Source organism: Manacus candei, unplaced genomic scaffold (genome assembly GCF_025592945.1).
Source record: "Manacus candei isolate 608988 ecotype Guabito, Panama unplaced genomic scaffold, ASM2559294v1 h1tg000003l, whole genome shotgun sequence".
Classification (NCBI taxonomy): Eukaryota; Metazoa; Chordata; class Aves; order Passeriformes; family Pipridae; genus Manacus; species Manacus candei.
Genome location: NW_026138051.1, coordinates 4641278 through 4713366, shown reverse-complemented (window position 1 = coordinate 4713366; position 72089 = coordinate 4641278). Strand labels below are relative to the sequence as shown.

Here is a 72089-nt window from a genome sequence, read left to right as displayed (position 1 = left end):
TCCATTCTGTGTTTTCCAGCTTCATCTCTTCCCTGGACACATCTTTCTGCCAGGGGGGGAGTTCTCTCACTCTTCCCACCAAGGGTTAATCTCCTTCCCACTGTGACTTGCTCTGCCAAGGAGGCCACACAAACCAGCTGACACCAACCAAGCTACCCTTTCCTCTCTGTGAAAGGGTCAAGGGGATAAAGCAAGTAACAAGCTACACCACAAACAATAAAGGCATCACAGGGAAGTACATAGCTAAGCCAAGTGATACAACCTCCTTCAGCTTACTCTCCTCCTCCCAGTCTGATCACAGAGCAGAAGAACCAGCCCTGTTCCCTCCCCTCTTCATCAGCCATGCTACATCCACTCCTGCAGGTACTAAACACAGGTTTCAAACTATAGGGGGTGGAGGAGAATATATTCTTATCAACTCCCTAGAGCAATTCCTTCTTCTCTTATCTTGACCACTGGTAAGGAGACTTCCCAGTGTGACCATTCACACTGGTCACACTCATGCCACCTGAGCTGGGACCAAAGCCCCTTCACAGCAGCAGCTCCAGTGACCCAGTGGGTCCCCACTTGGCTCCTGCACACCCCACACTCACAGTCACACCAGGGTTCCTCACCAGCTCAACCCCAGGTTTCCCAGAGCAGTCTCAGATGTCTCATTCCACAAAGCAACATATTCATGGTACAGTAACACAGAAACAGCACTAAATGCATCCCTCAACACCATCACCTTATGTTACTGGTCTTACCTTACCACCCCTGCACAATCCATGCTGGTTCTGCTCTCCTATCTTGTTCTTCACCTTGTTTTCACTGAGGTGCAGTGGCCTAATCATCAGGTTTATCATCTTCACCTGGATCAGATGAGGCTGCTGGTAAACATTTTCCAGGAAGCAGCAATCTCAATCTCTTCCTCCAAGCTATTTCTTAAAATCTCTTCTTCCAAGAATACTTTTACATAACCAACACACCTTCAAAGACAAGGAGGAGCCCATCACAAACTCAGAGAAATCTACTAATAGTAGGTTTGCCTACACTGCTGCCAACAGGTCCATAGCATTTGTAAGGGGACAATCAGATCTGAAAGGACACAAAACCCTTTTCAGCTGGTTGTCTGAATGAATAAAGAAATAATTACTCTTTCCTCCGAAGCTAAATTCAGGTAGATTAGCAGAATTCTCCCCTTGCTCAACAGAAGTAAATATGAGTAAAACAGGTCTGAGCTGCTTTGCCACTTCAGGAGCCTTGGCTATAGAGGAATCTCTGCCTCTCTTTAGCCTGTGACATAAACCACTGGCCTGTGAAGTGCCTGAGTACTTTTATTTCACTGGGGTCATTGAGCTCAGGAAGGTGACAGCTGGGAGGAGGCTAATGGTTGGTGATGATCTAGTTCACACCCTGGAAGACAAATCATCAGCCAGGTGTGGGTGTGAAAGGCACTGGTTGGAGGGATGTGTGATCCCTGCTCAGGGATCACCTGGCTCAGGCACGTGCTCTTCCCAGTAACTGGGAACCATGAGCAAATTCTCCCTAAAATAAAGAAGTGGAGAAGCAAATGGTGAGATTCTGCAGCTGGCTGCATATGCAGCTTCAGGCCAGGACTAGAGAACACCTTCCCTACCCTGTAATGATGAGTAAACCCAAATTTCACTGCAGATTACGGTGACTTACTAAAGCAGTCTGACTACATGATGTACTAAGAATAATTATGTTCTACCCATCTTGTTCACAGTAGTCATTAAGTTGTTGTATCTGTAACAGGCTTAATAACAAGGTGAAGAGGGAATGGGGAAGAAAAAAATCATTTACCTGTCTCATTGGTCATTATTTCCTATATGACTGGGATGTCTGTGTGAGAAGAACTGAGTAGTGGAGAGAGAATTAAAGCACAGAAGATTATATTTAAATAAGGGAGAGTGAGGTCTGTCCTTGTACTATGCCAAAGCAATGGTCTCATTAGGGGGGTGTGTGCACTCAAAGGGGTACACAAGACAATCCACTGGAATGGATTCAAAATTAAAAGGAAAAAAAAAACCCTAGTGTTTATTCCATCTTTATCTCACCCTTTTTAATTTTGTGTGTATGTTTTATAAGGCACATAGTATATTAGTACAGTTGTGAGGGTACATGCTCAAAAATATTTTACTGATAGGGGCACATGATCAAGAAGTTTGGAAACCCAAAGGACTGGTTTTGCAGGTAGCACCAGATCAGCTCTAAAACTAGAAGCAGTGCTGAAACAGCAGAACAGCTAGAGCAGGTAGATGTCAAGAGCAGCTATAATACTCACTGATACTCACTGATAGGACCAGAATATCCTGCCCTGAGCATCAGACCAGAAGGAAATCACAGTAAAGTGAACAATTCTCTGGATGGTAAAGTTATAATCACAAAACAAGGAAAACTCAATTACTTGTTACATCTCTTGCTGCTCTTCCAAATAATTGCATAAATGTGAGATTCATGCTGTAACAACTCTAATCTGTCTACAGATGATGTTTTAAACCTACCACAGTATTTTCTGCAGACTTCCCTAACTCAAAGCATGTTGTTCAGTATTGGCTGTATGCTTCTTATTAATGGCATTAAGCAAATAGAAAAACAACTGTTCTGAGAAAAAAAAGTTTATTGAAGTATAAGAATATGAACATTGCTGCAGTAGGTAACAATAATTCCTTTGGGTTTATCCTGGAATTCTTAACAGTATATATTAACTGATAGATCATAACAGCTCATTTAGAGCTATTAGGTCTATTGCATAAATACGTGGTCAAGAGGTCTTTAATGTACACTGCTGTTACTGCAGACCATAAGAGCTGCTTTGGAGCTGTCAGCCTAGCTTGTGACAATCTATTTTAATCTGAAAAACAACAAGAAAAAAATCCTAATTACTTTGTAGTTGCTGACGCACAATTTAAGCTGATTGTTTGGTGCCATAGCTGAGCATTGCCTGAGCAGGGGAGTTGAAATACTACAGCAACTATAAAGAACAGGTATTGCTACCATCAGACAAATCACAGGGGACTCAAATTCAGAGTTAATAACAGAGACGCCTGCCACGTGTTTACAGAGAACAAACAATGAGAAAAGGGAGGATGTGTTTTGTTTAACTCTGTGCTCCGCTACTTTAAAAACCTACGAGGAACCATTAAAGCTATGTTTATAGTTAAAAAGCAATATCTGCTTGCTCCCCCACTTCCCAGCTCAACTGCCTGCTGCCAGCCAGCTGGGAAAGCTCTGCTGGGAAAGGGGGTGCAGCCCAGCCCATCCATTGTAGAAACATGTTTGGATGCAGCCAGCACATCCAGAGCTTCCAGCAGAGGAACTCAGTGGAAAGAATGATGCCACCTTTTCCTGTCTTTTGGCCATTTGGCACATTACATTCCTCCTCTGCCCACAAGCACAGACAAGTGGTTGTGAGGGTCAGAGAGGCACACAGCTTTAAGGTAAGAAATGCGTGGGGTTCAGCTGATTTTAAGCCCAGGCAAAGGCTAATATAAATGCTCAGAAAGCCCAGCTGTCTGTCCCTACCAGGCTCTTTGCTCAGAATGTGATTCTCTATAATCATGTCATTCAAAGAGACTTTTGCTAAGTACTGAGGGAAAAGTGGCTTCCTTTGGTGAGGGGAGGAAAATGCCTGTTGCTGCAAGCCATCCATCATTTAAAAAAAGTTCAAGATGTACTAAAGCTCCCTAAATTTTTATTCCCAACAGAGCTGGATAAGATCAGTGTTTCCTTGACGGGCACTCCTCCCATGTCAAAACCTACTTCCCAATACAGTTTTGCAGACACACACCTGCCTGCTAGGTTGGATAATAAATAAATGCCCATCATGTCTTTATTTGAGAAAGATTTTCTTCTTGCTGCTTTTTTCCTTCTCCTTGCACAACTGGAGAAAGCTATCCCCCTCCCCTGCCCCCACCTCCCCCCAGCTAGGAAATAGTCATTTTGAGACAAGACCTTAAAATTGATGATTTTGAAAGTTTTCCCTATTGCCATGCTGTTCTGCTCCTGCATTCCTGTGGTGCCAACAGATGAAGTTGTAAGCCTGTTCGCCTCCCTGCATCTAATCCTGATACTACTCAGCAGCAGGGAAGGTGGGCAAATGTTCACTAGCAGTTGTTGGCAAAGAAACACAGCAGGATTTAAACTGGATGATGCCACTGCATGTGTAAAACAACCATTTGAGCAAATGCTGCTACAGTAGCATCTTTAACCAGTAAAACAGAATTTGCTGTTAACCTTTTGTTTTCTAGCTAGCTGCACTGATGAGTTATGATTAATTGTAGTTCTGTTTAAAAAAACCCAACAAATGAGACCCAAACCCAACAACTAACCAATATTATAGATAAAAATGAGTGCTTTTAGCAGTTGCTGTGACAGATTTTTTGTGTGTTCACATATAAGAAAAACAAATTGCAAAAGCAAAATAGAAATAAGATTCTGTTGCATTCTGGTAACATTTTCCATGTCATTTTTCACTTCCTTCTCTTCCCATCCAGTTTGCACAGCCTGGTCTTTAGCTGATGTGCCCTAACCCCAGATGTTTCACAGTTTAACCATAGTCATTTTATGGCATTCTAGGACTGTTATGAATGGCAACCACCATAACAGTAATTTGCCCTGCTTAGCCACTACTCAAAAGCTTGATATGGATCCCCTACTGTGACATCAAAACAACACCATCCCAATAACTGTTTTCCCCCAGGCTCTCAGGTTTCCTTGCTTCCCACAGTTGTTCATAGAGACCATAAGAGCTCCTTCCTTCAAACTGAGCTCTGTCATTCTTTAAAGTTATCAGTTTGGTATCTGAGAAATATAACTGGAAATATCAGCTATCAATGCACCCAGTGTTAGGAACGGGGAATGAACTTTTCCCTGTCCTTCCTTGAAGATGATGGGAAAAGACTCATCACACAGCCAACCACAATGAACTACTGCAATTCATAAGGCCATGTTTAATTGAAGAAATTGCATTTTGGCAATGCTGCTACCTACCTGGTGCATTTAACTGAAACAGGATTTCCCCATTAGGAAATGTATGCAAGAGTATTTTATAGCTGTGTATTATCTCCCTGGATCTCCTACTTGTGCCATAAGTCCTAAGCAAAGGATGTTTTCTGTCCTTTTTGTTGGCACAGTTTCTCCATCCCACATTTAGATCAAGTGCTGGATCAAGTGTCTTCAATAGGGAAATATTTAAAGCTTGAAGAGTCAGTAAAAACCTGAACAGGAGCCTGGGCAAGAGCGTAGTGCTAAATGGCAGGCCAAGCACTTGTATTAGAAAATTCCTTTTCTAAAGGCAAGTTGTTCTGATCATTTCACTTCGTGACCATAGGTGGAATATTGAACAGCTCTAGTCTTACAGACTGAAAAATCCCATACCTGGAAACCAGGGAGACTGATGCAGCAGGACTACAGCATCCACAGCCATGCTCTCTACACAGGGCAGCTCTGGGTAGAATTTCCATCACCCCTCCCACATTGCCTGAATGGCAGCTGACACAACCACCCCTGCAGAGCCAGGGATGGTGGTGGGTACTGCAGAGGAACAGCTGCTGCAGGGTGAGGCTCTGCTCCACTTACCTGTACACAGAGCAGAACACACACACGTGCTCAAAGATTTCTCTGCTTGGATGGGAGATACACATAGGATAGTGGGCTCTGGGAGGAAGCAGTGCAGGCAGAAACGTGCCTTTTGTGAAGGCACTTGGAAGCACCTCAGTGAAACTCAGAAGGCCAGAACAGTACAGCTGTGGACAGTTTTTCCCTTTCATCTGGCAGAAACCATTTTTTAAATTTTTTTTTCCCAGCGTTTTGTAAGAACAAAAAAGGTTTGAGGCACAAACATCAGAAGCAAAATTGAGTTGGACAGAACCAGTCGCTCCACTGGGACCTTGCAGGAGAACATAGAACACTTTTCCAGTGAGACCTTTACACTTCATTTTAGCTGTGCATCCAACCCTAGGTCAGCAAGGATCAGAGGAACCATAACATTTTAAAATTACATCCCTTACATGGAGACAAGCTCAGAAAATGTTTGTTGAGCAACAAAGCACATTCTCCTCCTATATCTGCACTCTCTGGCATTGCATGAATTTCAGCTGGGTAAAATAGGCCTCAGAACTGAACCCCAAGCCTTCAAAAATATAAGACAAGTTCCCCAGTCACTGAGATTTTCCTTTAATACAAATTTGTATTTGGCTTAGGATTTTATCTATTCTCTCACTCTAACTCTGAAGCGTGAAACTTGGGTTTCATTCCATTGTATTTATTTTTTAAAGTTCTCATGACTTTGAAAGCTTTCTAAAGGTCAAATGCACAGAACTACCAGATATTGCCACAATCACCCACAGTGCCATGCAGTCATTTCATATTGCTTTAAAGCTTTCTAAAAAAATTATTGCAACCCTTTCTCTTCATCTCACTGAATGTGGTTAAAGGTGTGGGTTTGGTGTCAGAGGGAACAGAAAGTGAGGCAAACCCTTTGCCATTAGCCATGATGCAGGCTCTGGTGATGTGATGAAGGGCTGGCTGGCTGTTGAAGCCCTCTCATAGCTCCCATCTCTAGGGCAGCAGCATCCACTCCTGGACACAGCTATTGTGAATTGGCACAAGGTGTTTAGCCTTGTATTTATTTAATCTGGGTGAAGATAAAGAGGGATGTTCCACTGAGAGCTCTTTTGTTTCACTCTGTATCAGTTCAATAGGAAAGAGAGCAGAGCTAAAGCCACAAGCAATGGTTTGTATATCTGGTAAGTCTTCCAAAACCTTGTCATCATATGCTGTATTATGTTGTCTTTTTTACCGAGTGACCATTGCTCTATTGTACACCATCTGCCTTTTTGGGACTTGATGAACCACATTGTAAAAGGCAGAAATCAATAAAGTTCTCTAGAAGCCAAAACCGCTGAGGGAAAAATGTTTTCCTGCAGCACCATCTTGTGGTCCCTGATTTTAGTACTGAACTTGTCCCTCCCTCTCCCTGGGCCGGGGAGGTGGAAGGTCTTTTTCTGCAGATTTGGGGACCACACCCAGCCATCACCAGCTTCTTTGCAAGCCACAGAGGCACTGTGAAGAGCCTGGTAAAAATGCCTGTGCCTTCTCGTAGCTGACCTGGACCCTAACGGAGATCTTGGAAGGGACAGAAATGACAAAGGAAAATTGAGTTTGGCTCAGCAACATGCAGCTTTGTGTATATGATACAATCAGCAGCTGAGGCACTGGGGAAAAGACAGGTTCCTGGTAGACATGGGGTAACCCCATCCTGAAATTGTTCTGTAGAATCTTAAAGTCCAGGAGCACAAAACCAACCAACCAATTATTATTCAGGGCATCTGAATATTCATTAGTGGAAGTAAGCAGCAGATCAGCTGATCAAAACATCCACCTTTGTGTGACAATGTCAGTACAGTTCACATCACATGCAGGCCTGTGAATGAATATCTGTGATTTGACCCTAAGGTGGCAATATTGACCTTCAATAATAATAAAACAGTTATTATGGCATTTTAGGTACAGATGGCAGTTATTTATGCAATACCCACAGCTTGACAGCTATTGATTCGATGAATTCTCAAGCTAATAAAGAAATTAAAATGTAAAATCGGAGCTTTTGCCTTCTTCAACTGAAAAGCAAAACTTCCAGCTTCTCAGAACATTTTTACAACAAAGTTGCTACATGGCAAAGGACATGGCCCAAGTCCATGCACTGTGCTCCTGACTGCTGTCCCACTAGGAGGAGCATAACCCTGGCTGTGACTTCATCTCACCTCCTCCTCTTACTGCACATGCATTTTGCTTATGCTCCTCTTGTTCTGGGGCTGCCAGACACAGTTCCTGCAGGCCCACTGATTGCTCACTGTTAAACACAGTTGTTTTATCAGTGTGTCCCCTTGTCAGGACGTTATGTGACACCGAGAGCAGTTGTGCTGTCAATGACATGGAAACAGAAGGGATTTATTGCCCTTCAAATCAAAACCATGAAGCACCATAGAAAAGCCTACCTATTCTTGCTCTCTCCACAATCACCAGCCACGAGGATCTCTGTGGTTTGTCACATGCACAGCTCAGCTGTGACAGTGCCTCTAAATTCATGGAGCAGGAAACCGTTTTTATCTTTGTCAAAATGTCTATAGACATATTCCACCACTCATAAAAATGATATGAAGAAAGAGCAAACACACAACAGATTTGGAAGGCAAACAGAGCCCTGTTCAGTCTCCATCATTCTGCTGCTCCACATCAAAAATACTGTAATACTTTTGCTTACAAAATTATAACCAAACCATCTGTAATAAAATGCTTCTGGCAATGGTTACAATGTCAGGCTTTAAAGCTCCTGCATATAATTATGTCTGACCATCAGTAAGCACTTCAACAACTTCATGAGACTGCCCATATGCATATTCCACCCCCATTACACTTGGATTTTAAGTGATGCTTTTTTTTTTTAGGATTGATAAAACTAAAAAAATTATTAAGTGGAGAATTCTGAAAGTACACTGTTTCTAAGAATCCTCATAACATTTATTCTCCAGCTTAGGAGCAAAGCTCCCTTCCTGCCTGTTGTAGCTCTTGGAAATTCTGCTACGTGGACCTCACAGCCCCAAAGAAAAATGACAAGTTTTTGCATTACTATTGGTGACACTGATTTCTACTGACATTCTTTTAGGTGCCAGAGATAACACTCCCACAGTTTCCTTGAGTACTCTGTATTTTTGCCAAGCAGATCTTTAAAGCAATTGCCCAACAAGAGATTTCCCAAATCTTCTGTACCCTGGTAAGGAATTAGTCCTTCTCCTCACTCAGAGTAGCACTGCTGTGCTATGGGGCCATCCAATACAGAGAGTGAGCTTCCCTCACTACCAATTTAATGAGGGACAACACTCTCTTAATCATTATAAGACTGACCCCTAAACTGAAATGGGCACATAACTGGTATCTTTATATCCCTCCACAAGGATGCTACAGTGCTAAAAGAACACTGACTTTATTATTCAGAGGTTGCCATGAGCAGTTTGCCTTTCAGCTTTACCAGTTTTTTTGTACAGGAGGTATGGAATGAGCACAAGGAACTGTGAATGAAGAACTTTTATTGTAAAATCAATAGTATTATCAAGGGTTAACAACATCATATTACTTCAATACTAAAACCAAATTGTCATTTTCTAAGAGGTAGTCAAATAATCCTGGTGTCTTCAGCTTGGTCTTCAAGAGGAGGTGGATGTTCCTATACACTAAAGAGAAAAAACCCCCAACCATGAGTATGACCAGATTTAGGGACATCTTTATGTTTCTGCCAAATCAATACTCTCCCTGAAATATTTCCTTGTTGTCTAATGACCTCACTGACATTGTTTTATTTCATTGTGACACCTTTAGTAGGCTATAGTTTGGCATGTTCATGTGAAGTAAATACCATTTCTCTCTCAGATCACATTTGTTTCAGTACTCAATTGCTCTTCAGCATTGAGGAAGAATGCCAGGATATGGAGCTGTGTGGATGCATCAGCTGAAAACCACCCCTATCCATACAGAAGGACAGGTTTTTCAGTGTCTGTAAATGGATCTGAATCTCCTGAAAGCTGCAAACCCATTGCTTTTCCTCTTTCCCATGCAACACAGTTTGCACATGGGATAAGGAACACTGAAACAGTGCAGGGCTTTAACCCAGGGCTGTAACTCTGCCCATGGCTCTGCTGTCAGTTAGCAACAGCAACCAAATTCTTGCAAACTCATTACTTCTCCCACAGCAGAAACTGAAGGTGATCCCTGACAAACAGTGCCTTCTGACAATGTTGCTGGACTGGGAGGCAGCAGGTGTTTAGTGATGCATATCTTTATTATTCTACACAGAGTTATTAAAACTGTCCTAAAATGAACAAACAAATCAATATCTCAAGGTTAGCTTACCTCCTTTTTTTTGTCCTCATGGTTCTTTCTTAAGTCAATCCAGTAAATGAACCTCTTCATCATTAGTGTCCTCCCGACGTTCTCTTCTCTCTCGTGCAATCTGCCGAACTTTTTTGCTTATCCCTTGTACAGGATTGACACATGGACTGCAACACATTAAAACAACAGCTGACATTGGTTGACTGCCAAAGTAGGAATTTAGAGAAGGTGACATAGACTTCAGCCATGAAATCCTAGCTCCAGTGAGAAACCTCCCAAAGCTGCAGCTGATTTCAGGAGCCGCCACAAGGTTCATCTCTAGAACGTAGATTAAAGTGAGGAAAAGCATTTCAATATGCTTGTCCCATCTCTTACACTTTCTTCATGAATTTCACCTCACCTTCAGATTCATATAAGTTGGAAAATACCTTAAGGATGATCAGGTCCAACTGTTAACTCAGCACTGTCCAGTCCACCACGAAACCATGTCCCCAGGTGTTACATCTACATGGCTTTTAAATGCCTCCAGGGCTGGACTCAACTACTTCCCTTCCTATTCCAATGCTTGACAACCCTTTCAGTGAAGGCATTTTTCCTAAAATCCAATCTAGAGCTCCCCTGGCACAGCCTGAGGCCATTTGCTCTTGTCCTGTTGCTTGTTACTTTGGAGAAGAGACTGACCCTCACCTGGGCACCTCTTGTCAAACAGCCACCCCTTGCCACGTAGCACAAGGACCTGCCAAACCTTTCCAGGGCTTTCCCTAGTTGCCCAGGTTTGCTCTCTCTCTCTCTCTTTTTTTCTTCTTAATATAGACTCCTATGGAAAACCTTGGAATTTGCTCTAGAAGAGGCACAGTGGAGTTCAACAATTATCCCAAATTTCAACAGCAAAAGCCCTCTTATTTTTTTGATAGCTCTGGAGAACCATTTTTACTTTTCTGCACATCCTTTGCAGTACTGACTTGGCACTGTACATGGGGTCCTCTCAACAATGGCTGTACAATGCTGAAAACAAAAGAATTTCCACCCAGAGAGAAGGTTTTTGGCTCATTAAAGGAATGCTTTTCAAAGTAGTATTCTCTATCAACTGCCTCTAAAATCAGTAAAGCTCAAAGTTTGATAGGATTGCTTCTTTCCTAGAACTCAAATATATGATGTTGGAAATTTAAACCATTTAGCATCTGGTTAATCACCGCATTAAAAAACAAAGCAAAAAAAACCAAGTCATAGCAGAAGAGCAATATTCCTAATTTCACTGGCTATGAAAAAACACAGAAACAATCATTTAAACATTAATGTGAATTCCCTCAAAATGAACACATATTAATTCATTTTCCAGAAAATTTATGGTAATTTCATGTTGATTCTTTGCCTCCTGTTTTCAGAGTCATGGATGACTCAGTGCAGCTCTCTGTATGCTGAACATCAGCTGTTGAGCACAGTGTAAGATGTAATGTGGAGATTCTCACAGCAGGTTTTGTCAAAATGTGGAACTCCACAGCAATAGCCATCTGCTAAGCAGCCACATTAGTAAAGTCTATGTGTGTGTATACATGGATGTATATGATCCCACACAGGCTACTATACCTTAGCAGAGCAAAAGTTTAACAGTTGGGGGGAAAAAATCTTCACTAATAAGACAATTCTATCATACTAACCAAGCTGTAGCACTGGCCATTCAATATGAATTACTATCTTAGAAAATAAAGCACAACTATGTTAATTCCTTCAATCCCATTTCAATGATTTTGATGTCGTGGAACTTACATTTTCCCACTATATTAAGAACACCTACACGTGCTGAAACTCTTCACAGTGTCAAACACTAAACTGCTTGCATAGAACTCACAGGCTGTAATGTGCCCTATACATTAAAAAACCCCATGCTGCACATTAGAAGTATATTTAGGGATAATTAATTCCCAAGCACACTCACAGCACATCTTTCTTATTCTCTTCAGGCCTACTACTTTGTTATTCCCTTCCGTGTCCTCCTGTGTAACTCCAGGTCTGTCCTGGAGGCCTTCCTGTTTTATGTGCAACTTCCCAAGCAAGTGAAGCTAAGATTAAGCCCAAGTTCTTTATAACCAGATCTTTAGAAATAGTACTAGGGCATTAAATCACTTTTTTTCCTTAAGCCAAATTGACTCTGTGTTTTATATAGCTTTAAAATAGAAGGTCTCATCTTTTGTGTTTGCACATTAGTTCTTTTTTTCCAAACTTTCCTCCCCTCACCTACTTAGAAGATGTCAGTTTTCCAAATTTTCACCGTTTAGAAGCAGTACTTCTTAAATTTGCTCTGGTGACACTCTAACATTTACCTTCTCTGCAAAATGGCACAGCAGCAGATTGGTAGAAGCCCCAAAATCAAAAATCCTCCTCCGGTGAGCAAAATCAGTCGAATTGCCAGTTGCACATCTGTAGAGTCAGCAGAAGTTTGCATTAGTTCTGAAATATTCTAATATATCCACTGAGGTACAGGTGACAGAGATCAGCCTCTAACACAGACATTTTTACTGCCAGGAAGTCACAGCCACGCTGCCACTTCCCTTAGACAGAGGTTTTGTCAGCAAAACTCTTGACAACATTTATACCTTAAGACTTCAGTAAATACCAAGGAAAATTGCCATCTTTTAGCTGAATTTAGAGTTGGGCTCAATGATCACAAAGGTCTTTTCCAACCTAAGTGATTCTAGGATTCTATGTACGTATCTTAGGCAGCAACACAACAGCAAAAGACTAAGAAATGAGCTCAGGTGGGAAAGAATTGGTCTCAAATTTCACCTGAGTTCGAATAGTACAAGTGTTTGTTTAGTTTCACAGGCAACTGGGGTTTGAGTGAGCCCAGGGCATGGGGCAGGGTTGAGTGGGGGGAATAAATAATAATAATAAAAAAAAAATAAAGTCCTTCGGAAGCTTCTTTAAGAATAGAGACAAAATCTTTCAAATGAATGCTATTTGTCTACTTCAGTTCATAACTTTTGCAGCATTTTCAAAAACCCTCATTTTATTCCTGGCGAAATTGAAGACAAAACTGCCAGAGAGGAATGATTCAGTACGCAGCCTGTGAGCATCTTACAAACACAACTGCCATGAGTCCAATATCTGCTAAGTGCTTCTATTTTGTCAACAGATTGCTACAAGGCAAACAGTAACTGTTTTCTTTGGACATATGCTGAATATCCAGGAGTGTTCAAGAAGCTAATTAATCTATGAACAAATAATTCAGTAAAATAATCAGCCTTTGATATTGATGTCCAAACAATAAAAGCTTAACTGGAATGAGGAATCAAGCAGTCACAGCTGAATAAGCATATTTAATTTTGACATTTGCTTGAGTATGTGTCTTAACAATGAGCAGAAGAGATATAATTTTCTCTGTACAGCTCTTCTTCCTGCCATAGTGAAGTGTCTTTTATACATAATATAAAGGCCCAGGCTGGGAATGAATATTATTAAAACATTCAATTTCTGTTGTATGCCCCTACCAAACCATGTAAAACACATCCAGTTCCTTCACCTTTTCTTTACAGTACTCTCATGGAGTCACTATTAATTTGGATTAAACCTCCTTTCCACAAACAAAGCCTTTACTTCACTTTTCATAGGAACATATGTGACTATGTTTCTTTGGATGTCACTTGCTCTCTGCTCGTGCTGGGCTGGACAAGACATCCAGACAGCTCTCTACCAATGCATTGCTTTCTTTATTAATATATATGAAGAACTAAATGCACTTCCTTTAAAGAGAGGAGTGTCCTGAGAAATTGAGGTTATAAAGAGCAAAGAAAATTGTGTTGTGTGAGTAGAAGCAGCACTTGGTCACGAGGCTGAAAGCCCCAGCACCAAACTTACCGTCTTTAACCGGCATGTGACACTGCAGGTCCTGGCCAATTTTCATAGGACAACAGCGATTTTTCAAGCACTCAGATTTATTAAGACTTTCTACTTGACAAGGAATTAAGGGCTGCTCGTTGCTGAGACGGCATGCTTGATAAAGGGAAAAAAATAAATAAGATTTCTACCCTAGAAGAAATGCCCAAGTAGAGGGAAGCCATCACTTCGGTGTCTCTAGTATGTTAACTCTGCCAAAAACCAGTATCATTGGCTTCCATGTATGTTCTTTCCCAAAACCTAATCAATCTTTACATTAAAATGAACAGAAGAGCACAGAAGATCTTTAGTAATTTGCATTGTTTCTGTAAGAAACAATTACAAAGCTGAAGTTAAACACCATTCTGCCACTTCTTTTGTACTTAGGTTTGTAAAGTAAGTGAAAAATGACAAATTAAATTTTCTGACTGGATTGTTTTGAATTAAAAAAAGAAAACAGACATTTAAGGCAAATTTTTTTTTTTTAAGGACTATGTTGCAACCAACCACTTCTGTTTGGCACTAATTATATGTTTCTACAAACAGCTGAAAATCAGCTGAAAAAAACCCCACATTATTTTGTTATTGAACAAAATATTTAAACAATTTAAAAAAATTTCTATTTAATAACAGATTTATTGATAATCATGAGATCCTTTTTGGGAATGGCTTAAATGTATAAGATAGTCATAAATAGTAGGTGTCTCTGTATATTTAATTCCTGGAAAACATCATATCACATCCCTTATGTGACAGAGCAGCTGCAAAGCATCATTTGGTTCCAACAACACTCCTAGGACTGGTTGCATTGTCAGTCTCACATTTATTACAGACATTACTTGTAGCCAAATTCAGTTTATTAAATAGGGGATCAGGCTCTTCACCAGTCCTCTGTGTTTACTTAGGGCTAGGTGTGAGTAATACTGGGGGAGGTACACTGCTATTAAGGTGATGTAGAAATGTATTGAGCTGAAAAGTAGTATTTCTGCTTGTCCTATTGGTCTGTAATCTAGATATTGAACCAGGCTTGCAATTTTTATACATAAAAACCCTTTCTTATTGATATTAGCAAATTAGCATTGTGATTTCTGTCTCAATAGCTTTATGAAAAAAATGTAGTTCTTGTCATTTAACTTTAGCAGTCCAAAGGTGAGTGGATCAGCCTACTCTCACAGCCCTGGAGTCTTCCCCAGCCAGTAGAAGTGGCAGAAACACCAGTGTGGGGCATAATCCTTCTCTCATTTAGGCTGTGCCAAATTTATTTCTACATGGGAAGATTAGAAAACTAGTTCAGATGAGATACAGCAAAGCCAGGCACGGTGGATCCTGTGCAAAACTTTCCAGCACAATTCCAGCATTTCCAGCATGATCCCATTCCTGAGGGTGGGAGGGTTTTGCAGGAGGGAAGCAAATTTGTGATTGTTCCAAAGGCACATTTAGCATTACCGTTTTCAAGAGATCTAGTGAATTTTAGTCTGAGGGTTTAAAATACATTAAATGCTGACAGGTAGGGGTGGGAGGATGGACTGGAAGTGAGGCAGAAGTGGAAAGGGAAGAGAGAAACAATGCTGCCATGGTGAAGCGCCACTTACTCATTGGCCTGAAGAAGCTTAAGAGAGATTCGAATACACCTTTCAGTGTCATGTTGGGACTGTGGGGTGCTGCTTCACTTTGTCCTAAACCTTGCTGCACTGGGGCTGCAAGAACTGAGAGTTTACAATGATTAGCTCATTACTATCAAAATATCCATAATTAATTAAATGCAATTATATTTTCATGCTGATTATCACTCATTATGAAGGCATTTACAGTCATTATGAACTGTGTCTACTGAGGGCCAGCAAGGTTAAGCATAGATGTCTTTCTGTTGTATTCACTTTTATTACTTCAAATTGCTTCATGAAACACAGTGAGTAAAGAACTAAAGCCGTAAAATTTAAATTAAAGTATCCATTCAGGTGGAAACTGTCAAGGATAAAAAGCCCTGCTGTTCACCTGTAAGGTTCAGATTACATGAAAACACTTTATTGTATCTACAGTTATATTTCTCTTATGTACACAAGCAGAACATTCAGCCTTCTGGACAAGGATCAGACCCCAGCTAAAACACAGAAAAGTGGTGAAAGGTATCTTTATCAGACACAAACAAACATGCATCTATCCCACTATTTTGCTTCAGTGACCTACTGCAGTTGTGTAGGAAAGAGCAAAACATCCCGAAAATAGAGGTACTGCAGTATTTTCCCAAACCATAGTGATTTCTTGCTCTGGGACTTCTCAATCACCTTTCATTTACACTACTCTAAAAAATGTGGTGTCAGTAAACCTTGCTGCCTCCCCACATCTCTTTTTCATTAAACCAAAAGTGCAAATCACAGTGGGACTCCACTGGCAATCAACCACTCCCCAATGAGGGGAAAAAAAGAAACCCAGGATTCCTCCCCTGCCTGCCTTTTTTTCTCTACGTGAGAGAAACTTATACCATCACAGCTTTAATAGCTTTCTGTGATGGAGTCTGCTGAAAGCCATTTCATGGTTTTAGAGTTCCTTGTGCACAAAAGTGAGATTGCAGCCTAACCAAAAACTAAGGTATCGAAGAATTATCTTTTGGATAATTATTGAGCTAACAGCAACAAGAGCATAAATTCCCTACTTGTCCTGGGGCACAGCTTGCCCCTTCTGTGCCATACAAAAATTCCCTTGGGAAGAAGCTGCATCAGTGAAGGGAGAATTGAAGTTATTGTCAAAATAAAGAATCTGAAACTAATGTATAACAGAAACATGACCACCAAGGCTCACACCAACAGTTATGTGATGGGGCCCCTCTCCCTGCCAGTGAACAGCACAGAAGAGCAGAAAATTTTAAAGATTCTGTAATAATTTCACAGGAATTTCATGAGATGAGGTTTACAGCAATCGATTTGGTAAGAATTATCTGAAAACACGGCCATGGCTGCATTACACACTCCTGCCAGAGTTTAAAGAGACAGGAGCCATACAGGTACAGAGGTTTAATGGGCATTGCTGTATTTATCACATTTTATCTGTCTTAGAGCTCCCACTCTCCCACCCTGGAAGCCTTTTACAACGACACAGCAACTGAGAGCCTTTCATCAAGGGCTCAACAGGGAGTCCCTAAGTCTGGTTTCTCAATGCATTAAGGATCAGACTCAACCTTAACCTGTGGATTGCTCCTTTATACATGTCAGATGCACAAATTTAACTTCTGTTGTGGGTGCAAGTTATGAGACAAAAATCTTTTCAGTCATTTGCTGTAGTAAGCAAATACATCAATTCTCAACAGACTATAAGAACACCTTTAACAGTATGCTAGAAAAAAAAAAAGTCAAAGCAAGATAAAAAATAGAAGAATCTATAATCAAGTTAAAATAAAAGCAAGATGCACTGCCAGGGATGAAACAAGCAGCATTTCTGGTACAGATGCACAGAGGGAAAGGGGAAAGTTGCAGGAAAATTTTTTTTGCTCTATTTAAGTCTCAGGACTGATCAATCCCCTCTGGAGTAGCTGCTTGTAATATTTCTCAGTATTTTCCAATCATTCCCAAGACAACAAAACTATAAACTTCCTGCTAGTAAAAGTAATGGTTGTTTCTTTGAAAATGCTTTTCCCCTTGCAATACTCACGTGAATGGATGCTACAGAGCAGGATCAGGACCATGACGACCCACGCTCGATGGGTGCCAATGGGCAGCATTGCTGCAATAAAACCAACAGCAACAACAGGAACAGGGTCATGCATAAAAAATTATTAGTCTTAGCTTCACATTTATGGCTTAGAACAAACCTGACAGCTGATTGCTGCACAGAGAACTGCCTTTTTTTTTTTTTTTTTTACAAGAAAGGAGGCCAAACCCAGTGAATCCATATATATTTCGGTAAGAAATGATTTTGAAGAAATTACTCACCTAAAGAGAGTTTAAAGGAAGGCATCTTGTTAACAGAGGCTAGCCAAAAAATCATCTCTCTGAAGTGTCCCAGAGCTGGACACCTGGTACTTAAAAGGATCATTTTTAGCTAAAAATTTTAATCCAGGTTCAATGAGCAGAATCAGGACTGAAGAATGAAAAACTGCTGGAAGCTTAAGACTGAATTCTGGTGTAGCTCGTTGAGTTCTTCAGTCTTTTTAAAATTGGAACATATGCTTTGGATAACAATTTTAAAAGGTGGTTCAAAACTATATTATGGACAAAAACATTGTAAGAAATCCCCAAGTCATTCATAGTAATTTAACAGTAGGTTTAAGCTGTGTTTTGTACCCCCAGCCAACCCCTGATGACTGCTTTGCCAGATGCTGTATTTCACTTTGCCTGCTGCTCCTCTTTTAACCTCGATCGAAAGGTCTTTTTTCAATTATTACCACTTAGTTGTTAAGACACCTTAAATCTAGACACTATTTTTCTAGTATTGATAAGGGGAGAATCCCATTTTTTGAAGTGCTATACAGAGAAAAGACTGGCTGTGTTTCACACAGATAGTGCCCTTTGAAGGGTTAGTTCTCTCAGCACTCCTGGTGCTCAATGAGGAGGTTCCCTGCCCTCAGATATACCTGTGCCATAGAGGAATACACACATATAGAGAGGAATTCTGTCCCATGGAGAAACTTTACTTTGGTAGTTAAAGACAAAATTATTTCTTAATAGGACAGGAATCATTTTTCCAAGATACCTATTAAAATCTAATACCATTCAGGACAAAGTGGGAAAATGCTTTTAGGGAGAAAGAAAACAACGGAGATAAAGAGAAAATTCTTGTTCTTGCCATTACTTACTTCTTTTGCTGTTTTCTCCACTCCTGTTGGAGCAGGACACTTGCAGCTCTCCTGAGCACAGCACCTGCAGACTGGCTACACAGGACCATGACAACCATGGAGTCAAAGCACATCACAATGGGCTCCCCACAGTTACCACCAGCAGCTCAGATGGATGGAACAGGATGGATCAACAGAGGGGCCACAAAACAGCTGAATGTGTTTTGGGAAAAATCAGCCCCTCCAGAGACTGTTAGAAAGCCTCTCAGTCTTCTAATTCACCAAGTTAAAAACTAGTTTATACTTTTAACAATCACACTCCAGTGTGCAACACAGAAACACCACCTAATTTTGCAGACCAGGTAACAGATGCACCAGGAGATTAAAACACATTCCTCTCAAACTAGAAAATGTTTGGTCAGAGTGCTTATTTAGAGCTTCTCACTGACCCATGAAAGGTGAATTAATTAGGTAACAGGATCATCCCATTGTTCACCAAATATTTGCACACTTGAAGCACAGATTTGAAACATGCATTTCTTAGACCCAGAAAACCAAACATATCCTGGGCTGCATCAAAGGAAACATGGCTGAGGGAGGTGATTCTGTCCCTCTGCTCTATTCTCATCAGACCCCACTGGGCATACTGCAGCCAGCTCTGGAGATCTGCCCTCATTTCATCTGGGAATAGTTCAATTTCTTCTTAGTAGCTGGCACAGTGCTGTGTTTTGGATTTAGGATGGGAATAACGTTGAAAACACACTGATGCTTAGATGTTAAGCAGTGCTTGCTCTCAGCCAAGGACTTTTCAGTTCCCATGCTCTGGCAGCGAGCAGGTGCACCAGGAACCAGGAGGAAGCATGGCCAGGAATGCTGGCTCACTCTGGCCAAAGGGATATTCCACACCATAGAGCATCATGCTCCGTGTATAAACTGGGAGGTGGCCGGGAGATGCCGATCACTGCCCAGGGATGGGTTGGGCATTGCTCAGTGTGGGGTGAGCAACTGCACTGTGCACCACTTGCTTCTCTTGGATTTCATTTCTCCCACTCCTTTTCATTACAATTAGTATTATTGTATTTTATTTTCTTTCAATTAATAAACTATTCTTATCTTAACCCACGATTTTTACCCTTCCCCCCCTCCAATTCTCATCCCCACTGGGAGGGCAGAGGGAGGAGAGGGGACTGAGTTGCCAGATGAGGTTAAACCACAAGCCCCCAGATTAAAGGACGTGAACCTTTGGGAGCTTGCCCAGAGGAGGGTCATGAAGATGATCAGAGATAAACAGCTCTGCTGCAAAGACAGGCTGAGGGACCTGTGGTTGTTAAAGGGTGACTCTAATGGTGACACCTAATGTGTGTGCAGCATTAGCTTATTAAAATAAGCAACAATAAGCCACTCTCAGCAGTAACAATGAGGAGATACTTCAAAATATCTAACACACAACAGTCAGTCTTCATTTTCTGAAGCATATGATTTACATGCAATTGAGATTTACCACGCTGATTTACCTCACTGAACACTGCAGACAGTGAGGTGCACTGCTGCTACAGTAATGTGGGACTTCTCAGGTTGTTAAGAATTGGAGAAAATTGTCCCACCATTTTAAGCTGAACACTCGATTGATTTTATTAAATTTAGGACTACTGACCCTCCTTGCTGTTACACCTGAGGCTCAACCTGAGTCCACTGGCTGAAAAAGCACAACCAAACCAAAAACCACCCCAAATGATTCTTTGCTATCCCATTTCTGCAAGTCAGTTCTTAGCATTTATACAGACTTCATCTTTGCTTTAAATGACCTGCTTTTATTGCAAACCACTTTCTTATACTCAGTGCAAAAATATAAGAAAACATCTTGTCCTATTGAATCCGCACCAGATTCCTACGATTCCAAAATTACCTATGATTGTTGCTCTTTCTTATTATCCACTTCCATACAGTACCCAAAGCACACAAAAATTACTGCTTTGAAGTCTATTGGAAAGAAATTTTTAAACAATATAAAAAAAGTAATTATGGCAACTGACTCATTTGTGGTTGAGCAGCAATTATTTATCTCTACCTTGAATTCCTCGAGATGAATGACCTTCACAACTGTGAAAGCACAGATGTGTGATACATTTAAAACAACTGTCAGAAGTAGAGAAACAGATTCATCCCTGATGCAGGCAAAAGATCCACAGTCCTCTGTCAAAGACTTGTGGTGTCAAAGAGCTGTTGCTGTAAATCACAGCATAAAAATGTGATGTGAAATCCACACTGTGCTTAAGTCTAATTATGAAACTCTGACAGGAAGAAAACTGTTGATCAAGCTGGAATCTATTCAGAACACTAAACTCAGCAGGTCTAACCTCACTGTTCTTAGCATAAAGCTGTCTTACACTGTTAAGGTATTAGAAGTCCTAGTGGCCCCCATTTTCATGGATGCAAATATGTCTGGAAAAGATTCTTTGAGAGGCATCTTTCAGGATGAAAATCTAAGTACAGTTAAGTTCAACTGGACAAAAACAAGCTTATGACACACTACTATGGAAAGACATTCAGCCTTGTCACTTTTTAACAAATAGTAGCCACCAGAACCAGTAACACATTTCCCTCCACCCCTTACCATGGGTTTTAACTGCAAGTCTTGCTCTTCCTGGAAAGAGACAAAAACTTCAACAATACAGAGGATAAAAACATTTGAGATCCATCTTTTCTCTTGCAGATTAATACAGAATTGCACTTAGCAGAACCATACAGCAGGGTTCCTGAAGTGACTGAGGAATACCCACTGGAAGCTGATATTTTCCCTTTTACTGCTCAATACCAAAGGGTTTTGCAGAGAGATGTGCTGCAGTTCAGGAAAATAATCTCTCTTTTCACAGTAAGTGCCCCCACGAAGAAGTAGAACCTACACTTAATACCATACCCACACTACTTGATGGCCTTTCTGGATTGTGGAAATAAAGCACAATACACAATATTTGGTATTCGAGACACGAAGGACTGAAAAACTCATCAGTAACAAATTGAAATAATTTCTGTATTCAAGAAACTAATCTTAGCTGCTTCTTGAAGTCATGAGTGCTCAGAAAGATTATCTGTTTCAAAAAAAGCTGCAGAGATCTTTTTCCTTGATAGAGTTTTAATAACTGAAAATATTAACTCCCCACCATCATTAAAATGAATTCAGTAAAGAAAGGAAACATCAATTGTTAATTCATAGGCTTTGAGCTTAACCCTACTGAATTTAGACTTTGGCATGATTCACAAATACCTCTCACTCTTTTTAAAGAACTTTATTTTAAAAATATTTTAATTTATTAGACCATACTTTATAATAGTTACCAATAGGACGGACCTGAACTCCAGCATCAGACATTTGTTGCACTTTCAAGTTTTGTAACAACATGACTTCTCAAAATTAAAGTGTACATTTAGATTCACAGTTTAATTTGTTGAAATTTCATAACATTTAAAACCACCGGAATATGAATTGAAAGGGATATATGTCAAGCACACAAATACTGAAAAAGGTCATAACCCCCAAATCCACTTGAAAATGGAATGCAGCCAATTAGTCAGACTGTAGTGTAGTAATTTCACATTTAACCTAGTTAGCACCTTAGTGAACTCAACCACTGAATGTGAGCAATAGAGTGTGTGTAGTGTAACCACTTAACAGGTACTGTACCATTCCAGAAACTGTGTCTTCTTGAGCATTATGTGCTGTATTTTTGCAAACTGGTAATACTTGAGACTTTTCTGAAATGTGTAAATAAACAACGGCTACAGTTAAAGTCTAAACAAAGAAATACTTTTTTTCTACTTTTTGTAAGCTGAGATTTTTAAAAGCAATCATTCATAAGGATTGCATCAACATCAGTTAGCAGAGGAAGATCAAACTTTATTGAAACTGCTTGCATACAAAATATATTGCACTATAACCAAACAAATGTCAACATAAAATCCAATCTGTTGTAGCTAATATGTACAGAGAATATTGCCCAAGAGCAGTTACATTACAAGGTCAGTCTACCTTGGTTAATTATCTACAGTATTTTAAACCAAACAGCTTACAGATGATGTGTGCAAGGTACCAATTTCTGTTTTCAAATACTATACATTCCCAAAATAAATAACTAGAAATCAACATTAATGTTTGGCAATACTTTTTAAGACATTTTTATATTTGTTAAATCATGTGCAGTTCGTTGCCAGTTTTAGTATGCTCACCTGTATGCAAGGAAAAAAAAGAATGAAGAAAGCAAAGAAACAAAAAACTCACAAAATACATCAGAGGCAAGGTCAAGTTTGTACAATTCTGTACATAAACAGTGGCTCTCCTTCTGGAGTAATCTGAATAAAAATGGATTAAAATGAAGGTCCTTATGCAGTTGTGCCCAGTAAGTTTCATGTGTGATCAGAAATGAAGGAAAGCACAGCTCCTCCCACCACTTCCCACCCTTCCCTGGTGTACAGCTGTACTTTGGATCAAATTCTGTGACACTTTCAAATTGGCTGGTAATTAGGACCTTGTACCTCAGAGTACAATGAACTTTCCTTCTAACTCCGACATCTCCGACTCCTGTATCTGCACCTTCCAGGGCGTTACACGTGGTGACTTTTTTCCTACCTCTCCTGAAATAGCCCCCAAATCAAAATAAGCAATTGAAAAATTTTAGGAGGATGAAAACCATCAATGCTTTAGGCTGGTCATCTGGCCAAATAGCAGGCACACATTACTAGCTTGTGAACATGTTACACTTGTTCCCTCAGTAACAATGAATTTTTTAGTTTTCCACAATGGAAAGGTTTTTTTTTTTTAAATTTTTTTTTTTAAAAAAAAGCTTCTGTACTGCCTACAAAGAAAAAAATTACACCCCTTTTTCAATAACACTATTTGCCAAATCTTCAGTGCAAAATAAATTTCCTATTCTTATAACTGCCTAACTGAATGTTTATGTAAGGAAAAAATTATGGAAAGCATGCACTTGTCTATAAAGTACTAACGTCTGACAAGGATTGCTACATATATTTTACATTTAGTGTTACCAACTCATCTTCCCTGATTTCTGCATCCAAATATAATATTCCTACCTGCCAAGATATAAAAAAGGCACAGATCATACAACTTTTTTGCTAATGAAAATGACAATTGTTACATCACACATATTTCAGGGTCCACCAAAATATTGAAAAAGGTGGACCAGAATGTGAACTGACACAGGACATAAAACGACATAGCATTTCATGAAGAACTGGTAAGTTAGATTGAAAACAGAAGCCAATTTGATTACTGCAAACACTATTTATTCTGAAAATTGAAATTGAGCAGTGAATTTGACCCGATGTGTTAAAATGGTACAACTGAACAGAAAGTTTACCAATGCACAGCTCAGTATTTTTAAAACAAACAAACAAAAAAAAAAGGAATCTTTCATCGTTTGAACTGCAATATGTACTTGGAAGCGATTTTCGGAAGTTCAGGTATTTTTATGCAAATATTTGAATAACTTCTTATTTCTGAAAACAACTGCATACTGTCGATGTTAAAAAAGGCTAACAGAGAACATATGTTCATTTCATGCCCTGCGCCATCTTGCCTACTATTTGTCTTTGGCCTAACAAGTTTCTCTAACATGGAATAGGAATTACTGAAACAGTATAGGAAATATGACTTGAGAGTTATGCAGTTTAGGGGACCCCGTTCACCAGCGGCTGTGGAGCGTCGGCGCTGTCCGTCTTCTCCTTCTTCTGGCTCCGGTCTTTACCCGTGCGCAGCCGGCTGCCTTCACTGGAGGTATTCTGTAAGGTTTTAGTGTGGACACTCCTTTCATTATTGCAGTCAATTCTGATCTGGAACAATTCAGAGTTATATAAAGCATTCTCCTCTCTTCCACCCCTTGGCCATCCGGGAGGAGCAAATAGTGCCATACCCTCGTGGCTTTGTTACATGTCTCCAGCTGGAGTGGAGTGTGTAACTTCTTTTCTCTTAAAAAATGCCACATACTTGTGACTTAAAAAAAAATCACCTGAAACAAAAAACCTCACATCTACACAGCCTTGAAAGCTAAAAAAAAAATTCCAGTGTGCTTGTGCAAGAAAAAGTTGAAGGACTAATATCAGATACATCTTTGAAACATCATTCGACCTCAAACAATTCAACTCTTGGTTGAATTCAAGAGTTTCAACAATTTCTACTTCTGGTATGCAAAAAGCCTCTCAAAAAACATAGTATCATTTCATGGCAGCTTTTCTAACACTCAAAAAAAAAAATCTACTCCATCCCTTTTTGAATCTGAAAAAAGTTCCATTTAATACATTCAAAAAACTTCTGCAGCCTTTTTAAATGGTCATAAAAAAATGTCAAGAAAGCATGTTGAAAGCAAATTTTTATGCTTGTAAAGGGGGTAAATACTTATTCCTTGAAATAAGACTTTTACAACTTGATTAGCCAGGTTTCAACAATATGCAAGTGCTTATTTTCTTATAAAATATAATCTCCTCCAAATCTCAGAATAACAGGAGAAAAAAATCCCTTAATTTAAGTGCCTTAGGGTTTTTTTTTCAGCATCACAGTTCCTCACTCTCTACTTCAAACTTTGTAGGTCAATTATTGATTAACTACAAAACTTATATGGCCATAACTTTTTGCCATGTTAATTGTTTGCATTTCAGATGCATATTCAATTACTACACCTTTAAGATTCAGCACTCCCACTCAGAAAACTAAGCATATGGTCACTTGTTCCATTTTGTCCCTTTCTTAAAGAGGCTTTCTAAAACCAAACCAAGAGTCATCTCCATCTCCCACTGAACCATGACTCCTGGGAACACCACAGAGCAGGCAGCAGTTTGCAGCTGCTCATTATTTCTTCCTCCCAACATAACTCATCCTAAGCAGCAAGAGACAGTAGAAAGTTTGCACGTTATCATTTGACACAAGAACTGTTTCCATGTGGGGAAACGTAACATATACACCTAAAGTATGAGCCTGATAACTTTATGAAAGAAAACATTTGAAAAAAAGGTAGAAATCTCTTTGTAAAAGGTTGTAAAATATTTAAAGTTATAAGGTATTTCAATCTATTACTTGAAAGGTTTCTTGATGTATGTTTTTAACTTGCTTTCTAGTTTCAATTGCAAATGTTTTGTTTAGTAGTAAGGTAGCTTCTGAAGTTTAATCTTTCTTACTCTGAAGATTCTGGCTACAACACTTAATAAGAAGTGTTAAAGATTTTCTTCCTTCGGGTACATAGAGACAGACAGCAATACACAATGCAGCAAGAAATAAAAGCTAAAAACAAAAAGCTACTAAGAACAAAGACTGAAATCAAGCTGGTTAGTAAATCCTTGGGACTTGTGATCAATTTTTCTCCACACAGAGAGCCAAGTGAACATTACAAAGTTGCATCTTTACACAACCTGATATATTGAGATCCCTGTGCATCTGTGTCATTTTGTAACATAACTCTTATATATCTGATTAGGGAATTAAGGAACAAGGAATCACAAGGCTACTGTGTCACCCACAGCCTTGAAGACTCTAATGTTACTATATGACACTTGTGCAATTTTAAACAGTACAGACTTGCCATATGAGCAAAATTACCTCAAGAGATCCGTCTGCTGTTCTCCCTTTTGCCTCTCTTGAGTTACGCTGGCGGTTATCTGTTCGTGACTGTTCATCGTTTCCTGTAAGAAGAATTCATCAACTGAGTTGTTCAACAGGGATACATGATCTTTTTCACTTAAATTTTACACAAGCACAGTAGGGAATTACTTCAAAATGTTCTGTCTCATGAACATTAAACTAACATATTACGATACTGAACATTATTACTTTCATGTAACAGTTCTTAAATGATGGGCCAAAAAATCGCTAAAGAAAATGTTCTCAGGTGATAAAGTAGACAAAACTGCAGTGTTTAAAACCACCACAGTTTAAAAGAGACTGTCTACTGAAGAAAAAACACTTCTCAAAATGATTAACTGTTGAAGAGAAGTACACAATCAACCTCAGTAAGATTTAACATCTTCACATTTTTTCTAATGGCTTATGAGCTTCCTAAATTACACACTACCTTCTTTCAAAAGACCTTATTAAATTAAGCAACACCCATACTTTGAAAAAAATTTCAAGAAAAAAAGTAGAGCTGTAGGCTAAAGTATTTAGCTAAATAAATATAATGAACCATCACATGATCAAGTTTTATAACCTTAATGTATATATTTATATTCAAGAAAAATTTTTTAAGTTCTTCCATCTTAGTTTTGCCTGGTCCTTTTCACTGAACACATACATTACAATCTTATCCCATTGCATGCAAATAAGACGATATGAATATGGACAGTTGAATGACTAATACAGATTATAAAATACTTTTCTGTATCTGGTGATAAACTAGAACTTGATTCCTTGATGTCCATGTGTGAAGGCACAGCCTACAAACTTGAGGCAAGAGGCAGATTAGGAAAACAAATGATGGAGAAAACTATACCAAAATAAAGGAGGTCTAAAAGGATTATTCCTCTATGCTCAACATTCAACACATCTGAAACAAAAAACTCAATTTAAAAGATTGACAACATGGAGAGAATTCAGGAGAGGGTCACCAGGATGCCCAGGAGGTTGGAGCAGGTGACAACAGAAGAGGCTGACAGAAGTGAGTTTGTTTAAGGATTCTGACAGGCACCCCTTTTCCAAAACGAAGTGTACATTTACCTTTGAATCCTCCACGCCCCCTCCCTCCTTGGCCTCGTGCACCCCCTCCACGTCTCCGCCCGTCCCCCCTGCGCAGGTAGTTGTCCCGCTCCTCCTCTGCCGGGGCCGCCGACCAGTCGCTCAGTTCATCTCTGTGATCAGATTCTGTTTCAGAAGCATTTGATGCTTCAGAATTAGTTCCTATTAAGAGGGTGAAAAAAATCCAAACACGCCAGTGTAGCTTAGCATGAAATTACTATAGCAGAATCAAAAATGTATATATTAAAATTTTTCCTTCTTTTTTTTTTTTTTTTTTTTTGTTGTTAATGAACAGGTTTGGGATTTTTTTTGCCTCCCAACCTCTATAACATACACAGCACAGAAAGGTGCATAATATAAGTTACTTCTTCAAAAAGTCAAGACATACACTGATAAAAGTTAGTTGTGTGTTCAGGGCTAAATAGTTAAGTGTGCCACACACTGAGTCACTTGGTGTTATCAGCTTACCATAGATTATTAAATCTACTATAAAATGTAATAAATCTAGTAAAACATAAGTCTAATAGACTAGACTCCTTCATATTTCTGAAACTGAAAGTTATGAATATAACCTGTCCTGTCTCCTCTCACCACTGCAACTCATCTATGAAAAGAAAATAATTCCATCATGAAACAGCCTGTAACAGACTACAAAAGCAGAGAACAAAGTTAGAATGCTAGAAATGTATCAAACCCAGAATAAACGACCATTATAATCTTTCCAGTTAGCAGATCACCTTCACTAACAAAAGTTGGTTCTTTTCCCCATTTTTTCCCCCCTATAATATTATCAGCAAGGTGAGTTCACATCTTCTAAAAACAGTCAACAGCACAAAAACATTAATTTTGTATTATGTAGAATGTGAGCTAAGACTGTCTTACAGAGCTCACACTGCAGGCCTTTCAGTCAGGACAAACACCAGCTGACCTACATCATGGATAATGAAGTAACAGACTGCTCTGAAGAAGCACAACCCGGAAAACTATTCATTAATGAATTATAAAGGTTTCAAAGAGGAACACACTATTTTGGTGACTATGGTCTTGTAGTAAAGACATCAAAGTTCAACTTAATATGAGAATACGTTTTTTTTTTTAGATTGAGCTACACAGTATTTTCACCTATAAATATTTATATTAACACAACCTCACGCAGGCTTAAGTGAAAACTGAGGTTTTACTGTTGGAAATTGTTCAAAATATAGATAAAATAGAGATAAATATAGATAAATAAAGAGTTAGGGCATAACTACATATGCTCCATACTACAGAAGACATAAGCATGCTGTAAGAGACAGGAACTGCATAAGTGCATAAGTGTAGATTACAGGAGAGCACTACACTTCTGAGTGTTTTCTACAGCATAAAGCCTTATTTAATCTTCAAATATTAATACTCGATATTAACTGCATTTCTGCTGTAACAGCTCTGTTCCCTAGTCCAGTCTTTTTCATGAAATCAAGAGAGCAGTAGGCTACTCTGAAAACTTTAAGTGCCCCTCTAGTCACGTACCTGAAGCATAGCCTGGCCCACGCCTGCTGTGCCCCCGGTTCCTGTAAGGCCGACTCCCGCGGCCGAGCCCGGGCCCGTCGTCGGTCATGTAGCCCTTCTCCTTGTCCGTGCGGTTGGGGGGGGGCCTGGAAGTAGCTCCAATCTGCCGAAGCTGCTCATCAATCTGCAATCTTTCCAAACGCAGCTGGTCCACTTCCTACGCAAACACAAGCACAGCAAGTCATGTGGAACCACTGTTTAATCATCTGAGTGTTCTCAGGAAGAAAGAGCACTTCAGTATTGCAACTAATCATCTACTTAATACTCAAACAGTAACTCAGCTTTGAGAATAAACTGTTTACCAAAAAGACTTTCTAATCTGTTTGCTACCAATACAATTCTCCCAGTGGCACACTTTACAAATTTAGGTTTGTTTAAAACACATATTGAGAAAAAGCACTCAGATCCCAACACAAGCTTCTTACGGCGTAGCACACAACAAATAACAAAGTTATTAAACAATTATGATGTAAGAGTATTGTTTCATAGAAAGGGATAGGGCACCGGGCCATAACCACCGCAGGCAAAAGGAACTATAGGCAATAATGTGGGATATTTTTTGCTCCCTATACAACAGGCATCAAGCACTGCAAACTGCTGGGGAAGTCATGGAGCCAAGAGGCAAACATAACATATGAAGCTGAGTTGCCTACAAAACATACTCAAGTATGAAATGTCAATCCAGTACAGAAAAAGCAGTTTAGGGATTTTGCATGAAATGCCCACAGTCTATAAGATCCTGCCTAGAACACTGCTTTGTAGCCCCATGAGGGACTGGCTATTCCTCATATATAAAGTTGGCAGTACTTTTGAGACAGATTATTTCCTTATTTATCTGGAATTTGCATTCTGAAAAAAAGCTTTTTTCATCCTACCTTTCAGATAAATTATTCTTTTAATAAAACGTTTTGTTTTTAGATGGAAAACTTGTTATAAACCCAATTTTTCAACAGCCTCAGAGCCCAAACAGACTTTAGTTATCACATTGCTACCATGTTAAGTATCCACAGAAAAAAAAAAAAATCAGTGGTAAAGCAGCATGGTTTTCCCCACCTTTAAATAATTAAGATGATAATCCAGAAGAACAGTTGCATTAGTGATGCTATCCTTGGTTCCCACAAACACAAATGGCACCATGCCCTAAAACACAGTAACAGGAGTCCTATGGTTATTGATTAGGCATCGAATTCTGAAGAGAACCCAACATATTACTGTAAAATTTGAAAACAAGTCTTACAACACATATAAGCATAAATTAAGATGTAAATCAGAGAACAGTTTATTTAAATTCTGATACTGATTAGATCATGTAGTCTGACTCCCTTCAGGCAAAGAGCTTTTTTACACAAGGAAATTTAGACCGTTTGCATCACAATGCCAACTTTTATTTTTCTGAAGAAGTGAAAAACAGTCAATTTAAAACACTCCATGTTTCCTCCCTTCAAAATTAATACCACCTTTGCTGTCACATCTATACTGTCACATCAGGTCCTTTCAGTCTACCTTCGATCTTTTAAAAAAGTGAATCAAATTAACATCATGTCATGAAACAGAACTTGATCCTTCTTGAGGATCTCTACATTTGTGAAAGGCAAACCAAAACATATTCAAGAAAGAGTAAGTACTTCAGGTAACAATTTCTAACTTACATTTCTTTCACCTTTCAAACATGTTAAACAATTCAACAAACAGACGGAAAATGTAAAGCTGGAAATTTAGTGTCTGAAATGATGATATTTGGAGATAAAATACTTAAAGATTAACTTAGGCAACCCAAGCAGGACTGCATTCCAAAGGAAAGTTTTCTGCAGAAGTGAAATGATTTGAGACACAACTGTTTTAAGAAGTAACAACAGCACGATATGCCAAGGTTCCCCAAGAGTGGCAAGTCTGTAATTTTGTCTCAGTTTTTTAGGTCTTGTTTGTTTTTCTCCCCCCCCTCCCCCCCCTTCTTTTACATACAAAAGACTTAATGCATATGTGTGAGGTCTAATGTAAGTAACAAGAAAAAAAATATATACACAGTCCTCTAGTCCTAAGAAACCTCAATACTAACTTTCATACTCATTAGAAGTCCTTTAGCCACAGGCATCGTTGACTGAAATCTTTTATTGTCTGGGGTATTTTAAGTTTCATAAATATTTAATACAATCTGATAAAGAACAGTGAAATTTCTACTAAGCTGGCCTTAACTAGCTCACAGTATCAATTATTAAAAGATCACAATTCAAATGATTTAAAGAGGCATTTAAGGAAAAATGTTTGCTGTTGCTTTTAGCAGTGGATTAAAGGTATAGCAATGCCAGCTATTAAGAATATGAGCTGGTAACCATGTCAAACAATTTCAGCCATATAAAAGCATCAAAGTACTTATTTATTGAACCTTATTTTTGTCATCAAAGTAAAAGTACCAATCTTCAGCTTGGCTGCAGTGGTGAATACTGAACAGACCTTATATGCATAATAAATTTAGAGATAAAAGTAATATATATTACTATCTCAAACAATACCTATCTCATTTTAAAAATACGAAAAACTTAAAGATCCTGTTATAAAATTATGAGATGCATAAAACTGTACCTGAAATTAATGGGCAGTATTCTAACATCTCAGTCACATTAAAAAAACCCCAATGCTGTATTAAAATTTAACTGAACTATTGTTCTACTACAGGAAGGGCTCCAATATCCAAGTTCACACATGGGGAGATGATGTGTATTTCTTAGTTGAAATAAACCTGCATTCAACTTACAGCAACTAACTCTTACCTGCCCAGATGTGATGCCAGGTTTCTGCCATGCTCCTGGTATGACACAACTAACACACGAGGCAGTGCAAGCAATGCCAGTGTTAGAAATGTCATTACCAGGTAAAACACAAGTATGAATGCAGAGCTTGGCAGGTAAGAAAAAAGGCTTTCAAGATAATCTTTAAAAGCTGCATTTTGTAAAGAAAAAGGTAAGCAAATAAGGCTTTTCAAGTCAGAAGACAAAAAAGAAAGCCTGACATACTAATTGCAGCCATGAGTATTTGCTCTTTTACCCTTCTGTGAATCTACTGCCTGCAGCAAGAGCAGCAGCCTCTTGCTTATTAAACTAGTTCTATTTTATGATGTAGGAATTTATACAACAACATCTTTTCAGGTAGATGTAAAACTAGTGAAATAGTAAAAACCCCTCATTTAATTGCTTAGTCACCCTTTACAGAAAGATGGAAATTGGATTGTGAGTCCTCAGTAACAGATTCACAGTGATAAAACAAAGGATGAACTACTCAAGCAAGAACACAAGGGCTCCAGAAACACATTCCATATCTTATCCAAGGTAGCACAGGTTCTTAACTGGTACCTGTTCAGATTTTGAGGTAAACTAAAGGCAGTTCAGTTTTCTTTAAACACATTTCACATTTGAAATTGCAGGGAATCTTTTCTTGCATTGAGATGTTAAAACCTTCGTGCTTTGAGGGTTTTTTTGCAAACCTGCAACTTTGCCCCTCGATGCAGCCCCACATAAAGTGCCTCAAATTAAGAAGTTCAGGACGTCATTAACTCCCTTTACAGGTTGAGAGCCTTCCTGGGCAAACCTGGATTTTCACATTGTTCATGCTTGTTTTTCTTTAGGTTACAATTTATTGTGAACCAAGGTAATATTTTTTTAAAAAAGAGTTTTAAGAAAAAGCACAAGTTTTTCATTACAACATAAATTACTAAAAAAAAAAGTTAAACCAGGTAAAAACATAAGAGATCAAACACAAAGTAGATTAGTGAATGAAAACAAGTTTCATATATGTTTACAGCCTAGCACATGCTGGAAAATGTGTCATTGCTTCCAACAGGAGTAAGATAAAATCTCTAAGAAGGTACATCACCAAAAATCTTCAAAAACCATTTTTTTCTAACACAGATAAGCCAAATTTACATAAAAACACCTCTCAGCATTAACAGTATAAGATGGACTCTATCAGAAAACACACTTTAATCAAAACTTTATCTTACCACTATGAAGATACAAGGAAGAATTTAATTTATCACTGAGTAGAATACAACCAATTAATACATAGAGAAATCATATTAACTGAAAACATACCTCTTCTTGTGGAATATTTTTATCATTTTCAGCCTCAATTCTCACTCTTACAACGCCAGATTTGTCCACTATCTCTTGAATCAGTTTTCCATTTTTTCCTATTACTTTTCCTACAGAAAGAACATACAGAGCATTCCACTTTTAGTGTTTCCTCCCAATCCTCAGAGTATTGCTATACTCTAATTAGACAAGAGTATTTAAGTATCAGTGCAAGAACTTGTCCAAAATGACTTAAATCCTCTACAACACAGGTTTAGTTAATGAGCCATAAACCAAAATGTCTATGTAAGCTTGGGGTGTTAACTTGTCACACGTATTGATTACAGAAATATTCACTATCTTGCAGCTTATTTGGCTTTGCTTTGGTTGGTTTAAAATGCATACCCAACCAAAGCCAAAGAATGTTTTTACAATGCCCTAGCATTTGTTGTAACTATTTTTTGTGTAGAGCACAAAGCAAAACTTAGTTCATTTACAAAATTTTAGTTGATGGAAGTTTTCTGACACAGCCAAAGATACCATATGAGCCAGATGTAAAATTCTCTTCTCTGAAACTGAGCTTTGTAGAGATATTTGACGGTAGTTTATAATTCACTAAGAAATCAAAGATAAAAATGGAAATAAATTGTACTCCAATGGCAGTAACGCACACATTTATCTTACAAAGCAGACGTTCTAGTCTGAGACAAAGAAAATGAAAACTTTAGTTCTTTCCAACCTCAGCAAAACAACTTGCTGTCTGAAAAATGGCAGGAAAGCTAAGCAGCTTGGGAAGTAATGAGGAAAGGCCACATCCTTCAATCACAGCTTTCAAGAAAAGCTTAGAGTGATGCCAAAAACGTTTTCTGCATGTGACAAAAATTAATATCCAGAAACTATTCTACCTTGTATTTAAACATCAGCACGCTGCTTCTAGTTTAAGGCAGTTCTCAGAAGGCATTTTCCCTTCCTATCACATAGTTAGCCTCCAGAATTGACATACCTACTAAATTTCTTGGAACTTGTATAACATCTTCAGCAAATTCAAGGTAACTTCTTGCCTTTTTCACCGCATCTTGATCCTAAAATAGACACGTGTATGAGAGGAATAACATTCATTTTCCCCAGGTTTTTTGTTTTGCTTGTTTGTTTCTTTCTTTGTTTCTTTTGGGTATTTTCTGAAAGGCTAAAGAAGGGAACTTACCTCTCCATAAATATGGAATGTACAAGTATCTTCATCAAGGTCAATGGCAGTCACTCCAGGGACTTTTCTGGCTTGCTGAATATTAGCACCGTGAGTGCCAATGGCCAAACCCATCAGGTCTTCACGTACAACAAACTGTTCGTGGAACCGTGATGCAAGTTGCCTAGAACTCTGAAGAACAACAGAATGCCAGCTCACTTTGATTGTTAGTACACTGGAGACACACAGCAACAAATTTTGAGCCCATTTTCCAGTCAGGTATTTAGTCTGCTTTTTATTCCATCAATCCTTTTAATGCATTCTTCAAAACCACTGAAGAGTCTCCTTCAGAAGTCTTTTAAATATTAACGTAAGGTTGGCCTCTAGCTGTGTTGACACCTCTGTATTTTGAATTACCTTTTAATAGCTACAGCTATCAGGTGTTACTAGGTAAGACAGCATTCATGTAAGGTAGTAAAATAAATGCTGTGTTGTTTAGCAAAGCAAACTTTATGATTTCTGATTAAAAAAAATGCACCCATTTCAACAGGTGGCAGGAGACAGAAAGAACTCAATCACTAACACAAAAGTTCTACAGAAAACAGAGCAACTGTACATATCTACTGCACTTAAAAAAAGTAAAATAAAGAATCCATGTCTATATATGATAAGACAAAAATTAAGGTATAACTGCAATTATATCTTTATATTGAATATTGTAAGTTGCCTGAATTCAGAGAACAAAAACTTTAGAATTTCATCCAGGAATCACATTTCCACAAAGACAGAAGGGTCAGTCTGAGAACTCACAAGCGTGAGCATAACAGAACACAAGAACAATAGTTTAATGCATTGAGGGAAGATAGAATTTCCAACTGTGATAATCTATTAAGGAAAGAGTGTTTTGCAAGGAAGAAAAAAGATAAAACCCAAAATATATAATCCTATACATGTCCCTGCATCACAATCAAAGCTATAACTACTGTGAAGACATACACAAGCACACTTTAAATTAGCACTGTAACCTCAGCAATATGAGACCCTACAGAGGTTGAGAAAACACCAAGAAGTGCCCACAGCAAGTCCTATTCTCTCCCAACTCAACTGGTTCTGCTTTCTGACCTGTTCCTGTTAAAGTTGATGATAAATATCCAGTGCTAAACCACTGTCACAAAGAACTGGCTATAGGAAGTAGTGGTGTAAGTATCTGAGTGTCATGAAATACTTCATATAATCAGAGCTCTATCAAGCACTTTAGTAACTACATTACAGACAAATTGTAAAGCTAAACTTATTTTAAATGCTCAGAGTTGTACATTCTAACAGATAATCCAAATGCTGATTTACTAGCTGACATCTGTTACAGACAGTCAAATGAGAGTAGAGAACAGGATGATCAAGACAACGATCAGTTGTTAACACAACTGTCTATGATACATAAAAAAGATGAAACTGCATCATCACTGGGGACCTTGGTTATGACAGTCAGAGCATAGTTATAGTGCTTGCACTAAAAATATCATTAGTTTTTCTGTAAGTGATGTATTATAAGGTGTTTTATTTAAACATAGGAAATTCTGTATTCTAGTTTCTTCCAACACATTAATAAGAAAAAAACCTGTGCATATAGCATATTAATAACTACACAGCAGCCATGACTGGATTCTATTTAGATATAATGAAATACAAACCAGAATGCAGAACACTTTTAAATTCAGGCTTTTTAGTATGTGAAAAAAACCCCAAACCAAACAACAAAAAGAACTAAGTCAGACTCACTGGGAAAGAATGTAAACAAAAAGTAATCAGTTATTTTACTCGATGCTCTAAAAGCCACATTTGAGAATTAGAGCCGTGCAAGTCCAGAAGCCAACATGCAGAAAAAAGGTACAACAGAAAAAGAAAAAGATCACCAATGGAACAAAAGGAGCTGGTCTAGTGATAATGACTCAGAAAGCAGGAAAGGTAAAACAGTCAGAAGAAAAAAAGTGTCAGACTTTTAATGTTCAGTGAGTACGAGACACAGAAAAAGGTCTACTAGATGGAAACAGTGAACTGTTATTAATAATGCAGTAAAGCCTAAAGTGTTCACTAAATATTTTCTCTGCAGATGGACATGTGCAGTCTGTTGTTATGTCTGTGTCTCAATAGAAATCACGACTATGATTTCTACTATCTGAAGCTTTTCTTTTCAGCTTTGGATGAAATTAGTTTTATATTTATTCTATCTACAAGAAACACAAATGCCAAAATGAAAAAATATCAGCCAACTTTTGTCACGTACATTTTAACTGTATATATTTGTCTCACAACCTTCATTCAAGCACTGCTTAGGTAGAAGCTGAGGTTCAATAATGGTTTTCTAGTGAGAACCAAATAGAGTTCGAGACCTTCACAGCAGCAGAAAGGTTCAGTGTTACAATGACAAAAAGAATTCAAGATTAGTTTGGGAATGACAACAGTTGTTGGTGCATGCACTTGTGGGGGCATGTAAAGAGAATTAGCTCTAAAGAGGCTGTTGTTCTTCCCACCTCCAAAATAATACTTTGCACTTCAAGAGGTAAACTGCCCACACAATTGTCAGTTCTGCAGGAAGATAAAGAAGAATGATTACTGAAGAGCTACAGTGGGGTGCTCAATAAGCAACACCAATGAGGAAAAATTGGACCTTTCCCAATATTAAGAAAAATCAAGACCTAACAAACTTGGGTCTGAAACACAGAAATCAGGAGACTAAGAAGAGGACAACAGAACTGAGAATTTCTTGTAACAGTGAGTACACTCACTGGATACAAGAGGCCTGAACTACTACATGACATCCCACTTCACACTAAAACCAAACAGATGTAACCCTTGGGATGGAGGGGGGGATGAAACCTGGGTCTGCAGTAACACTGCTGCTGTACACCCATATAAAACTGAATTACAGTAGTTTGAGTGGTACCTCTGGTTTTTGAAAGTGAATCTAAAAAGTTTTTAGAAATGTTATTTTATCTGATTTGTAGATAGGAGAAAAATCATAAAGAAGTGTTAATTCTGATGTATAAAGAACCCCTTATTTCCTAGCCTACTCCTTTTTTTTTTTTTAACCCATGGACAAGTATGACTCAAGCTTCTTGCCAGTCAACACCCACTCTCCAGTCACAGGAATATCAGAAGCTGTATCTGCTGTAGATTATTTCCTAACATTTTATCTATAGATGAACCTACCCCTTCGTACACTCTACCAACACCAGTCTCACTATGTTATTTTGCTAGATCCAGTTCTAGTCCACGTCACTACTATGACATATTCACTATCTATTTTTAAAGCTATCAAATAGGTGGCACTACTCATGCAATCATGGCTAATTATTTTCTGTTTCAAACTATGAAAAAAATGTATGTGTACATGTGCCTATGCACTTGTATTTACCCCCCTCCTCAAAATCCTGCTGATAAAAATGAGCCTTTGCAAGAACAGGCCCTATAACTGTCAATGCTGGATGACACCTCCACCTGCCTTTTGTTTCACACCTCCAGTATCACTGTTATCTCACCCCAGTGCAAGTCCTGCCAGCTAAGAAACGCATGAAGGTTTTCTTTATCATCTGTTTTACTCCAATGACTTCAGGGAAAACAACCATCATACCTCCAGCTGTTTGCTGGCTTCTTCATTTCTCAGTATCAGGGATAACTTGGTACGAAGACTTCGAAAGTGCATATCAATCAGCATGTTTGCCCGCTTCGTTGTTACGTCGTTGATTGACTAAATTAGTGATAAAGAAAACAGTAATTAGTAATAAAGCAAAGTGGGTTCCTTATGAACTCTTGAAAGAAACCACTGCCAATGGTACAGTAAGATATTTGTACTTACCAAAATAATAAGCTGGTGGTTTTCAGAATCATATGTTACAGAAAAAGCTCCAACTGCCTTTTTGAAATCCTTATGTGCAGATTCTTTGGCACACCTAGGAATAAAAATGCTACAGAGTTAAAAATAATAACCACTGCATTTTTGGTTAACAGTCAAAAAGATTAATTCCTTAACACAAAGAATGTAAATAAAGATTCTCCAAGCTCTCCCTTTTAGTGCAGGTGCTATTTCATTCTTTATTATTTATTTTACTCATTGTTCTTTCATTTGTTTTCACGTGAGTAGGATTTGAAATATTTCAGAAATTTTCTGTACGTACATCTATGAAATGACAAGTTAAACAAAACTACATTAAAAAGCTACAGTCATTACAATCAGCAAGACCAAAATTTCAAACACATCATGAACCAGTACGTGTGATTTCATTGTAACCACTGCAGCATTCTTGTGCTCATCTCATGCTGCATTTGGCTTCTCCAGGCCTCCTCTGTCCACTTGCTACTTTGTGAACTTGTGTACTACAACACCAACTGCAGAAGTTTTTAGTCTAACCTGAATTTATAGTTCAATCCACACTGAAGCAATAACATGCATCTCAAAAAAAGCAGAAAGTGATCTGAAGGTAAACAAGGGGAGTCAATATTAATCTGACTTTCAGAGCTATATCTACATGAGAACAGTATGTCCACCTTCTAGGAGAAAACTAGCTGTTCTGTATCATACTCTGGGAGGCTTAATTACTGTACAGCTATTCCCAGAGCCATCAACAAATAACAAAAGTCGACATATTAATTTGACATGGACAACAAAAGTTCACATTAATCTGTGCATATCACTGAACAGCTGCAAGAATAAAAATCTTAACTTATACCACACACAAACCCTAAAACCTTGAAGAAAGCATTTCCTCCTCCAAGACTAAATAGTAATTTAAAAAATTATCTATTTCTCAAGCATAACCATGTCAACATTTGTATTTTCTATATTCTTACATGAAAATTTAAAAATATTAATTTGGAGCGGTGAAAAGCGTCTTTATTCCTTCTTGTCTCAGGTTCCAAATGTTACCCACATTTTGAAAAAAGCTATAAAGAAACATTTGTACTCACATTTGCCTTAAATCTTCGGGAACTGCCAGTTTGATTTTATGAAAAGTATCTTTTGTTGCGGGTTTATTGGGGTTCACAGATCTCAAGCGCTCAATTGTGACGATTTCGTTGTATGTAGCATCACAGGCTGCATATTCTATTACGTAGAACTGATATAAAAATAATAAAATCATCCAAGCCACACATTTTATAACAAGAGTGAGCATTATGCTATTAAGGAAAAGGGACTTTTGTTAACTGCACAAGTCAAAGTTGACTTTTCAGGTTGAGGTTAATGGTAATTGCAACTGTCCCAATCTCTGATGGGAGATGAAGAGAGATTAGTTAAAAACACCATGCACATCAATATATAAATAGAAAACAATGGGAAAATAAAGTATAAATAAATATAAAATATATATGTATATATGCATATTCCTACCTCACCCTTTATCATTCTCACTTTAGCCAACCACCAACAGCAGGGTTCTTTTTCATTTGCCCTGGAATAAACCTAAACAAAATACATACATTACATTCTTAAAAGACATCACAAAAGCTGACACTAATATGATCAGGAACTCTACAGGAACAAAATCCAGTAGAATGTATTAGTACCTAAAGTACACAGTACATTAGTACAGAAAGTCTCTAAGCACCACACAGCAAACAGGTAACAGCTGACCTATCTATTGAAAATACAAGCAGGAGATAAAGTTATGTATGCAAAATTGTGCAGATAAATAATATTGTATCCAATCTATTGGCATTAGTTGCTTCAGTCTTGCATACAGTCAAAGAGAGATAATTCAGGCTTCTACAACTGTTAATATTTAATCAACAGTATTTTTAATTGTGTGTAGGTCTGCTGACCAGCGGGTGAAAGAGAGGACACACAGCTACACTTCTTTAGCACATATATGATAACAGCCACATTCATATCAAATAACTTTTGCTATTTTCTTATCTTTTAAATGAAAATAAACTTACAAAACATGCAAATCTTGAAAGTTCTCTTTGAGTTAATTACACATTTTATAATTTTATAAAATAAGGAGGTTTTAGGTATGTGCTGCTTTAAAGCCAATCTATGTATACACGTAACTATTTACATATACACATATATTTCTATATTTTATGTACACACACGTATAATGCAAATTATCTCATTCAGCATGAAATTTTACTAACAGAGACATTATTAACTTACAGCTGAAGAACTACAGTCCAGCATCTATTTCTAAATTAATTCAGTTCTGATAAAGGACTGATCAGTAACCAATGAAACAGTGATCATGTTTGTAACTCAGCATGGAGGTCAAGGCACATGGAATTTTACATGGGTTTCTTTTGGTACATGGAATTTGTGGGGTTCACAACTGTCAAAATCTGCTTTTGATGATGTGCTTGACATAGTGTTTCATGTAGTACTTGGAATCAAAGGAGGTGACAGCACATAACACGGAAGCAAACCTTCCAGTGGCCTGGCTGACATTTTTCACACCAAGTTCTCTCACTTGTCAGAGCAAGTGTTGTGGCTGGAGCACACACACATACCCACCTCTACTTCATCGCTTTCATTGATGTCTTTGTTATAGCCTGCAGGTGGGGGGAACCTCACATCATGGAATGGTATTTGTCTCTCTGGTTGCCAGCTACAAATAAAAACACAGTGAATGGTCTAAACATTTTCATTTTCTTCATAAACAGAAATCAGAAACATCTGCAACCCATTAATTTTACTTTTTAAACTTTGTGGACCTTCTGTGCATACTAATGTGATCCAATGTATACATAATAAGAAAAATACATCTAAGTGACCATTAAGCATCTTAAATGAATCCCTGATGTCACCTGCAGTCTTTTGAAATCGTCCAGTAGCAGTTTTTACTCTATTTACAATTAAATAGGTCTTAATACCACCATTAGAAACATAGGTTAAACATTCCATAACACATTTGGACATTTCCTTCAAAACAAGCCTGTATGTTCTTTTTCTTTGTTTCTACCACAGATTATGAAAACTTGATCAGGATTCAGTCTGAATAAAGTTTTAATTTTCAGTTTCTTTAATAGAGATTGGATAAATTTGATTTATCAAGAAATCTGCTATTCCTCACTTATCTATAGAACAATTTTTGTAATAATGCAATCTCCTAAAACTAAAATAAGACATTCATGTGAGACAGAGACAATCATGGGACAACTGCTGACTTATTCAAACATGGGTGGTCATCATGTAAATTCAAGAACATGCTTATTTTCCCAGTTTTGTACTTAGAAGTATTTAAACCATTAAAGCCATTTATACAGAAATGTCACAAAATAGTAGATACTGAACCTAATTCTAAAACAGCCAAACAGCAAGTTTAGTGTATCTAAAAAATGCTACTCAAAGTCACATTTAGGTTAATCAAATGCAAGGTTGATACTCTATCATTTGTAGGTATAACACCAGCAATACACTTACTTGTTTTCAAATGAAACTGTTATTGAATCTTCATGCACATCCTTTACAAATGCCTGTGGAGGAAACAAGGTATAATTATGGTATGCTTGTGGACATTTTAAAAAATAATTTTAAACCTCCATAACACTTTTCTTTCACAAATTTTGAAACTCACAATGCAAGTGTGCTTTCAAATCAGCCTTTTTAATTTTGCAGTAGACTTACACAAAACACATCCTGAAAGCTGATAACCTCCTTGGGTTTGTGACTGCCAGCATATTGATACACAAACAGAATGCCCAAGCTATGAATACATTCTTCCTACTTTTGAGAAGTAACAGGAGAGGTTACTAAGAAACAACAAGAGCATTCTGAATAGTTTCATAAGGAAAGTTTAAAATGTTTGGGTTTATAATCACATTTTTATGTATAGACAGGCACAAAAATTAAACACCTGTACTCCTTAAAACTCCCCACAGAACCTCTAAATTCTGTCTCTTCTCTCTTTTACCTCAAAATACATTTGAATATTGCATTAGGAAAACTCATCTATATCCATTTCAGCAGAGTTTTGCCCACATTTACTTCATCACAGTGATTCTGTAGTGCACAACCTTTAGATAAATGCTCCTCAGCCTTACTACCATTCAGCACTGACAGGGTTCCTCCTGCCTTGGACACCCAACTGACTGATGTTTGTTTGATTAGTTTTCAGCTTTAAACTCTGAACATCCCCCCCTGCTCCCACCTACAGAACAGCAAGATCAATACTCAAAGAACTCTGGGATTTATCAATGAAAATATTTTTATTAGCCTCAAATGGTGGAGGCCACAGGTCAACCGGGGGTGAAAAGATTGTGCCTTTTTTTCTTTATTTTTTAAAGCATCTCCACAAACTTCTGAAACAAACTGGTGAAGTGCTGAGTATTCCTCTGTTAGTACACAGACAGTATATCCTTACATGGTAGGTAGATTAAAGCCCATGAGCAAAAGTAAGTATAAAAGTTTGTTCTACCAAATGAAATCCATCCTAGGAGATCAAACAATTCTCAGTAAATTGAAAATAAGTTAGCAGCAAATACTGTTTCTGTAGAAGAAGTAGTAAATCAAGTGTGGAACATTTTATTACCCTCACACTTCCATGTTTCCAAGACAAGAATAGATATTATCTCTTACAAGAAGGTAAAAGTTTCTTTCTCATTTGGAATCTAAAAGTTTTTTAAAAAAAAAATCTTCCGGTATTTTTGCTTTATAAAGTATTCCAAAGTATTTCCCAACTTGCAGCAGTATCTCAGTATGAAAGAAGAGCAACACCTGATGGCTGACAGAGAATTCCAAGAATGGGTTATACTAAAATTAAGCGGTACATGAGCATGAGTGTCATCACTCAGACACATTCAGCACTAATGCCACAGTGAAGTCAAAGCAAAGCCACAATGACAACAGCAAAAAGTTACTTTACACCTTGCTCCCCTCTCAATACTCTCAAGAACAAGACTTTGTTATTGCTAGCAACCAAAGGATACTTAGAACAGTCTTTAAGTATTCATAATTATGTGTTTCAAAATTCTAAGATATTCCTTCAAAGGAGATTACAAGCACAGCTGATGCTTTTCAACGACATGATATAAAGAAGATTTAGGACCACATCTCAAGATCATGTTGATAGTAGTACAGAAATGCTTTTTACATAAAGAGGCAACAGAACTCCCCAATACTGAACATTTACCTAATGTTTCATATTACTGTGTATTCTGTAAGGAAACTCCACAACTGGATATGCCTTTGAACCAAACAGTGGTAGTCCTGACTCATTTCACAACATTACACACATCACCTTCAAAAGGCTTCACCCACATTTCTTCCAATCTTTTATGTGCACCTTAGAAGCACCTATTCTTACAGATGCAGCTGAAAGAGATGCCTTTAATTCCTGACAAATACTATGATCACTACCAAGTATTAGGTATGGCTCCTTCATGCCACAGACTGGAAAAGGATAGGGCTGAGCATTATTAGTAATACTTGAGTATGCAAAAGCAGAAATTACTTCATAAAGCAAATTCAACAGAAATTATACCAGGAACACTTAGTAGCCTTGAGAAAAACAGTTAAGAGTAACACTAAACCATGCCCTGAGAAAGAATTCGGTAACAATTTTCTCACATTCATAAAATGTCAAAAAACAAATAAATCCCCTTTCCTTGTATGAAAGACATTTTGGGAGAAGTCATGAAAACACCAAAAGGTGCTCTAAACAGCACTCTGAAAAAATTCCAGGAAATGACAGAAAAATAAACAAGCACAGCGGTTAAAAGCAAGACTACATCACATATCCAGGACTGAGAGCATCTGATCCATCTTCAGCTGAATTCCAGGGACTGCAGCAATATACCTGACTGGAGGTGATAATGCTAAAATGTACCATTAGTAAGTGAACCCTGTGCCACAAATAAATTAAGCTGAAGAGTAGGCTGGACCTTTAAACAGTTCAGCAATGATGTTATCTGGATAAAACAAAGTTGGCTGAAAGCAGAGTGAACTACACTCTCCTGTTTAAGTTCTTCTTAAACAGTTCTTCCACATTCCTTTGGTCCCAACCCAGGAACCTGGAGTATCCTGAACCAGGAACATCAGGATAACTGTTGACTGTACACAGACAGCATCACTACAGACACTGCCAGGGAAAAACACAAATTAACAATTTCTTATATCAAGTTCAGAAGAGTCAACCACACAAACACCTGGTTTTTCACTCCATCATGGCCAAAAAAGTTGATGTCATAACCTCGCGGTTTGTCTTTTAATTTACAGTCTTGCAAAATTAAAAAAGTTCACTGTAATAAATTTTTAATTAATTACAAAGTGAACAAGGCCTTGCCAAATATCTAATTTCAAACATGCAATATATGCAACACTTCTGGGCACCTCCATGTGATATTTATGCTTAAAAACAACCAGACAAAACGTATTAATGACTGTTAATAGTCATCAATATTTGGTTGTCTAATCCCATTTACCCATAGAAAGGTGGTTTCCCCTGTTTTTAAGTTTCTTCTGACATAGAAAAATATCAGAGATACAGACAATGAAAAACTGATGTGATAAGTATCACAGCATTATGTCAGTTTTCCTCCAATATAAATATTTAAACAGATCTGTAGCACATAAAATGCATTTGCACTCTCCAGCACTCTATATTTTCACGCTTCTAAGCACAAACAGGAAAGTTCTAAAACATTTCTAAGTTTTTCTTAAAAAAAATTAATATTTAAACATTAATGCCTTTGAAAAACCAAAATTAACGCTTATCAGAACTGTTTGGTTATCTCAGTTCTGTGATACATGTGAAGTTATACACAATGCTAAAAAGAAATGCAATGTTTGACACCACAAGCCAAATTCACAGACACAGGACAGGCCAGCCCCAGATGTCAGCAGAGGCAGAGAAGAGGCTCTGATCTCACACAAAGTATCACAAAAAGTACAACAATCATTCATCAGCCTTTTCTAAATAAAGAACATAAGTTAAGCACAGAAATTCAAACATAAAGGTGCATACACATGAGTTTGAAATGCACCTCCATGAAGGGACAGAACAGTGACTATGATGGTTTTAGAAGAGGACAGTGAAAGGATGCAACAGCTGAGATACCACTATTGCTAATATCAGAAATATCAAGTAAGAGTACACAAAACAACCTGTCAACAGAAGCACATTTTACAACAGCAAAGGTTGATCTTTCTTCTCTAATGTGGAAAAAAAAAATCAAATGTGATAAGTTTTTTACACCAAATTTGACTTTTAGTCACATAAACCATTTCATTTCTCTCCATGTTTCAGACATAATTAAGTAAAAAAGTTTACAATGTGGCATTTCTCAAACACATGGGCATTCACATTCTAAGAAGGGTCATCTGTTGAAGATACAGTCTAAATTTTAACAACTATTTGTTAAAAAAGTAATAATTATTGGAAACACTAACATATTTGTTATTTTAGTACTAAATGGAATAACAGACACTTCAAAGGAACAAATAAAGGCTCCAGCTGCCATGAAATTTTGCTGCTTTTTTTAAAGTCTGCTCACATCATCAGATGTGAGCATTGTCAACCATTTTAATAAAGGAAGATAATTAACTGTAAGGAGGGAAAGTAGGGAAAATATGCTTTTTAACATAAAGAAAAGCTACGTTGATACAAACGTGCATCTACTGTTAGCATAACAGTTCTGAACATGTCATACCTGTTGGAAGGAGAATGTCAAAAGGGAACTCGGTGGATAACCAAATCTGAGAAAGGCTGGACATACAAAGGAACAGAATAGGGAAAGAATAATAGTCACAGAAATGGTCACCAGGAGAGGGAAAAGGGTAGAGGCTGTTGTCCTCAGAAGGACTGAGCAGACAGGCTCACAAAGGTACACAGAGACTGGAGACACTGGTTGAGGACACGTCTGTATGGAACAGTGAAAGGAAAGAAAAGAAAAAATGGACACAGAGGGCCATGGGAGGCCAAAGGAACACTTGCTAATAGTGAGACCTGGAGTAATAAAGGAGTAATAAAGATGAATGATTTTATCAGTTGTAGCTTCAATGGAGTTATCTATAAACCCCAGCAAACAACAGCAAAGCGCTGAAACTACTGGGATAAAAAGTGGAAAATTTTCACAAGGTTATAGAGCAAGAAGTGGCAAAAATTGGGTTACAGACAACAGATAGATGTTAACAACAAACACCATTCCAAAACTGTCTGCCTCATAAACAGCACACTTTCCATCTTTAGCAGAGGACACAAGAGAATCACTCCCAAACTGGAAAAGAAAAATCAATTCCATGTTGGAAAGGCATCCAGCATGTCCCCTTTTAGAGGGAAATATCTAAAGCCAGTTCCAAAAAGATTAGACAAAGGCTGTCTAATAGTCCTCTGTGAATGAGATAAGAACTTCAAAACCCCATTTACTACTCCTATATAAGAAAAGACTTGTAAAGAAATGCCCTAATAGTGTACATCTTTGAGATTTAGTTACTTGGCTGTGAGCTGCAAAAAGGCAGTTCCCTCCCCCTGGATTCACAGTCCTGGTGGTTTGTGGGATCAGACTTCACAAAATAAGTGAGGGAATCTAACATTTTTTTTCCAAGGATTCTGGGCCCAACCACATAGCAAATCATGACTAAGCATCTCTAGGTACCAGATTGTCAATTATTCCTGAATCATGCCCACTGACTGCACTGCACTTTCCATGGAATAACTCATCTTAGGCAAGGAGAAAAAAAAAAAAATCATCAAAGTCTGAAGTATTCACCAAGCAATACTTTAATTCCATTCAGAAAGAACTAGTCTCCACTACAGCAGTGACACCAAGACACTCCAGTACTGTGTGAAACACAGAGCACCTGACCGGCATGAAATTTTAATTCAAATCTGGTCTGAACGCACCCTCAAACCGCCTCCTGCTTTTTGTGTGGAACACGATCCCTCTATGTGGATGTTAGACAAGACTGGTTTACTACCCTCAGCAGGGCTTAGGTGACCATTAAGCACCAGTTTGGTACTGTCAAGATGAAGATGCTGCTGAGTACACTCAAAAATGCTCAGGTCCTCCAAGAGACCAAGGAGGACATGAGAACCCCAAGAAGCAATCAGGTGCCTCCTGGTGCCACTTAGCCCCTTCCTGACTCCAACAGCCTCATACTCCTCCCCTCCACATCTCAGCATCAAGACAGAGGGGTGTTTTTCCAAAACATTTACATGTTCTGATTGAGACCTTCAGAATTATTCAAAGCCAAAGGAATCTTCACAACTTATCAGTAAACCATGAGATTGACTAAAATAATTGTTTTGCTTTTGATTTGTTTGAAGTGTTACTGCTCTAAAATACTTCTCAGGAGGCTCCTTAAAGAAACTTTTTAAATGAAAATAAATAAAATCATCTTGCAATTAAATTCACACTTGGCATCATCGCATACTTCTTGCTATGCTGGGTCAACACTGGTTTTTTACAAACAAATTCCCCACCTGAAAAATGGGCATAAAACTCAAAAGAAAAAATTTAGATAAATTACTTTATAACAGAGTCATACTCAGACATTATGACAAAAGAAAACACTGTTAACTAGAATGACTAGAGCAAAATTGCTGGTTTACATTGAACATTTCTGCATGAGTTTAAAGAAACTCAACAGCTTTTATTTATTTTTTTTTTTTAGAATTATTGCATTTATCTTAAGTGTGATGCTCTATCTAGAGAGGTAATACAGGTGAAGACCAATAAATCCCTGTGCCCATTTGTCTCCTCAGATAATTTAACCAAGTCCTCTCAGAGATTAAGAGGAGAAAAAAAAAAACCTCCCATGTCAAAATTTCTAAAAGTTCAAAGGCAAACGTGATATGCAACTTGGAGGCAAAGTCTGTGCTATAACCTGGATACACTATCACAAATAAGCTTCCATGAACATATGCTCAAACAAAACTTTTACCTATACAAGGAGTACAGGGCCCCACGATGTTAAAATTCTGCATAAACAATAAAAGTTGTAGAAGCTTCCAATTCTCCCAAGTTTCTTCAATCATATTTGTCACTAAAGATTGCACCATGTCATTTTTACCATCATCTCTTTCACATTGTTGTGTAAATACTCTCATGGAATTTGATAAAAGCCTCATTAAAAGCTGTCCTGTGCTACAAATTTATTCCTTATCTTTCTTTCTGAGCGAATACTGTACCTTTAAAAATGTAAAACTGATTTTTTGAAAGTGCTAAATTACCTAATTCCAGGAAGCCATACACAGATCTAGAACTTCAACTACAGCACTGTGAACTCACAGGATGCTTATTTACCATCCTCACTGGACTTGTAACATACACACTTTTTTAAAAAAAGGTATTATTTTCAGAAAGAGATAGTATCACATATATTTTAAAAATAAGCTTTGAAGAGGTCTTTTCTCTTAGAAACACTGGGAGGTGTTGGAACTGTATCGTTTGGATATCTACCTGGCTCACCACAGGAACACCCGAGTGTGAAATTCTACCTGTTCCTTCATTGCTAACATAAATATTGGATGTCGCACAATAACTAGGCCCAATTTTTAAAGTCCCAGGAACATTTAAACCACGAGAGACTTGCAGAAACCCATCCATGGCTGCTTCTGGTGTGTTGATAACAGGCAATGATTGTAGGCCCAAACCCACCATGCTTGAATTTTATTTTCCTGTGATTAGAGTAAAACCACAAATTATACCCCTATTAACAAGCTGATTAACACAACCCAAATCATGCAAAGCCACACAACACTACACGGTATTAATAAACATATTAAGTGCTCGTTACATATGTTCAAGGCTCACTAATGGCTTTATTAAGCACAAGGGCTTGGAAATAAACATGGAATGCCTCTAAGTAGCTTCAGTGAGAAGCACATTTGATAATTAAATGTATTTAGCGACTCAGCACAGATATATTTGGCCAAGCAACGGTCTCTTTAACATCAGCAGCCACCGACCCCTGCCATGGCATCAGGAGCAGGAATCCTGCCCAGCGTTTTACCAGGAATGTGTATTGCCCAGGTCCCCCCTCCTCCCGCCGTGCAGGCCGTGCTCCAGCAGTGCAGCTTCTCCTGCAAACCCGGACGGCCGGAGCGACTTTCCTTAAGTAGCGACAAAAGCTGAGGATTTAGCAATTAATGCCCCATCCCGGCGCTGATCCTCGCCCAGCGCCGGGGCAGGGCGGCCCGGGGCTCCCCTTCCCACAAAGGGGTGAAGGCCCGAGGCCTCCCCGCTCCGGCTCCTCACGGGCCTCGCGTCCCCTCGGCCCCGTTCGCTCCCCGCGGACACCGCGAGGGACCCGTCGCGGCCTCGCCCCTGCCCCGCTCTCCCTCCTCCTCCTTCTCCTCCTGCCCCGGGGCCTCCGCGCTCCCTCAGCGCGGGGAGGAGGAGCCGCCGCCGCCTCCTCCTCCTCCCGTGCCCGGCCGCGCTCCCTCCCCTGGGGCCCGGCCCGGCCGCGAGCCCCCGGTACCTTGTAGAAGGCCCCGTTGGAGCCCCGCACCTCCACCACCAGCTCCTCCATGTTGTGTGCGGTGCGGGAGACCCGGGCCCGGCGGCGCCGCCTCCCTTCCCTTTCTCTGTGCCGGCGCAGGAGGCGGGGGAGGAGCGGTGTGTGTGTGCGGGGCGGGGGCGCTCGGTTCACGCCGAGCCCGGGGGGGTGTGGCCGCCCGCGGGGCTGAGGAGGGGGCAGCGCAGGGGGGTTGTGGGCGCTCGGCGGGGACGCTCCGGGCCGCGGGGCCGCCGGAAATGAAACCGAAACGGCGGCGGCGGCGGCGCGCGGGGAAGGGGGGGCGGGGGCGGAGGGGGGCGCGCGCGCGGGGCCGGCCCGGTTCGCACGCGAGCGCTCGGGGGGCCCCGCGTCACGTGACGCGCGGGGCGGGAGGGGCGGGGCGGGAGCGGGCCCGGGGCCGGCGCGCGCCGCTCGCTCGCCCACCCGCCGCCGCCGCCGCCGCCGCCGCCGTAACGGCCCCGCGCGCGCAGCCGCAGTGGGCGCGGGGGGCGCGCGCGGACCCGGCGGTTGCGGGGCTGAAGGTCCCGCCTCTGCCCCCTCTCCCCCCGCCCCCCCGCCCGCGCCCGTCGCGCGCCTGAGTGACGGCCCTTCTGGCCAATCGGGTGGCGCGGTGCGGCGCCGCGCGCCTGAGTGGCGGCCCAGCTGGCCAATCAGACAGCGCGGCCTGAGCGGCGCTGGCCGGGGCGCGCGGCCCCTCCGGCAGGCCCGTCGGGGGGGTCGGTGTGCTGTGCCCGCACCAGCCCGGCCCGGGGCACGGATGAGGCGGGGGCGGCGCGGGCGGAGCTGGGGGGACAAACGGCGCCGAGTAACGGCCCTGGGGAGCGATGGTCCTGCGGGGCCCCGGGGAAGGCGAAGGAAATGACGGGCCGAGGAGCGCGGGGGCTGCTGGGATGGAGGGCGAGATGGCGGCCGGGCCTGGCGGGCTTGGGGCTTCTCCCGCAGGGTCTGCTGTGGCGGGGGAAGGCTCTGCCTCCCTGGCCACGGTCAGGAGTGAAGAATAAAATGTAAATGGGATATACACCTTGTGTACTATGTGCATTTTGGGGCACCACGTTATAAGAAGGATATAACGCTTATTAGCATCCAGAGAAGGAGAGTGAAGGTGGGGAAGGGCCTGGAGAAGAAACCAGGATTGCCTGAGGTCACTTGGTCTGTTCAGCCTGGAGAAGAGGAGGCTGAAGGGAGACTTCGGCTAGGTCTACAACTTCCTTGTGAGGGGCAGAGGAGGGGAAGACACTGATCTCTGTGGTGACCAGTGACAGGACCCGAGGGACTGGCCTGAAGTTGTGTCAGGGCAGGTTTAGGTTAGATGTTAGAAAAAGGTTCTTCCCACAGAGGGTGGTTGGGCACTGGAACGGGTTCCCAGGGACAGTGGTCATGGCACCAAGGCTGACAGAGCTCAAGGATTGTTTGGACAACACTCTGAGCCACATGGTGTGACTTGGGGATGGTCCTGTGCAGAGCCAGGAGTTAGACTCGATGATCCTTGTGGATCCTTTCCCACTCAGGATACTCTGTGATTCTGTGAACTGTGGGTCTGCACAGGAATGGTCTGGCTGTGGTGGTTGTGCTGAAGGCCTGATCACCTCCCGGGGTGTAACACCGGACGAGCAGTGCTGGGCCCTCTGCAGTCTCGCTTTGTTCAACACACTAACAAGCTCTCCACATAGCACCTACTGTTATTTTAGAATCAGAGAATCATTAAGATTGGAAATGACCTCCAAGATCATAGAGTCCAGCCTTTAGCTACATTGAAACCTTCACAGATACTTCAGTGTGTGACACTGTGCATACAGCTCACTGCAGATCCTGGGGGTGAATAAAGAGTTCCTCTATCATGGAACATTTACAACTGAAAGTACACTGGCACAAAAGCTGCTTGTTCAGCCTTACGTTAGACCTGCACAAATATTAACATCATCTTCTTATGTTTTTTTCCCCTACTAACTACAAAGAATCAGAAGGAAAAAACCCAACTGTAATACCTTTATGTTCAAAAATCACAATGTATTGCTATGGCTGTGATTTCTCTCAATATGTGTGTGATGTTTTCCTTAAATGAGTCATGTGGTGAAATTCTGTGCCTACTGATGAATTTTCAAAACCCTTGAAGTCAGCAATGATTTCATCTCTCCTCTTTTTTTTTTTTTTTTTTTTTTTTTTTAATATATTATTGTGTTTCGAACCTTGCATATTGGTGTTTCTCAGTATGCTGCATTTTGCATTAAAGCTGTGAAGGACTGTAGCCACAAAAGCTTTTCCCTTCTGTTATTTTTGTTAATGTATGAGAGACTGAGAGTCTTCTGTAGCAATTCCTGTGTGCTGTGTTCACCTGCTTGCTGTGATTTTTACTGTGTGCCTTTGTGGTACTGAAGTAAATGTAAAGGTATGATTACTATGCAATGTACCCTGAGGGGACAGTGTTTGGGGCTCTTTTCCTCAGGTTTACTCTTCTCAGCAAGTTCTTGAGTACCAGGAGGGATCAGTTCAGTCTGATGGTTCAGATTGACATCCTGCTGTGCTCGTTAAACGTTAAACGGGCAGTCACAGGATTGACCTGCTTGGGGGTGGCAGAGGGTCCAAGAGGGACTGAAGGAGGAAAAATTTAAAGATGAGGAGCAATGAGACAAGATTTGTGTATGGATAAAACCATACCAGACAAAAATTAGATCTTACAGACTCTCCATAAAGAAATTTAGGTGCAATAGACCACTCTTGTGACTTCTTCATGTTAGAAATACTTTTTTTTTTTTTAAACTAGAAACCATATAAATGGTTCAACTCAACATTTCAACAGTCTGCCAGGAGAGATGATATCCTGCATTCATTTTTGCATTTATTGTTTATCATAATTATTTTCTTTTTAACCAAAAAGGTTGCTGTCATGCAGGCAGATTATCTCTGAGCAGAGAGAAAATAAAGGTGTCTCATTTATCTCTGACTTCCAGCGATGATTTCACCACTCTCTGCAAGCTAAAAGCTGCTGTATTGTATAATCTTCCCTAATGCTTAACTTAATTTTTCCTTGCCATTGCTCAAATTCAACAATTTTTATTTTGTCCTGAGTAGTGGATGTTCTAATCCTTGTCTACTTAATGAGAGCATGTACATATCTTTCTGCTGATTGACTCTTAACCTTTCCTCTTACTTTTCAAATTACTTATTGTTTTTCCTAATTTACTTTGAACTATCGTCAGACTGAATTGTTCATCCCCTCTGAAATGTGTTCACAAATTAAGTAGTTCTTAGGTAGACTTACAGTAAATTAGATCCCTTTAAATGTGTCATTATTTCAAATGCAGTGACACTGTAAAAATACATCTCAGTAATTCCATTAAAGTATTTTAATATCAAAGGTAAAACGTTGTTTAATTCAAGTGTTTGACTTTTCTTCTACATAATCATGGAATCACAGAATGTTTAGGGTTGGAAGGGACCTGAAAGATCATCTGGTTCCAACCCCCATGTGTGCAGTGGCTATGGGATTATAATTCAGCTAAAATTCCCTACCCCCCTACTTTCCAGAATTCTTTTTTATTTCCCAACAATCCCAACTCACCTGTTCCAAGTCCTGGGCCTGGTCCTGCAGGTGTCCAGTGCTTCTGTTTCTTACTCAGATCTACTCTGCTTTGGGGGCTGATCTGCTGACTGGAAGGTATTAAAAATTAAAAAAACCTCTTTTACTCATCAAAATAATTGAAATACAAAACAAAACAACTTTGACTTTTATTCATTAATGGATTCACTCAAATGCTTTCTTAAATATTTATAGAGAATATAAGAAAAAGTTCTCTTCCCATCTTATCCTCCTTAGGAAAGCTGGAGGACAGAAAGCTCAGGAAAATGCCACTCCTTGGGCATAGCAGAGTCCTGCATCCTTGATTATTGGTACCAGTTTATACTATATCCCTAGGATTTGTATCTTAGGTATTCTGCTTGTCCATTGATCTTCCAGGAAATGCTGGCTTTGATTCCATACATTGAAAGGGTCAGGAATTTAAAATGTAACCACCAGTGCCAACCTTTCAGAACAAAAGCAACAACCTTCCCCAGCATCCTGATCTGTGAAGGACCCTTTCTATTGACACTGGGGGAAGAGTGACAGGAACTACTGAGTGTTTTCCTCACCTTGGGACATTACCCTTAAGGCTTGGTGAGGGACTACACATAAGAGTTACACATGAAACATTCTTTCTAAAAGATGATAATCCGATTAACTATCCAAGTCTCTTAAAGGAGTTTTATACAAGTCTTATTTACACACCCATTTTGAGCTTCAGCTTAGTCTTGCTGAGGTTCGTAGAGATTTTAACTCAACCTTTCAAATTTCTATCTGCTGGTTTTCCACGTGCATCACTTCATGTGAAAGCCCCTCCTGGCTGACTGCTTGTCCCTTGCATTATGGTTTTCAGCTGGTCATACAGGTGATATTTAGACCTCAGCATTTGCATCTAAGCCTGGTAGCCCCAATAAATATAATTTGTTTCTGACACTGTGTTTGATAATGAGAAGAAGGGATTTTGCATTCATGTGAGATACACAGGAGTTTGAGTTTTTTTCAATTAGACTAAACAGTTCAGACTGTTGTCCTGTCAGTTTAAAGCTGTAGCCAAAAGTTTCAGAGGGCAGGAGACTATCACACTCATTTAAACATGCTCTTTTCTTCTCTGTTTGCATAGTAGTCTCAATAAAGGCTTTTCAGTAATCTCACTGAAATGGTGATGCTATAGTAACCAGGTCAGCAATTGGAAGCAGCAGTTACAATCAATAGAGATATAAAGATGAAAAACTTCTTAGACATTGCTTTATGATTAATCAATAATAGCTGAAGGTTGAATATAACCAAACTATTGCAGTTTTATTAGCCTGCCCTTGACTAAAGTGATACCCAGAAATGACAGATAACCAAATCAGGGTGCAGGGCAGCGAGTTTTCCCAGAACTTGTGAAAAGAAGCTGAACTAAACCAGGGCAGATTTGCAAATGTTACTGTGTGTGTACAAGAAATCAGATCATGCTATGCCTGTTCGTTCAGTTCTCTGAATGGTTAATGTGAACCTTATCTGGGAGTGCCAATAAAATACTCATGTGGAGAGGCAAGGAAAGTATAACAACTGCAAAAAGACAAACCCGATATTGCAAAATGATTAAAACTGAAAAAACCTCTCATTACATGTATTAGACTGGTGGGTAATCGTCTTTAATCTTGTAAAAACATATTAGTGAGAAGAGCCAACTAATCTCTATTGATTTGCTATCTAATTTACTTAAGATGACCTTCAATGAAACTTGACTGTTTCTTTTTATAAGTCATTAGTTCACCTTCTCTGCCTCCAAATATGAAGTTTTCTGTATAGTAAGTTGAGAATAGATGGGCATCCAAGGTTCATTTTGTCACAGATTCTACTTCACTGTAGATATATGTTTCCACTAGTGGTTTTAAGTTTCTACAGTATACTGTGTCTTCTTGACCTGAATATGGAAGGAAGCCTGAGAGATTTAAGACTCCTTTGTGCCTGCAGTACGGAAGCTTCCCAGTTTCAGAGAGAAGAGTCAAAGAAGTAAATACTGGGATCTAAACTTTAGAAGGTTATTAAAATTTTTAACTGTCAAAAATATAATTTTCTAAAAATATGTGTTTTTAAAATACTTCCTATTAACTATCAAGCTCTAGCTCAGTTTAGTCATTGAGAATACAACACTGTCATTCAATGCACCTTTGAAATAATTATCTTGGTGGGTAATCTCTTTCTTATTTGCTCCACGTTGTGTTATTTGTTGTAATAACAGGTCTCATTTAAAATTAATAGTAATTTCTGCATTCTTCTAGAACAATGTTGTTGGTCTACAACTCTCAGTAACTGATTTCCTTTTATCCTTTTGAAAATCAGTAGTGTATTTGAAAACATACCATGTAGCATTTTGCTGCTTAATTCTCAGTTTCATCTCCCACTCAGGAGTTTCCATCCACTTCTCTTGTAATCCCACAAATGCATTTATTAGTATGTTAAGCCTACATGTTGTTTCCTCTGCAGAAGCATATTGGTACTGTCAACCATCTGTGTGAATAGACAACACTCACATTCATGTGTAAAACTGCATGTTAGTGATTAAAAATGAAAATAATTAGCTGAATAAACTAACCAACTAACACATGAGATGAAAGTGAAAAGATTCCCTGAAATATGTGTATCTCTGGAAACTATAAACCCTAATATTCTATTATCATCATGAATGGAGGCATTAATTTAGAAAAGGATCCTACCAGGGGTGGCTTTGGTTCATAGAATTAAGAATTGGAGGCAAGTGCAGCCCTGCATTTCAGTGGCCATAAGTAGAACCTTAGATAGCAATTCAGATGAAGAGAGCTACACTGTAGGCAGCTGTGCTTAGATAATTCCACATAAGTCTTTGCTGAGCTTTCAACCAGCCCCAGTACATACGTTCAAGAGCAGTATATTCATCAGGGTATTGGGTTTGCATGGCCAGGTTTTAGTAGAGTGTGTGGGGAGGGGACTACAGGGGTGGCTTCTGTGAGGAGTTTCCAGAAGCTTCCCCCATGTCCCACAGAGCCAATGCCAGCTGCCTCCAGGATGGACCTGCCACTGGCCAAGGCTGAGCCCGTCAGGAGTGACAGTAACACTCATGGGATAACAGATTTGGAAGGGAAAAAAATTATTGGGCAGAAGTAACTGCAGACAGAGGAGAGGAGTGAGAATATGTGAGAGAAACAACCCTGTGACACCCAGGTCAGTGCAGAAGAAGGGGCAGGAGGTACTCCAGGCACTGGTGCACCCCAGGGTGAGGCAGCTCTGCCTCTGCAGCTCATGGGGGTTCACAGGAGAGCAGAAAATCCATCCCCCTGCACTCCATGGAAGATGCCATGCTGGAGCAGGTGGATGCCCAAAAGAAGGTTGTGACCCTGTGGGAAGCCCACTCTGGAGCAGACTCCTGGCAGGGAACTGAGGAGCCCACGCTGGAGCAGTTTGTTCCTGAAGGACTGCATCCCATGAGAGGGAGCAGTTCCTGAAGAACTGTAGCCTGTGGGAAGGACTCACCTTGGAGAAGTTCATGGAGGGCTGTCTCTCATGGGAGGATCTCCACACTGGAGCAGGGGAAGAAGTTCTGCCTCTGAGGAAAGAGCAGCAGCAGAAACAACAAAGCATGGACTAAGCATAATCCCCATTCCCTGTACCACTGAGAGGAAGTAGGTGAAGATTTAAGAATAAATCTGCCTTAGGAAGGGTGGGGCAAAGGTGTTTTTAGGATTTGTTTGCTTCTTGTTATCCTGCTCTGATTTTGATTGGTAACACATTTAACTAATTTCCCTAAGTCAAGCCCGTTTTGCCTGTGATGGTGACTGCTGAGTGATCTCTCCTTGTCCTTATCTCATCCCACGTGCCTTTCGCTATATTTTCTCTCCCCTGTCCAGCTGAGGAGGGGAGAGAGAGCGATTCTGGTGGGCCTGGAGTCCTGGCAGGGTCAAACCACCACAATCAGCATCAGTGACAAACATGGAACTCGTGAGCTTATCGTGTCTACATTTCTAGTCCATCTAAACCAGAAAGTTATTTGTACAATGGATAGACATTTCTAGAATCCTCATCTAAGTCTGTAACACAGAACACAGGCATGTTTTCTACCACCCATGGTAAATCAATCGAGTGACCATCAGGCAGTGATGTTGGCAGTGCCTTTGTTTTGTTGTGAGCACGAGCAGGACACTTCAATCCTGAGGCTGGTACAGAGATTTATGGAGGTTGATTACTGCCTCTCTTGAACTTACTGCACTTTTAGCTGAGATTAATCTGAAAAGATCACGTGACTCTTCCCAATCCATAGCAGAATTCCCAATGATGTCAGGCAGCAATAGGTCTGTATTTCAAAGGCTGTATATGCCAGTACTTTTATATGGCCTTAACATTATTTGTATTGACCCTGATGGGGACTGCTATGGAAGTACTATATAAAATGTCATTCTCCTGCCAGACTGTGATATTTAACTTCCTATTAGAAGCATATATAACGTAAATGATTCTTATTTTCTCCACTAAATTGTTATAGAAAACAAAGCTGTAGTCTTATGTTGTAGCAACAGGTGAATAGTGTGGGGAAAAAAGCAAAAGAACCAATTAGTCTGTAATAATGGTCTGTAATAATAGTCTTTTAGTTCTGCTTTCTGTTCTGTTTGTGGTTGTTTTTTTTTTCCCCAGCTAACATAGCTGACATTTTTGTCCCAATAGCTAAGATTTTATCCTTTACTAGTTTGAAACCCAGTCTTTGACGTACCATTCATAGGTTTATATACTGGACATAGCTATGCTTTTACCTTCCCCCCCCCCCCCCCCGTGTCTTTAAAAAAAATCACTTCATATGAACTTGCATTTTCTGTAGCTTCAAAACCTTCAGAAAACACAGTTTGAAGACAGCCCGGCGTAGAGGTTGCCTGACCACCTACAGATTTCAGGCGCAGTAATAAAGTCTCAGCACAAGAGGGCCCCCAAAGACAACGTGTCCTGCGGTGCGGAACAGGCGGCGGTCCAAGTTTGGGTCGGGAATGCTGAGTGTGCCGTGTATTCAGTGATGCCTTAAGACAGCTCACGCATTTGACTGTAATTTGGAAAGAAGACATAATATTAGCTTCTTAAATGCTGACTCCGGACTGCATTAGGACTCAAAATATTTCATATAACCCAGGAAACATACTTGAACCGAATTAAACACTAAGAACTTACAATGCCTTTTATTTTTATTTTAATTAGTAGTAAAGTTAGACTCTTAAAAAGGATGATTTTTATTATTGCTGAATGTATTTTAATTTTGAGAACTGTCTTGTATACCATGATCTAGAATGTTCTTCCATTACTTTCATGCACTCAGAAGACTATGAAACATTTGTGCAGCACATGTGTTGAATCCTGAAGTTCCCTTATGAACCATTTAACTGGACTATACTTCTTCTACTCTAATGGTCCTGTTCCTTACAGCTTAGAGTTCTTTTTCATTTTCACAGCCTTTCAAAGAAAATCATATTTACTGAAAGTGGAGAGTGAGGTTGCACTCTTTTGGGTTGTAATGAAAAGTCAGCTAAATGTTCTCATTCTACAGGAAGGATTTTGGTGCTGTACTCTCTACTCTTTAAAAAACTCCACTTCAATAATGTATTGCTGAACCAAATCAAAATGAGATTTTCAGCGAAACCGTCACAATATTAAAAGGAAGGTTGCTAAAGGAACATACCCTCTAATTAAAGCTTAAAAAAACTCCCAAAACAGGGAGTATCAAAGCAGGAATGGAAAGTTATTAATAATTTTTAAGCTTTTAATGGCAAGTTAGAATAATCTATCTTTACAAAACAACAGAAAAATTAAGGTCATAACTTTAGAAACGTAGTGTTCAGAAAATTTTAAATCAGAATACTTAGATAAATAGATACATGTGTAGAAAGTAAAGTCAGTAACCCCTTAGAATGGTCTAATTTTGACTACGGAAGAGGTGAATCTCTGTTATAAAAATCAAGTTATATGGTAAAGTCAAGGCCCTGTCTTTATACACAGACAACCAGGAAGTTTTCCCATGACTTCTTAGAAAAAAACAAGAAGTGCAAATAGTTTATGATGGTTCAACCAAATATAGTTCCACAGAAAGTAAGACACATGTTGCTACTATAGAACATTCTACTTACAATGGCAATTAATTGCCATAAATATTCCTACCATTCTGCATCAAGTTGTACAATCACTTCAGATCATGTAACAAAGGCTCCAGGCCCATGTCCAAGAAAAGCAACACTTAGATTTTCTTAAAACCAGTAAGAACTAGTTTTACTGAAGTGCTGTAGGGAACATTTTCTTCAGATCTCTTAATCTGTATATGAAAATATTGATCACATATCTTTGGCTTTAGACTTGAATAAGCTTGAGTTTAGTTTAATTATTACTACTGTAATCAGTCTGCTTTTATTCACAAAGATACACCTGGATAGATTATCCGGTACTAATCAGTACTTTGTCAATAGCAAAGTACCTGGAAGCTTAGCATAAATCTTGTGCAGATGTATCATTGTGTTATTAGGAAGCCAGGTTCTTGTATGTGTAAATGTCAATAAAGTATTTGACTCCATTGACTGGTCTTTTCTTTGCCACTATGAAAATAGCAGGCAGTCAGCAGAAACACTGCTGGACCTAATTTAATGTAACTAAAATGATTTCCTTTATAAATGATGGTATTGTACCTGAAGGGAATTCAGCCCCAATTTTATATGATATATTCACCAATAAGAAAATATAAGTTAACTTCTAACTCATCTCTCTATTTACATATTCTACAGAGGTGAAAGCCTGCAAATGTTTTGTTCTGGTTTTGAACATACAGTTTGAAAGGCTCTTGCATCACAAATTGTGTGACAGGGATTCAATGCCACGGACACAGCATGGGGTCTGTTCCCCCACCCACCTCCTATCCTAAAAAAAAAAATAATTGAAAAATCATGAGACTAAATAGATGATTTTGTAGTCTTTTAGCTTGTGATTACCATCCCAAGTTTTAGTAGAGTTGTGGCAGAACTCATTTGTCTCCCCACTCTATACATCTTCTGCTTTTGTTCACATTATTGTCAAAACATCTAGTCCTGTACTAGATGTTAGTAGTAGTTAGATTAGCAATTCACACCTTTGCAAAAGGTTTGGCAGAACTCCAATGTTTTGGTGTCAGTCGTGATTATTGATTTGTATTTTGAAGAGGTGTCATTCACTCAAGGCATCAGTTTTCCTTTTGTACATGTAACATTTTTCAGAAGAGGTGGGGAAAAGGCAAAGCATGTTTATTTTATGAGTGCTCTGTGAATCTCTTGGAATAACAGACATTGCTGAACTTGGGAGATGGTGGAAGAAATGTTACAACTGTGGAAGGAGAAGTGGAGATCTCAGTGAGTGAAAGACACGGTTCCAGTTGCAGAGAAAAACAGCTGCAGTGGCTGTTTTTCTGTTGGCTGCCTGAGAGCACAGACTGCTCGGCATCACCTGGGCTGCAAAACAGCAGCCTGGGTTGGTGACATGCAAAAAGTCATCAGTAGGAATCACAGGTTATTTTTCTGCTTCTATGTCACCAGCAAAACCACACCATAAATATCGAGATGCTATGATAAGATTCACTTTGGTGCAGTGCTCTGCTGAGCAGAAGTACCCCAGAGCTGTGCTACTGTTCCAGGGAGGTCAAGATTCCTCCTGTCATCTACTGCTTCAGTCTTCAGGATCTAAGCTGCCCAGCTATGAACAGAGTTGCACTGCATGACCTTCAGACATGCTTTCCAACATAAATTATTCTCTGATTCTGTAATGGTGCAGTAATTCTGCATTTCAGGCATGTTCAGATATTCATGCTATTTGATGGAACAAGAAGTGATGTCCATGTCCGGTTTTCATTAAATATTAAAATGCCACATCTGTGGTTAAAAATAAACCTTAAGAGGCAATATTTTTCTCCTTTATTAACTCTTTCAGTGCCTTGTTAAAACTCACCTGCTAAGGACATTGTAGCAGATGTCTGAGTTGGAAATTATACCACAGAAAGATTGTAATATGGGTGCAGGTTCTGCTACACAGGATTTATAGGGGTGTCAGGTATTGCCAAAAGGTAGCTGATGAACTTGGAAGGATGAAATAACAGAAGACACAGTTAACCAACAGCTGAGAAAAATATCTCTGAACAGAAGAAAAATGTCTCTGAGATGGCTGTCTAACATTTCCCGGGAAGAGACAAGCATTGTCAGTCAGAATCACAAGGGACCAATTGTTCTTATATGACATTATGATAATAGGCATCTTAATCCCTGAAGGAATTCATCATAATGAAGTAGTGTGGCAGTTTCGTGTAAAGCAGGTTCTAAACGGTATAAACACAAATTATTTTACCAATCCCTATGAACGGAAATCCTTCTAGAGTAAACTGTAAATTCTTCCAAAGGCTGCAGTTATGTCACTTATAAAAGAGAAGAAAATTAGGGTAGGCAAAGCTTTTGGTCCATTGGAAACCCATTATGTGCTTTACAATAGCCCGAGGAAGAGCAGCAGGACTGTGGTTCCTTGAGAGGATACTAAACAGTATTGCTCATCAGGTAGTTTCTCAACTATTTGTTACTGATTGGACAAAGAATAAATAAGTCTCAACCCCAGGGCTAAAGCATTAGGAAATATGACTCTATTACCAAAATGATAGTAAGAGTTTTATAGAGAAGACAGGAAGAAATCTCTGGATGGTGCAGCTGAGAGGAGAACCAATGGCCAAAGAGGAGATGTCACCTGAAACAGATGAAAATCTGACCCTGGGTATAAAATGAATTACACACTGGTGAGCAAGCAGCTCTGTGAGCCAACAGTTTGTGGATGGTGAAGTTGTATGAACTGAAAAAGCCAAGATACTCACTGAAAAAAACATTGGCATAAAGCCTGTTTCCCCCTTCTTCCTGCCCCATGTCCTGTGGGAGAAGACAGGAGGAGAAGCCCCCACGTGTGGTCCTGCTGGAGGACAGGAAGGACCTGGGCAGGCTGTGTGGCACAGCATCTTCCTCATTTATCTCTCAGGTCTAGCACTCCAGTGGGACAAATATCAAGTAAGAATGATTCCTAGTAAAGTCAAGAACAAGTTTTGTTTTTTATCTGAATAGGAGCAGAGCAGACCCAACAATGCTCTGTGTGTGAAACAGGTCTGTCAAACCCCAGCACTGCTTGGGTATGTGGCAATTAGTTATTGCTGATATGTTCACATGGTTTGATCTTAACTTTGGCAGCTTCCCAGCATGAAAAGGAATCACTAAAAGTCATTCAGAGATTCTATTTAATGAGTAAAAGGTGAGAAACTGTATGTTCCCCTGTGGGTAACAAAACTGTACATCAGAACAGATCAAGAATTTTCTGAGGAGAAAAGTGTAAATAAAAATTATATAGGGCATTAGGAAGAAAAATAAGGAACCACAACTGAGATATCTCTTTTTGAGTCTGTTTTCAGCCTAAACTAAGTAAACAGTGATCAGAGTAGCATCCTTCTTGGTCCGTCTATCGGGGAGAGACATTTCCCAGCTCTCTCAGAACCTGAAGCACATGCTGTGCAAACCATCAACACTTTCAACAACCAAAGATCTTTGGTTTCTACAGACATGAAGACAAGTTTCCCGGTGATTTTGATGGAAACTAGAAAGACTCTGAGAGAAAAGGTAGAAAAATACTCAAACTTTACCACATAAAAAACCAGAATTTTGCCTGCAAGGGTTTTGGGGGGATTTCTTTTTTTTTTTTTTTAGGATCCAAATCTATGTAGATAGAAGAAAATCAGTATGATGTTCTTCAATAGCTATTATTAGTGAGATATGTTAATAAAAATCTGGGCTCCCTGAAAACTTTACTCTCCTTGGCCTATGTCAAATTAATGACCAATTTATCCAAACTGAGTAATTGCAGCAGTGTGTCTGTCAAAACATGAAGCCTTGGTTCCTAACTCGTATTCTTGGTCTCTTGGAAAATGGGTGCTTATCACATGACAGTCTTAATGAAAGAATAATAGGTACTCATTTAAAACTCTCTAGCTACTATACAGAAGGTTAAAAATTCAAATTTCCCAGGAAACCATTTGCATTACAGTTGTTTGCTATCTCCTAGAACTGCTTGCTTGACCAGCTATTTTTGTGCAAAGAGAAGAAAAGCTTTTCAGCTAGAAAATAGGATTAGATTTTCTTTTTGGTCAGTACCATAAAACAGAATAGCTTACATTAGTTTCCTTTTCCCCTTATCACACCATAGTTTCAGGTGCACCACAGTATAAAAACATTGGTTTTCCTATCTCAGTGTGAAAGCCTGTCATTAACAAATGATTATTCAATTTACTTTTCCTTTTTTTTCCCTAAAATATGGCATGAGCCTTCTAATCTTTCACTCACATGAAACAGAGTAATTATAACTTCTTTAGAAGGATTGCTGAAGGTATTTTGTCCCTGTTGGTAGGCTAGAGGTGATTGACGCTTGGAGGTTTGGGGATTTTTTAGAAGTTGGATTAATTTATGGATTTTTGGTCATTTTCCACTGTGAGCTTTGATAATAGAGGCTAAACACAGGAAGATTTTATCCCTGTTAGGACTAAGAAATGCAAAATAGAATTTTTCTTTTTATTAGAATTTGGCTCCTGAGCCAGAGGCTCCAGTAATAACAAGAAGTGAGATAATTTTGTAAGCATTATCTGTAGGAAATGTAATAAAATAGCTACAAGAGGAAACATGTTTGGAATTATCTTGTTGAAAATATTATTCAATATGTTAGAGATTAGAAACAATAACATCTTGTTTCCTGTGGTAAAAATGTGCTAATAAGAACGGTTATATTAATAGCACTGTTGCAGGCAGCCTGTATTGTTGGGATTTGACATACACTGAAAAAGCCCAGCTCTTTTAGACTACCTATATTTAGATTTTGCCATTGGAAGAAATAATCGAGATTTCTTCCCTTTCTATCCTAAGTTTGCATTGCAGGTACTTTTTGAGAGACGTAAAGTTTGAGATTTCTCTTTGCAGACTCCATCCACAGCTAAAATTCTTAAATTCTTTTGGTTTAAGGGCAGTGTTGGTTGACCTCTTTGATCTCACCTGAAGGCTTGAGTCTGCTGTCATTCCTGTGGAATACATGGGAGACTGGATAGGTATGGGTGGTGGTCCTTTGCTGTGCTGGTAACACCAAAATAATTCATTTTACCAGGTACCAACTTAGTTTTCAGAGTGCATGGTTGAGGCTGTGGCTTAGAAAAGAGAAAGATGACCTCAGGATAAAACAACGAACACTTCTTGCTAGAAAGAATGTAAAAGCCAGAGAAATAAAATTATCAAAAGAATCAAAGAAATGAAATAATCAGTACTGGACTGAGTCTAGAATATCTGCAAGAATATCAAGCATTTAGCAAATACATCTGGTTTAACACACTGACTTCCCAGATCTCTTTGTCAGGTTCTTGATTTCTGGTGTTTTCTTTGGTCTACCATTCCAAATTTACTTTTCCGTTAGATTTTCTATTTGTATTTTTATTTCATATTTCTATTCTCCTTATCAGACTTTAAAATCTATCTGCAAAATATACTGCCTTTATTTTCCATTACATTCTTTCTGAACCAGCTTCTCAGTGACATTCCCTGCAGTTTCCTCTCACTACATTTGCTGCCTTATTGCACAGAACAGAGCCTAGAGCAAGAGCTCACTTGGTTGGTGTAGTAAAGTTGGAGTAGTAGGTTTGTCCTTGCTCCAAACCATTGACAGTGTGAGTAGGTAAAATGGTTTCAGAGATGGGGTGTAGGACACATGCAATATAAGTTACATGATTTCAACATCTATTAAATTTAAACCATCACCTGAAAAAAAGGAGTTCTGAGTCTGAGTCTGTTAAATTAAATTAAATAGAAAGTGAAGAAAAAAAGGAACTGCTAAAGGAGGCAGATAATAGAAAACCTTTTTATCACTTTTCACAGTTAAAGTGTTTTACAGAGAGCAAAGCATGCATGAAGAGACCTTGAGGCTGAGTATGGTACTTGTGGAAATCATTGAGTAAAAGCAGGATATTTCATCAGAAAAGGCAGATGGAAAAGAACAAAAACTAGAATCCATCTTAATGCTTTCCACATCATTGTCAGCATTCACTAAGGCAGTATTTGGTGTTTTCTCAACAGAAGGACATAGGCAGACAGAGGCATTGGTAGGCTAATGTCTACCTTGAAGTTTATAATAAATACTGAGGCCAAGTTTGAGGCACATGGAGTCAAAGTTTTAAGGTGTTCTCAATACCTTAGGCTCCACTTCATTGGTAGTGTCACAAAGATTACAGTACTGGCATGTTAATCTGAGCAGTCCAAGACTTAAGGAACCCCTTTTGAGCATAATAGAGAATTTCCCATGGGGAACCCAAGACACTGGAAAGTGAGGGCTAGAACTCATCTGCTGTGGCTGTTTTGCCACGTAGCTGTAAGTCCTGCATCTCCCCTGTAATAGAGAGAGAGGACTTCATGTTTGTGTGGAATCAAATTAGAGCAGTACCAAAACTAGAACTCCTCAGCTCGTATGTGGTAGGTAGGAAAACACATGCAGTGTAAGCATTCTAATCCACTAGATCAAAACCCCCTGAATTTGCTTAAACTATAATTGAAGCTGCTTCTAGTTAAAACATACAGGCTGTCACCAAGTACTGCAGGTTGCAGGTATTAGAGTGGTACAACAGAGCAGGTAGCAAGACTGACAGCGAAACTGGGCTTGCTGCTAAGTGCTGCTGTAGATTTAAAGCCAGTGAGTGGCATAACAAATTAAGAAGTCTGTTAGATATTCTGTTTGTGAAGATCCAAATTTAAAAATAACTAGTCTGAGCATCAGCTTGTTTCTTGGGCTGAGTGACATGTTTTGAAATTTCCTCTGTACACAGAAAATGGAAAAAGCTGACTAAAGAGTTCCTATTGACCTATAATGCAGAGATGTTTCAGGCACTAAATGCCTTGCTTATCTGCAAATCCAAAATATCTTCTACTGCATGAAATGTTGGGCACGTCCTGGAAGGCAGAAAGTAGCAACATGTTCAGAAGTATAAAGTTAAATAGGTCTCACTGACTGACTGCCATGCCATGTGGAACAAATGTGCAGCTCTTTTCCAAGGCAGTAGGGGCATTGTGGACTTCAGGGTGATCCAAGCTAGGGATGTTTATCCCTAGCCTTTATGTACATGGCTTTATGCATAGAAATTGCATATCATTCTGAGTTTCCTGCTGCTGGGCTTTAGTTTCATCCTAGGAAAGAGAGCTAAAGCTGTGAATTTTAATCAGTGTGCATTACTCCTTACTGATTATTAACTAAAGGGCTAGGTGATCATTGAAAAAAACTCTTCTTAATTCCCTTCCTAATATGAGCAGGCTTTGGTATTCAGTCGGAAAGACTCTCAGTTTAATAGCATTAATCCTTATCTTCATTAAAACACTTATTTACCTGAATTACAGTCTTCTCCTGACATGACTACGCACGCAGATGTGTGAGGAGAGCAGCAAAAATCACTGCAGTTTTCACCCTTTATTGCACACTTCTCTCTACCTTGCTTCCAAAGCCACTATTATTCACAGTAAATGGATTTTTATATAAACACGTGCCAGAAGCAAGCAGCAGTTCCCTGCTAGGCTCTTCTGCTTCCTCTCCCAATTCTGACATCTCTCAGTTCAAAATTGTGCCTTGTGGGGGTGCTGTCCTACCTAAAATAAATTGAATTGCATTACGCTGTGAAAGGGCTCTATAGATCAGAATAATATAGTGGCACATATCTGAAGACATTTCCTTTCCTTCCCCCCTGCCCTCTTCAGCATACCCTATTCCTTTATTTCCCACAGGATTCTAAGAGCAACTCTACAACTGAGTTTCTCTCCTGCCCAAGAAATCTTCAAATAAAAAATAGGGGTTTTTTTATTTTCAGAATAAAGCAGCACCTTTCTACATGTAGGTGAAAAACTTCCTCAGGTCAAAGACAAATGCATGCTTCAATAAATGATCTTTTCTAAATTATACCAAGGTAAATAGTTTTAGCAGATTTCAGAGAAGTTAATAAAGATTTATGTCTCTTGTGTGATTAGCATCCAGCTTCACAAAATAGAAAGCCAAAACTGGCTTTGATGGTACCTATTTAGCACATTATTTGAAGTATTTTCCCATCTTTTCCCAAGTAACTTACAGTTTTCTTCTATTCTTGTGATAATCCATAAGCAGTAAGTCACAGTAACAATTCTTAAGACACTGTAAATCTTCAAAGCACCAGAAAGAGACTAAAAATACCTGTGTAACTTACAGGTTTGCCTCTCACTATAAGGAAAAGATGCAAGTATGCTCTAGACCTTAAACCTACAAGCAGATACATCAATGACAATATTTATCTGGTTTTAATATATGTGCCAATCAGCAGTGTACTCATGCTCAAAGCTGGAGAGCTCTATAGATTTGGGAACTATATTTTTTTGCTTCAAGAAATCTGCAGTAAAGACTTGGTCTATTCTTTCACTTCAATCCTTCTGGTTTTCTTAAAATCTTACCATTTGAGGCTGAACTTTCAATTCCCAGGGTGAATTCATTAGAAGTCTCAAAAAATAATTTAGATGCTTCAGAATAAAAAAAAACCCAGAAAACAGGGTTTGTATTTAGAGGAAAATGAGATTGTATAAGGCTTTGTACAACTGTCACTCATTTTTTGTTGTTTGCTGCTCACCTCTGACTGAGTGAGGAAAAAACATTTCAGAGTTGATGTGTAGTTAAGAATTGCTCTTTGAAATTAGGAAGAGAAATCTATGTTTCATTCAAAGCACTTCCTAAGATTTTAAACAGAAAATAATATCTTGCTGCTTCTGTCATGTCACAAGGGCTTCCTTTACATTCCCCCTCAGCAGCCTGAGAGAGAAAAGCTGCTGTTTTCAGGCTGCTACTGTGACAGGTAAAGACCTTACTCAAAGCAACAAAGCAAAGTCATGAAGAAATTCCTCAACAGAAATTTCCTTCACAGAGAAAACCATGCAAATAGAAATAACATGGTTTTTGATAAGAACTGTAATTTAGAAAATATAGGAGTGAAGCAATTTAAGCTTTTCAAATACATAATTTTGAAAATGTGGTATTAACAGAAACTGGAAAATGCTTTTGTCCATTTTCCAGGCAGAATTATTTACTGAGTTCAATTGGAATTCATAAATACTTTTGATCCCTCAAAACCCAATACCACGGGATCACAAGGTATTTCAGGTTGGAAGGGATCTCTGGAACTCATCTAGTCCAACCCCTAGCTGAAAGCAGGGTCAGTTGTAAGGTCAGACCATGCTGCTCAGGGCAAACTAAAACCAGGAAAACCTGAGCTCAGATTCCCCAATTTCAACAGATTTGCTGTTTGTCAAGAAAATAAACTAAACTAATCTGAATCTACCTGACACCACTGAACTTTGGGTCTAAATTCTCAACTTATATAAGTTAAAGAGCCCCTGGATGGGGAGCTGTGTCAAAGAGCAATTCTGAGGCAAAACACTGAATTTAACCTGTGTTGTGCCACCGGTTCTCACCTCTCTGGTGTCTTTTCTCTGTGCTGGGTTAGTACTCCTCACTACAGACCAGGCTGGGCCATGAACTGTGTTGGCTCTGGGCTTTTATTATTCCTAGTGTGTGATGTGTAGCTATCAGCACATTCTGAAAAGCTTTGTTACTGTCCTAACCACCAAAATATGCTGAGAAATGTTATACGTGTAAATACACCTGCACTGAATTTTTAGTGAAAACAGACATTCAGACTAAAAATAAGGAGTCATCTGTCTCAGCAGAGACAGGTCCCATGACTGTGTGCCCAGTGAGGAAGAGTACAGTGAAAAACAACAGTGATCCCAAGGTGGAAATAAAGTGATCGTGCAGTGACCCACCTGGAGTTTGAAGAGATCTTCCTGTCAGAGAAAGGATCACCCCACCCACAGCTGTGTCTGCCCACCTTGGCCTAGCTGAGACTTAGAGGAGGCTGGCATTTAGGTGGCATTTGGATGATCATTTTTCAAAGGTAGATTATCATGACAGGCCTTGGTCAAGCACCTGGAAAATAAGAACAAGGCTAAACAAGACCTGATTAGGACGAGGACTTGAAGTGGTTGATGTGCATGTGGAAGAAACACCCAGCACCTCCATCCTGGAAAAAAAAAAATTTGGTTTTGTGATCTGTCTAGGGGCTTGTGTTATCCAGTGTCTTCTGTCTGAAAACACCAGGGCTTCAGATGATCTCTGGGTTGGCCCTTGTGGGTGCAGGTCATTGCTTCGGGTGCCAAAGGACAAGTCACAGTGTCTGCAGTGTTTTACCTGAGAACTGATAAGTGGCAACAAAGCAGATACAACCCCACTTAGAGCCTTCCAATCATTTCTACTGTGTGTAGGTCTGGTCTATGAACAGAAGTCCAGGTAGTCAGCACAATAAAAATTAGGGTTTCTGCTCTCCCAGAAACTCAGAAGCAAATTGAGCAGTCGAACAAAGTTTCAACATTTAGCGTGAAAATCAGACTTTGTTTAGGGAAGTATTACCTGTACCCTCTCAAACTTTCTCCTTCTCAGGCTTTAAACTTACTGGATTTTGAGTGCCTGTAACTTGTAATTTGATGAAATGTACATTAATTGGAGAAAATAAGTTCCTTGCTTTCTGAAATGCTCCAGGAACTAAAGACAAGACCTGGCCTTTTTTTTTTCCCCCAGACAATTGGTGCTACTTTTGCTGTATAACAGCAGATTTATTAAAAAGGTATTATTACCACTGGAATGGTAAACAGCTTGCAAAAGCAACAGAATGCATCTTACCTGTAAGACAAACTTAGGGCTTTTAGGAATGAATCTTCTTTTTCCATCGTCTACCTTCAGCTGAGCCTGAGTCCCCTTAAAGGCATCACACTATATATCTCATATTACCCCAAATCCTAGTCCTCATTTTCTCCAAATAATTCTCCTGGGTGCTGCTCCTAGTCTGACATTTTCTTTATGGTTTCAAGTGCGTGGGTTTTTTGGACTACAGCTTTGTGCATCAGGAATTGTAACAACAGCAACTGTGAGTTTCTACCTTGAAATTCAGTTTCTCAGTCTACTACAGCACTTTGTCCTGCCAGAACTTGACATTACCTGGAACCCCAGCTACCTGGGCTTGTTTAGCTGCAGATGGCAACACCTCCACAAACACCTGCCACACAGGCATTTCTCTTTAAGGAGAGCTAATGAGCATCCCTGTGGGATCCTTCCTCTTCTTTTTTGTTGTGTGAAAGAGCACAAGGGCACATTTGGAAAAATCACTATATGGAATTAGCCCTCATTAATGGAGCAAGACAGATTCAGGCTCCTTGGAATGATGAAGCACACTGTTTGTTTGGTGTGTCCTCCCCCCAGTCTCTAACAGAGCTAATTCAGTTTATGTACATTAACGTAGTGCATGATTCAGTGGTGCAACAGGAGCTCAGTGCAGGGATCAGCCCTCATGTGCTTTGAAATTGGTTCTACAGGAAGTTTGATTGGTGCAGAACACCACAGAGAAGCAATTAAAGTGCAAAGGATACAAGATTGTTAGAACAGGGGTGAAGAATAGGGGAATCCATATCACCTGATGCTCTGATTTTTCATTTTGGGCCTCAGTGGTCTTCCCACTAGTGTAAAAACCATTGTTGCATAGCAGAATTCAAATAGGGGGGTTGTGGAAGTAGGAAAAAGATACCCTGAAAACAGATGAATATTAATAAGCCTTGATCAGTGGTTACTAGTCTCTCAAAAAAGCAGAAGAGTGAACATAAGTATAGTCACATACCAGACCATGGAAACACTGAAGAATTCCCATTGAAGGACGTGGATTTTAACCTGGGCAGATTGACAACCTTTTTGAGAAACACTGCTATAAATTATAGATGCCTTTTTTCCTAGAAATGAAAAAATTTCCCTTTGCTCCACTGCAAGTTCATCACTTCTGCAATAAAGCTGATAAAGTCTGGGGAAAATGCATCAGTGTTTCTTTGTGTCTCAGCAGTGTTTACAAGCCTCTCAAATCCAGTTATTCATAAAACATTATCTTGTGCTTCTTCCAAACGTTGGTATGACCACAAAAGACTCTGCATTTAGTGTTTTTAACACAGCCCATAGAAAATATGTATCATTTAAAACCCTTAGATTCTTATCTTTGTCTGCAAAAACTCAACATGGGAATTTTGTTATTTACTTCTTTACTTCTTTCATTCCTTATCTCCTTTTTCTTAATCCACTATCTCTTCATTCCCTGAAAAATACTATCATATTTCTTGTGGAGTACCTCCATAGAATGAGAAATATTTTGCACTTTAGTATTTAGTGTTCCAACCTTTGCTTCTCTTCAGAGACAGGTTCTGTTAACAGAAAACACACAACTTCTTTCAGCTGCTCTATGTGCTCCTAAGCAGCTCCTCCTTCCCCTGTGGAAAAGTTTGGTTTGGGTAATTACTACTTATTACCAGACCAACTCACGCCAAATAATTGCTTGAACGAGTTCTTAAACCATGAGTTTTTCTTTTAAGCAGTTGAAAACCAACAACTTGATGTAGCCTGTTACTATTAGTGAACCTTTGAAAGTTTCCAAACACAGGTAATCAACTGTTAAATCAGAAATAGCAGACAGACTTTCACACAACAGCTTTCACACAAGTTCCTTAGGGCTCCCTAAAAGATGGCCTAATAAATTTTATTAACTTTCCCCATGACCACTGTCTCATATTCCTGGTATGTGTGGGTGTATCAAAGTTGGAATGCTCTCAGATCAAGAGACTTGACTTGTCTACCTCTGTTGAAAGTCACCACTTGAGCAAAAGAACAAAGTAGAAAAGGAGGAGAGATTCTGTAAGGAGCAGCTATTCATATGGCAAGTCTCAGGCTGAGAAGCTATTTTTGCCCAGAGAAACAGAGCTCAATACAGCACTTACATTTTAAGTACCACATATTCTATCAAGCATGCATGATTTCTGAGTAGTTCCATAGGTAAAAAGATCAGACTTCATTTCTTTCTCTTCTGCCAATG

At 39.2% G+C, this 72089-nt stretch overlaps 2 protein-coding genes across 6 annotated transcripts; both read right to left on the bottom strand.

Moving 5' to 3' along the window:
• Positions 1-9077: 9077 nt before the first annotated feature.
• FMR1NB (FMR1 neighbor) lies at positions 9078-18680 on the bottom strand. The gene is made up of 7 exons (XM_051789193.1): positions 18554-18680; positions 17410-17481; positions 15357-15470; positions 13747-13881; positions 12213-12309; positions 9913-10058; positions 9078-9236 (listed from the first exon to the last, which is right to left on the bottom strand). Exons 2-6 carry the CDS (start codon positions 17477-17479, stop codon positions 9947-9949), a joined length of 528 nt encoding a protein of 175 aa, XP_051645153.1. The 5' UTR covers positions 17480-17481; positions 18554-18680; the 3' UTR covers positions 9078-9236; positions 9913-9946.
• Positions 18681-22406: 3726 nt separating this feature from the next.
• FMR1 (fragile X messenger ribonucleoprotein 1) lies at positions 22407-49760 on the bottom strand. Of its 5 annotated transcripts, none has more exons than XM_051789141.1 (15): positions 49477-49760; positions 41479-41531; positions 40570-40663; positions 39451-39522; positions 39030-39178; positions 37921-38014; positions 37696-37812; positions 34086-34256; positions 33885-33963; positions 32903-33012; positions 29871-29957; positions 28779-28974; positions 27249-27392; positions 26136-26218; positions 22407-24379 (listed from the first exon to the last, which is right to left on the bottom strand). In XM_051789141.1, the coding sequence occupies exons 1-15, from the start codon at positions 49525-49527 to the stop codon at positions 24218-24220; spliced, it is 1662 nt and encodes a 553-aa protein (XP_051645101.1). In that variant the 5' UTR covers positions 49528-49760; the 3' UTR covers positions 22407-24217. The 5 variants fall into 5 exon arrangements, with proteins under 5 accessions (XP_051645101.1, XP_051645092.1, XP_051645110.1 ...); XM_051789132.1 differs by having other exon boundaries at positions 27249-27428; positions 49477-49753; XM_051789150.1 differs by having other exon boundaries at positions 22407-24328; positions 27249-27428; positions 49477-49737.
• Between the last annotated feature and the right edge of the window lie 22329 nt (positions 49761-72089).

Coding starts and splice junctions, on each gene's coding strand:
- FMR1NB (XM_051789193.1), bottom strand. CDS start 17,479: ATGCTGCCCATTGGCACCCATCGAGCGTGGGTCGTCATGGTCCTGATC. Junction 15,471..17,409: donor GCTCTGTAGCATCCATTCAC/GTGAGTATTGCA, acceptor GTAAACTCTCAG/TTCTTGCAGCCCCAGTGCAG. Junction 10,059..12,212: donor TGTGCCATTTTGCAGAGAAG/GTAAATGTTAGA, acceptor AATGTGTTGCAG/TCCATGTGTCAATCCTGTAC.
- FMR1 (XM_051789132.1), bottom strand. CDS start 49,527: ATGGAGGAGCTGGTGGTGGAGGTGCGGGGCTCCAACGGGGCCTTCTAC. Junction 38,015..39,029: donor CCCGAAGATTTAAGGCAAAT/GTGAGTACAAAT, acceptor TTTTATTCCTAG/GTGTGCCAAAGAATCTGCAC. Junction 29,958..32,902: donor AAAATATTCCACAAGAAGAG/GTATGTTTTCAG, acceptor ACTGTGTTTTAG/GGCATGGTGCCATTTGTGTT.